This window comes from Solanum dulcamara, chromosome 1, assembly GCF_947179165.1.
Source record: "Solanum dulcamara chromosome 1, daSolDulc1.2, whole genome shotgun sequence".
Lineage (NCBI taxonomy): Eukaryota > Viridiplantae > Streptophyta > Magnoliopsida > Solanales > Solanaceae > Solanum > Solanum dulcamara.
In genome coordinates this window covers 83964510-84036598 of record NC_077237.1, presented here as the reverse complement: position 1 = coordinate 84036598, position 72089 = coordinate 83964510, and the positions used below count along the sequence as shown (strand labels likewise).

General features: G+C 34.0%; 4 protein-coding genes and 1 non-coding gene across 7 annotated transcripts; 2 read left to right on the top strand and 3 right to left on the bottom strand.

Annotated features, from left to right (window-relative positions):
* Nucleotides 1–38572: 38572 nt before the first annotated feature.
* TRNAR-CCU (transfer RNA arginine (anticodon CCU)) lies at nt 38573–38645 on the bottom strand. Its single transcript has one exon. It is a non-coding gene; the product is annotated as a tRNA-Arg (tRNA).
* A 2577-nt stretch (nt 38646–41222) lies between these two features.
* Nucleotides 41223–45880, top strand: LOC129880890 (protein WEAK CHLOROPLAST MOVEMENT UNDER BLUE LIGHT 1-like). Of its 2 annotated transcripts, none has more exons than XM_055955131.1 (4): nt 41223–41476; nt 42465–43037; nt 43472–45286; nt 45412–45880. In XM_055955131.1, exons 2-4 carry the CDS (start codon nt 42501–42503, stop codon nt 45502–45504), a joined length of 2445 nt encoding a protein of 814 aa, XP_055811106.1. In that variant the 5' UTR covers nt 41223–41476; nt 42465–42500; the 3' UTR covers nt 45505–45880. The 2 variants fall into 2 exon arrangements, with proteins under 2 accessions (XP_055811106.1, XP_055811113.1); XM_055955138.1 differs by having other exon boundaries at nt 41224–41476; nt 43472–45329.
* A 355-nt stretch (nt 45881–46235) lies between these two features.
* LOC129880882 (uncharacterized) lies at nt 46236–51654 on the bottom strand. Its single transcript, XM_055955120.1, has 12 exons — nt 51197–51654; nt 50436–50610; nt 49820–49903; nt 49459–49700; nt 49027–49246; nt 48753–48917; nt 48349–48480; nt 47986–48099; nt 47448–47495; nt 46920–46998; nt 46649–46705; nt 46236–46491 (listed from the first exon to the last, which is right to left on the bottom strand). The coding sequence occupies exons 1-12, from the start codon at nt 51343–51345 to the stop codon at nt 46460–46462; spliced, it is 1497 nt and encodes a 498-aa protein (XP_055811095.1). The 5' UTR covers nt 51346–51654; the 3' UTR covers nt 46236–46459.
* Nucleotides 51655–56057: 4403 nt separating this feature from the next.
* LOC129880866 (uncharacterized) lies at nt 56058–63161 on the top strand. 2 transcript variants are annotated; one of them, XM_055955107.1, is made up of 10 exons: nt 56058–56375; nt 56477–56516; nt 57257–57296; nt 57433–57518; nt 58446–59523; nt 60439–60670; nt 61163–61298; nt 61685–61779; nt 61877–62000; nt 62238–63161. In XM_055955107.1, exons 1-10 carry the CDS (start codon nt 56272–56274, stop codon nt 62301–62303), a joined length of 2001 nt encoding a protein of 666 aa, XP_055811082.1. In that variant the 5' UTR covers nt 56058–56271; the 3' UTR covers nt 62304–63161. The 2 variants fall into 2 exon arrangements, with proteins under 2 accessions (XP_055811082.1, XP_055811074.1); XM_055955099.1 differs by having other exon boundaries at nt 58443–59523.
* A 98-nt stretch (nt 63162–63259) lies between these two features.
* On the bottom strand, nt 63260–68263 carry LOC129880856 (triacylglycerol lipase OBL1-like). The gene is made up of 5 exons (XM_055955088.1): nt 67929–68263; nt 66505–66698; nt 66338–66371; nt 64537–65162; nt 63260–63776 (listed from the first exon to the last, which is right to left on the bottom strand). Exons 1-5 carry the CDS (start codon nt 68239–68241, stop codon nt 63504–63506), a joined length of 1440 nt encoding a protein of 479 aa, XP_055811063.1. The 5' UTR covers nt 68242–68263; the 3' UTR covers nt 63260–63503.
* Nucleotides 68264–72089: the final 3826 nt, after the last annotated feature.

The window sequence follows — 72089 nt, the reverse complement described above, 5'->3', positions numbered from 1 at the left end:
ATATACCTATTTTATCACGGAAGAAAATAATTCAACACCTCAAATACAATGAAAGAATTAAATTTATTAAGAACACACAAATTGTGTGGTCTCGAATATTTGTTTAATTAAAATTTCTGATTTTCGATGTTTCTAGTCTATTTTGATTTACTAACTTGAACACAAAAATCACTTTACTTAATATATATATATTAAGTAAAGTGATTTTTTCATTATAAAATTAATTTAATATTTTTGATATAAGAAAGTAAAAATTAAGTGAAACAGATCGCTTGGTAATTTTTATGTACGTTATATCATCATTATCATGTGACATTTTATTTTTGTATATTGAATGATAAACGACGAAGGAATTTACTATAGAGACAAATTAAACTACACAAGATTTTTGTACGTATTCCATTTATTTCCAAAGTTTGACAAGTTCATATAACATAAACAAATTAAATTATTCCTCCAAGATGTGGTACCACTTATCAAAAGTCTGGGGTACGAATTCGAACTAATCAGAGTAGTAGATTTTATACTTGATGCTAAAAGCAAAAACGAAGAAGAAAAATCACAGACAAATTTTCATTTATGTAATTGTATAACCCCAATTGACAGCATATTTAACAAGTTCATTCATCTCATCATCATCAAATATAAGACCATCGTTATTAATGTTACTATAAGTATGATAATTCCTTGCTTGATAAGTTCTCAAACCACAAAACCATAATCTAAAAGCAGCTATGAATACTCGCTTGTTCAATTTACCATCGCTCGTTTTATCGCCCTAGAAAACATTTTAGCTCCTCCCCAGATAGCGATTTTTTGAGGTTTCTGGACATATATTTTAGCTTCTCCTCGAATGACGTTTTTTTGAGATTTTTGGACGTACAATTTAGCTCCCCCTCGGATGGCATTTTTTGAAAATTTTAAACGTACATCTTAGCTCTTCCTCGTATCGCGTTTTTTTGAGGTTTTTGGTCTCGAAGATTCGCACGTGCGAACGTTTGTTTTGAGATGGTTTGTGTTACAATATAATGAGAGGGAATTTTTATAGGGCTAAAAGTGGCGAATAATGTTCGTAAATAATCGATTATGGTGTTTTCAAGAATTGCATTCTTGATCTATTAATAAAATAGAGTGTTGGAGAAATTATAAGATTACAAATTACAATTAAAAAAATAAAATGAAGAAATTAACTTCACTTCTTGGCTGAGGCGCGGATATCTCGCTCTCTTTAAGGAGATTCAAGCCCACTGCAGTAAATCGTTTCACTGGTCCAGCAGTAGTCCTCTTGACTTGTCCCCTCCAGGATACAACAGCCTTATCACAAAAATGTAACTCAACAAACTCTGGACAAGAGTTGAGTTTAAAGCTCTACACAAAGAACACCTCCCTTCAACTAATAAGAACTCTCTTTTTTATATAAACTTAACTCTCTCAATTTTTTCTTCTCTTATTCTACCTTCAAAACAAAGAAGACCTCTCTATTTATAGGAGAGAAAATCATACAAAGATGAAAAAATAATAGAATGTCATCATTATCATCATTTAGTGTACCATTATGATTTAGTGCACCATTATGATTTAGTGCACCACTTATTAGTGATAATTAAATTAAAAATACATAATAATATGATTTAGTGCACCACTTATTAGTGATAATTAAATTAAAAATACATAATGGAATGATTTAGTCTTGCACTAAATAAAGATGATAATGAAAGACATTTTTATGCACTAAAGAAAGAATAATAAAGATGACATTAAATGTCATCAATGGACAATTGCTAAAATTGCAATTTAATAAAATGTTAAAATGTTCACACACTAACAATCCCCCACTCATTTTAATATTGTATAAGAGAGTTTATCAGCTGAAGGAAGATTACTATACATAATGAAGGTGTGCTCTGCATTGAACCTCCACTTAGTGAAACAATAACTTTTACTCCAGAGTCGTAGTGGTCTCAGATTTGAACTATGACTGCTTAAGGGACATAAAATATTACTGCTCACACATAGTAATCAAGGTATTGTCACGAGCTTTATAAGCCAGCACATTACGGCCTTGTGCTATCCCGGTTTTATGAGTGCTTTTGAGAATAAGCCTAATTCTCATAGGAAGCGGCCTACTTCCATACTCACATAGGTGAAATCTATCAAGAGTGCTCCTGTAAATTTAACACTCCACCCATACGGGCTACAGATTTTCATTAAGAGTTTTTTAAACTCAACCTCCTCAATTCACTACAGGAAACAATGCACTCACATCATAGGGAGGGAATAAAAATAGTGCATTTTTTTCACAACAAGTGATCATATGATTCGTTTTTCCCATTGAACCTGGTTATAGGATCTCTAGTCTCCAAGTTGGGTTTCCTCATATATGACTCATATATTTATATGCTTCAATCCCATCCCCCTCGATGTGCTCCAGACCTTTTCTCTTGTTAAGGCCTTAGTAAGAGGATCTGCAAGATTTTCACAAGATTTGACATAATCAACATTAATGGTACCACTTGTCAAATATGATCTTACATTACTGTGTTTCCTCCTTATAGGTCTGGATTTACCGTTGTAATAACGATTTTGAACTCTACCAATTGCTGCAGTGCTATCACAATGAATTAAAATTGGAGGAATTGGTTTTTCAAAATAAGGTATTTGAATTAATAAATCTCTTAACCAATTCGCTTCCTCACTAGCTGAAGCTAAAGCAATTAGTTCAGCCTCCATGGTAGAGTTAGCAATTATAGTTTGTTTTTTTGATTTCCAACAAACAGCACCACCACCCAATGTAAAAATGTAACCAGTGGTAGAACAGGAATCACCTGCTAAAGTGTTCCAATCTGCATCAGAAAAGCCTTCAAGTACAGCAGGATATTTTTTATAGAACAAACCACAAGTTTTTGTTCCAATTAAATATCTCATAACTCTTGTTATAGCATGCCAATGTTCATTACCTGGCTTGCTAGTAAACCTGCTAAGTACTCCTACTGCATATGCAATATCAGGCCTAGTGCAATCAGTCACATATCTCAAACTTCCAATTACGCTAGCATATTCCTTTTGATTTATCACATCAATTTCACTTTGAACAGGAAACAAGTGTACACTTGAATCAAAAGGAGTTAAAACATGCTTGCAATCAAGAAAGTTATATTTTTTTAAAATTTTCTCAACATAATGTGACTGGTCAAGGAAAATTCCATCACATGTTCTAGTAATTTTTATTCCTAGAATAAAATTTGCCTCACCAAGATCTTTCATATCAAAATGGCTTCTAAGAATGTTCTTAGTATCATCAATAACATTCATATTCGAGCCAAAGATCAATAAATCATCAACATATAGGCAAATAATAACATGTGTATTATTCCAAGACTTATGATATATGCACTTATCACACTCATTTGTTTTAAAATCATTTTCAATCATGCAGGAATCAAACTTTTCATGCCATTGCTTTGGTGCCTGTTTCAAGCCATATAGGGATTTAGTAAGTTTACATACTTTGCTTTCTTGGCCTGCTTCAACAAAACCTTCAGGTTGTTCCATATAAATTTCTTCATTAAGTTCTCCATTTAAAAAAGCAGTTTTTACATCCATTTGATGAATATGCAAATCAAAAATTGCAGCCATAGCAATTAAAAGTCTAATGGATGTAATTCTTGTTACCGGAGAAAAAGTATCAAAAAACTCTAGGCCTTCTAGTTGCTTAAACCCTTTAGCAACTAGTCTAGCCTTATATTTATCGATTGATCCATCTGGTTTTAACTTTTTTCGTAAGACCCATTTGCAACCAATTGTTTTACAACCTGGTGGTAAATCAACTAACTTCCAAGTTTTATTAGAAATTAGTGATTCCATTTCATCATTTACAGCCTCTTTCCAAAAAATAGAATCATACGAAGATAAAGCTTCTTGTAAAGTGAAAGGGTCATCTCCAACATTAAAAACATAAAAATCAGGCCCAAAATCTTTTTCTACTCTAGCTCTTTTACTTCTTCTTACCTCAAAATCATCAATTTCTTTATTTTTTAAAATGGAAGAAGAAGAACTAGGTAGTGATAAAATATTTTGTTCAATTCTTTGACCCCCACTATTTTTAGAATCAAAAGGAAATTTATTTTCATGAAAAATAGCATCACCTGATTCTATTACAATTTTATCTTCAAGATTAAAAAATCTATAGGCTGTACTATTTGAAGCATAACCAAGAAAAGCACAAGTAGTAACTTTCTTACCCAATTTTGTAACTTTGGGATCCATTAGCCTCACAAAGGCTAGACAACCCCAAACTCTTAGATATCCCAAATTTGGCTTATGACCTTTTCACAACTCAAAAGGTGTTAGTTTAGTCTTTTTATGAGGCACTCGATTTAACACATAACACGCAGTCAAAATAGCTTCACCCCAAAAATTCAAAGGTGCATTTGACTCAATAAGCATGGCATTAGTCAATTCAACCAAAGTTCTATTTTTCCTTTCCGCTACACCATTAGATGAAGGTGAATAAGGAGGAGTAGTTTCATGAATTATTCCCAATGATCTAACAAAAGAATTAAACTCATTTGACTCATATTCACGGCCTCTATCACTTCTAATTCTTTTTATTTTCTTCCCAAACTGATTTTCAACCTCATGGAGAAAAAATTTAAAATTTTCAAAAGCATCACTTTTATTTTTCATTAAGTAAACATATGTAAACTTAGAAAAATCATCAATGAAAGTGATAAAATATCTATTTTCTCCACGAGTTAAAATTCCTCCAAGTTCACAAATATCAGTGTGAACTAATTCTAATAAATCAGTTTTTCTTTCAACTTTAAAATGAGGCCTTTTAGTGATTTTTGCTTTACTACAAGCTTCACACTTTTCAAAATTCTTTTTAATCACTGGGATTAATCCTAAATTACTCATGATTCCAACATAACGATCATTAATATGACACAAACGAGCATGCCAAAAATTAGTAGAAGAAAGCATGTAAACAGAAGTAGAAATTTTATTCATTTCAACATTCAGTTTAAACATCCCATCACAAGCATACCCCTTTCCCACAAAAATACCTTTTTTCACAATTACATATTGATCAGATTCAATAATTTGTTTAAAGCCTGCTTTATTAAGAAGAAAACTAGACATCAAGTTTTTTCTCGTGGAAGGAGTATAAAGTACATCTTTCAAAGTTAATATCCTTCCAGAGGTAAAACACAATTCGACATCTCCCGTTCCAAGCACTTGAGTAGTATGAGAATCACCGAGCATGATGGTTTTGGGCTCTCCAAAAGGAGTATATTTTTTAAACCAATCTTTATCATAACAGACATGACGGTTTGCACCAGAATCAGCCCACCATCCATCAACATTCTTAACCATGTTTATGTCTGTAATCATTGCCATAAAAGGCTCTTCGGTAACGTTTGCCTGAGGTATAGGACCACGTTTCCGGTATCTGCAAAATCGAGCAATATGCCCACTCTTGCCACAGACAAAGCACGGTCCTTTATCATAAACTTGTTGATTTTGTGCTTGGCTATTTTCACCATTATTTTTCTTGGAAAGTCTACCATTATTTTTTCTTGAACTTTTTCTTCTTAGGCTTCAAAGAGGTATTTTTGTTAGATTCAGGAGTAATATATTTTGAAGTAACTAAATTTACCTTCGTTGTGATGTTGCTCTCTTCATTTTGTAAAAGTGCATCTTGGCCCCTTGCCTCCTCTTCCATGCGGATTTTCATGATCAAAATCTCAAGAGAGGTTTCCTTTTGTTTGTGGCGCATAGTTTTTTGAAACTCCTTCCATGAAGGTGGAAGTTTGTCTATTATGCCACAAACAATAAGATTGTCTCCAATTTTGACTTCCTCAGACCTGAGCTCTCCAACGATCATTATAAAATCTTGAGCTTGGTCTATCACTGATTTATCATCCACCATTTGGAAACGAAAAAATCGACTAGCAGCATATTTTTTCGCTCCAGCTTCTTCGGTATCATATTTACTCTGCAATGCTTTCCATATTTTCTTTGCACTAGAGTAAGTTCTATCATAATAATCATAAAAATTATCAGATAGACAATTAAGAATATAATACCGACACCTGTAGGAATCATTATTGTACTTTTCCACTTTCTCTTGATGAGAAATTAGTTCATCGTTATCCATGGAGAGGATGTCAACTTTATTAGGATTTTTTTTGAGTCAACACATATGAAACATTGAGAAGACTTAAGTAGAAAAGTACTTTACCCTTCCATCTCTTGAAATGATTACCATTAAACCGAAATGGTTTGTTTAGATCTCCCATCTTGATATCCACGGATTTTTCAATTGTAGCCATATTGAATCTCCTTAAAATTGTTGGAGAAATTATAAGATTACAAATTACAATTAAAAAAATAAAATGAAGAAATTAACTTCACTTCTTGGCTGAGGCGCGGATATCTCGCTCTCTTTAAGGAGATTCAAGCCCACTGCAGTAAATCGTTTCACTGGTCCAGCAGTAGTCCTCTTGACTTGTCCCCTCCAGGATACAACAGCCTTATCACAAAAATGTAACTCAACAAACTCTGGACAAGAGTTGAGTTTAAAGCTCTACACAAAGAACACCTCCCTTCAACTAATAAGAACTCTCTTTTTTATATAAACTTAACTCTCTCAATTTTTTCTTCTCTTATTCTACCTTCAAAACAAAGAAGACCTCTCTATTTATAGGAGAGAAAATCATACAAAGATGAAAAAATAATAGAATGTCATCATTATCATCATTTAGTGTACCATTATGATTTAGTGCACCATTATGATTTAGTGCACCACTTATTAGTGATAATTAAATTAAAAATACATAATAATATGATTTAGTGCACCACTTATTAGTGATAATTAAATTAAAAATACATAATGGAATGATTTAGTCTTGCACTAAATAAAGATGATAATGAAAGACATTTTTATGCACTAAAGAAAGAATAATAAAGATGACATTAAATGTCATCAATGGACAATTGCTAAAATTGCAATTTAATAAAATGTTAAAATGTTCACACACTAACATAGAGTAAAGGATTTATCTTTATATATAAGATAATAATAGAATCTAATTCTACTTTTAACTTACAAGTTGCATCTATATAGAATAAAGAGAAAATTAAACACTTTAAATTACTATTTTAGAAGGATTAAAAAGGTGCCAAGTTGTGTGAAATGTACAATTGATTTTTTCTAATTCTAGTTCGTTTTGGAGAGTCTAATTTATCAAACGAAAAACAAAAAAAATGGTAATTTGGGTAACTTAAATTTGTACTCGCCCATTTCAATTTATATGTCAATGTTTGACTCAACACGAAATTTTAACCCTACCTTTTATTTTCATAACTGAATATTGATACTTGAAAGATTTATACAAATCAAAACAAGTTGAACCAACAAACGAATCGAGTTATAATACGTCCAATGTTTACTTCGATCAAAATGCACCAAGTTAATTTGGATTAAACAGTGCATCATAATTTAACACAACCAACCTAAAATCTTTTTTTATTTGTTTGTTAGTTCTTTTATTAAAATTTTCTAATTATTAAATCAAACTAATAAAAGTTCTTTCTTTTTACATATCACGACTATATTGAATAAAAATTTCCTGAGGTTTTATGGGTTAATTTGCGCTAATATGCATGAAGCTCGAACAACCCAAAGTTTAAATATAGAATAATAATAATAATATGGGATAATTACTTTTTCGAGGTTTTTTTAAAAAATATTTTGTTACATCTTGAAAATCTCTACGCTAAGATTTGGGCCGTTTCTTGTAGGTGTATAGGCTTGAACTCGAAGACTTCAAATTGTATATATGAGATAGAATCAATTTCTAAGTATTTAAGGTGTAGTATATGTGGTTTATGGTCATAAGGGATATCTAACACCAAGCCAAATTCAAAGAATTTATATCGGCTAAGTTTTCCGATGAATCCGTATACGGGTCAATTTAAAACGACCATATCTCCTAAAATATAATGAATTGGGTGGCCCATGACCTATCAAATTAAAGGTATTTGAGTCTTCTTTCCAATGCCATCAAGATAATAATTTTTGGAGTTCGCAGTAAAAAGTTAAGTTCTCTTAACCAGAAGGGTGAGCGCTAAGTCCGCGTCATGGACTTGGCCAGTTTTTGCTTCAACTTGAAATTTTGGAAAAAAATGAACTATGGTGAAACACCTCTGCGTTGCGGAACTTCTCCCGCATAGTTCAAATTTGTGCAAAAATTTCTAGATTTTAGTAAGGGCAACTTGGACCATTCCCTAATTATATATAGACGAAGTTGGACGCGTTTTGAAGTTATTTTTCAGTCTTTTGCCTTCCCCAAAACTCTAAACTTCATCCTCTTCTCTCTCAAATCATCTCCAACAAATTTACTCTCAAACTCAAGGATTCAAGCTCTCCAGTTAGGACCTAACATCAAGATTTCTTCAAGTTCTACTCTAAGGTATGTAAGGTTGCTCATAACATGGATTGAATTCACCCATATGCCCTACATCTTCTTTGAGTTGAATGTTCATAGAAATTGAGTTTTCTTGATAGATCTATGTCCTAATGAGTTTTTACATCTACTAACTTGATTTTGTTATGTTGATGTTGATAAGTTGAGAAATTGAAAAATGTTTCATGTCTTCACCCCCATGAACCCGAATTGATTCCTATATTACAATATTCGTATACTATGGTTGGGTGTAAGAGTTGATTGGCATGAGTTATTATACATATTTTTGTTATAAACTTAAATATTTTGAGTATCCTTAATTGTTGATGTGGAGTCTTGATGAATCATGATTTAACTCCAAAAGATTGGCTAAATGAATGGAGAAATGATTGGATAGGATTAATTGTTGTCATAAACATATACCTAAATTACTCTTGGAAAATGTGATTGGGATTGATTGGATAGTATAATTTGTCAAGAGGTTTGATTGTGATAGAATTGATGGATTGATAAGGGTCCAAATGAGACTTGTCGATATGATTAGATTGAACTGATTGGATAGAGTTTTATGAGCATTGAGTTTTGGGAGGAGTATCGAGTACCGAATTAAGTAAGAGTAAGTAATAACTCAAACTTAATAACTATGTCGTCAAACGTAGGAGAGGATTGAACCGTTAAAGTCGGATGTTTCCCAAATTACTGTCCTCACATGATAGGACTTGATTGGTTACGATCCATTATTGTTGATTCGTTCCTATCCTGGCAAGGAATGAACGGACGTGGCAACAATGTCGTCTTGTTGTATTATCACTGCTCATAAGTGATAGTTGTCGGATCAAAAAAACTCTCATATAGGTCTTGATAGTACTCTGAGTCGGATTAGAATGGATTGGATTGGGTTGTATATGATTGGTCTTGTCTAAATCATATTCTTGTTTATACTTAGAACATCTTGATTTAGTTGTTCCTTCTTCTGAGTTGAGATTCTGAGTTGATTTGATCCTACCCCTATGCATGTTTCATTCCGTCATTTTACATACACGTACTGACGTCAAACTGCCTGCATCATTTTATGATGCAGAAACAGGTACTAGAGATCATCAACAGGCGCACCGTTGAGAATCTATTCGCTTCCAGCTAGTTGGTGAGTCCTCCCTGTTTTCGGAAGATACCATAGTTATCTTTTCAGCTTGAGTTAGCTTTCCTTTATTTGATTTTTGGTAGCCATAGACCTGTCATTGACACGTCTTAGATTGTTGATAGAGGCTTCATAGACTAGAGTGTGGATAATGTTGATTTGTTTCGTTTTGACTAGTTTCATTCTTACTAGTTGTTGATTGGATATGTGGTTGACCTTTGTCCTTATTTATGAATAGTATTCTTGTGAGTTGAGTCTTCCACGGATATAATGTGACTGAATGAAAGTGTTATTGGACCAAGTGGTTCGCTTGAAGGCCAACAATAGTTTTCGAATGTCGGTTACATCTAGGGTACCCTCTCGAGGCGTAACATATTTATTGCTTTTAAATATATTATTTATTTATTATTTAGATATATTATATTTAGAAAATATTTGTCATTTTTAGCAACTATACTGCATATTAAAAGTGCATTATATATGTATTATAGTGTATTATACGTGTTTTGATTTTTAAAAAAATGCACTATATATTAAAAATCAGTGAAAATCATCTTCATTTAAAATCAAACTCCCCCCTCAACTTTGAACAATAATCAAACTCCCATCCCCCCTCTAACCTAATTAAATTTTTAAAATGTCCATTATACCCTTTCATTATCATTTTTTTTACTTCTTTAGAAGTCATGATATTTTTATTTTTTTATTTAATATAACAAATTTTTTCATAAACGCATAAAAATTATTTTTTTGGACAAAAAAGCAAAAAAATACTAATTAAGTATATAAGTTAATGATGTTCTATAATGAAGTAAATTAACATAATGAGAAAATTAATTTTATTAATAATAATTAAAACTCTAATATTTATTTATACAGGTGAAAATAGTAAAGAATAATAACTATACAAACATATTTCAATGTAGGAAATACAAATAATTAATTTAATTAAGGACAATTTTTTAAAGATTATACTATTTAGATTTTAAATTATTTTAGATTATAATTAATATAATATTCCATCAGTGTCAATCAAAACTTGTTCATTTATATAGAAGAGAATACGCATTGCCATTTATATTACTTGAATTTCATTCTAAAAATAGTGGTTATAATTTAATTATCCAATTATGAAATTAAAGAAATTTTTAGTATCTTTTTATTTCTACCCTTAGTATTAAATAACTGCATAAAGTAGTAATAGTCAAATTTAAGATTTCAAAATATTATTAATAATGTTAGTTTAGTAAAACAAACCTCTAATTTATTTTTTAAGGGATGTCATATATATCAAGAAGAGTCAAGTAATATGAAACTCATGGAGTAAAAAAGTGGAGAAAAGAAAAAATATATGTATACATACATATACATACACTTAATGCATATTATATTGAAATAATGGTCATAAGAATAATATTAAATTTTGTGATAAATTCTTAAAAATATTATTCTACTTATAATGTTAAAGAACTTAAAGAAAAAGTTATAAATATCTATGTTTAAAAATAAATTATCTATAATATAAAGAGATATTAAATAGATGTTATATAACAAAGTTAAAATGGGCAATGCATGGGATAAAGGGGAGAGTTTGATTATTGTTCGAAGTTGAGGGAGAGTTTAATTTTAAAAGCAAAGTTGGGAGTGAAAATGATTTTCACCCTATTAAAAATGAATAATGTATGTAATATAGATGTATTACACTATGTACAAAAGTAATTTTGCATGCAATATATATGTGTATTATAAATGTCTTCAAATGTATTAGGCTTGTTTTGGTAAAAAAATATGCGTTATGTATTAAAAATAAATTATACCTGCAATATCAATATATTAAAATTATATACCTATAAATGATAAATAGCTTCTAAATTGTAATCTGTTTACCCCTTGATTCTTCTCTCTTTATTTCTCCTTGACTCGAGAGTCGCTATTGGTGTATTTCTCAAACTAGGATGATTTGAATTTGATCTCTATCGTGGTTCGAGGGTCGTGGAGTATTTCTCGAACTAGCTAGGATGATTTGAACTTGATCTCCATAAAAGGATTTTGTGGATCTTCTTGAAGTATTTGATCATCATGAAAAGTTTAACATATTTTGATCTCTTTATGAATATTCCATGATTTTGTGGAATTTTCACGAAGAGTTTGACATATTTTGATCTCTTTATGAATATTTCATGATTTTGTGAAATTTTTGAGATGCCTTTTTCAAGGAAATATAATATTCTTTATATAGACATAAATTAGAATTTATGGTAAAGTATCCTCCAAAACACCCTAACTGAAAGTGAACTATCTTGTAGAGTCTTGCAAAATCTCGACATCTACAATAATAAAGTAATAAGTGAAACATATAGTTTGGTCATTTTTATGTACATGTTAGATGTCACGATCCAAACACGGGTGTGATGGAACTCATCTCAATCCACCGAGATAAGTCAGCCTAATACCCAACGGAAAGTAGATGCGGAAGAAAAAGAAATAAATCAAAATTTAACTTAACCGAAAACATGTAAAACAAACTCAAACTCCCCCAAGATTGGTTGTCATGTGTACAAGCCACTAATACATTATCGAAGTACGAAAGAAAAATACAGTCACAATGTCTTTGTCTCTAGAATAAGACTAAAACATATCAAGTCTCATATTTCTTAAATTCAAGCCTTGGGTTAAGCATCAATTCCTCCAATATCATAACTCTAATGGTATTCATATAATACAATTCATTTAATAATTAATTATCTAGCTCAATATATCAACACTTGAATTATAATGTGATAATCAAAGTTAAAAAGCTTGAACCCGACTATTTTACAGAACGAGTAGAAGAACTGTAAAAATGATTTTTTTTTTAAAAAGCCTAACCTACTTACCATGTTCATTCACTGCCTTTTTGTACATATATTAATATTCTGCTTCAATTGGTTGAGGAAATATATCAGCCTAGCAGTTTTCCATCTACCGATTCTTCTCATTGAATAATCTATACTTCTAACTTGGGTCATATTACTTATCAATCAAAACCAGTGAAGCTTTTTCACTAAGTCATTCCTCTCAATGATTAGTCCATCATGATTGTCTAATTATTAATCCAATCATTCACATTCATCACTTTTAAATTTGTCAAAGTGCTTTGATTTTACCCACTAGGCAACAATTACATATGCAAATAGAAAGAATTGAGATTGACTGAGAATTTGTCCACCTGCGCCGCCGTCGTTGTCCTCTCGAGAGGGAAATTGGTGTATTATAATTAAAAGAAATACAATCTCCTCATTTTAACTCAAGTCAGTTTTACACCTAGGTCAAATGGTATATATAAATTATCAATTTTGCCCATCAAATAAATAAATTATCAATTTAGCCCATCAATTAAATTAATTATCTAAAATCACCCATCAACTAACAACAACAACAACAACCCACTGAAATCCCACAACATGGGTGTAACACCCCTCAAAATTTCTTCCTAAGATTCGGGCCTTCTTTGTACACGTGTGGGGCCATCGCATTTATTTCGAAGTACGTGCTTGAGTTAAGATGAGTCCCTGGGGAGTTTAAGAGCGTTGGAGGTGATGTGGGGTCATTGAGGACCCTTAGGACCGAGCTAAGTCCAAAAGATCCATCGTGGCTAAGTCTAGGACAAGTTCACGTAAGGGTCGACTTTCAATGACCCTATTGTTTGAAAGACGTCAATCTGGGTGGCCCACGACCTATCAAATTAAAGGACGTCGAGTCTTCTTTTCAACGCCACCAAGAACGTAGATTTTGGAGTTCGGGGCCAAAAGATATGACGATCCGAAGACGAACTAGCACGACAGGGGTTTCATTTTTGGCCTGGGTTACCACTGCTGGGGAAATGGCCCTGGCGCCGTAAGGGCGCGACGCGCCACTATCGCGCCAGGAACATGCCTCAGTAGTTTGGTCCCTGGCGCGACGCGCCACTAAAAGTGTACAGGGTTTTTCAGGCCAAAATCCCAGAATTCAGAACAATGGGCTTGGCGCTGTAAGGGCGCGACGCGCCACTATCGCGCCAGGAACATGCCTCAGTAGTTTAGTCCCTAGCGCGACGCGCCACTAAAAGTTGTGCAGGTTTTTGGCGTAATTGGCCTTGGCGCTGTAAGGGCGCGACGCGCCACTATCGCGCCAAGGGCATTTTAGCCTATTTTCAGAACATTTTGAGGAGGGGCAATTTGGGAACTTACCCAATTATATGTATGTAACCCTTGGCCTTTTGGGCACTCATTTTGGCAGCCCTCACTCTCTCTCTAAAAAAAGCCCTAAGAGCTCCTCTCCCTTCTCTCTACTCTTCTTCTCCATTTCCAACAAAGGAGTCCAAGAAGCTTCAAGATTAGAGTCCTCCATTAAAGACCCAACCTCAAGGTTTCTTCAAGTCTTCACTAAGGTATGTAAGGCTAACCAAAACATGGGTTGAGTCCACCCATGTGCCCTATTCTTGTCTTGAGGTTTGATATCCATGAAAATTGAGTTTCTTGGTATGGTACATGTTTGAATGAACTTGGTCTCCATTTTTCTTAATTATTTATGTGCCAATGTTGTTGAGCTAAGAGGTTCCTAAAATGTGCCCTTATGTGAGTATGAGATGATGAAGGAATGAGTTGCTAAATATATTTTATTGATCTTCTTAATTATGTAGATTTGATAAAGTATATTATTTTCTTTAAAATGTTGCCTATTATAAAAATGTCGATTTGAAGTCTTGAAGATGTGGTGAGTCATGAGGATTTTCTCAAATGGATGGAGGTAATGATTGATTATATCTAGATGGTGTTATACATGTGCATTTAAATTTTCTTTGAAGATATGATTGAGATTGAACAATTAGTATGCTTGGAAGAGATTTGATTGTGATAGAGTTGATGAGTTGACAAGGTTGTAATGAGACTTGTTGATATGAGTTGATTGAGTTGATTGGATGGAGTTTTATGAGCATTGAGTCTTGGGAGGAGTATCGAGCACCGAATTGGGCAAGAGTATAGTCCATACTCGAACCCAATACCTGTGTTGCCAAACGTAGGGGGGATTGAACCGTTAAAGTCGGATGCTTCCCCGAGAGCTTTTGTCCTGACATTATAGGACCTGGTTGGATTGGATCCATGAGTGTTCGTCGTTCATGCCCTGGCAAGGTATGAACGGGCGTGGCAACGACGTCGTTTCGTTGTACCTTCACTGGCTCGTAAGTGTTGGTTGTCGGTTAAGAGAAACTCCCAAATAGGTGTTGATAGTACTCTGAGTCAGATTGAGTTGAATTGTATATGATTGGTCCAGTCTAAATCATATCCTTGTTTAGACTTGGGACATTTGATTGAGTTGTCATCCCTTTTGAGTTGAGCTCCCGAGTTGATTTATTCTTCCTTGATGTTCGTTGTATTCGGCCATTTTACATACTCGTACATTCCATGTACTGACGCCATTTGGCCTGCATCATTTCATGATGCAGAGACAGGTACTAGAGATCATCTACCGGCGCTCCGTTGAAGATCCACATACACTTCCAGCCAGTCGGTGAGTCCTCCTAGTTCCCGGAGGATATTGGGCCTTCTTGTACAGTTTTGTTGTTCTTCCTTTTATTTAGATTGTTGGTAGCCATGGGCTTGTCATTGGCACATTTTTGACATGAGTAGAGGCTTCATAGACTGGAGTGTGGGAGGTCGAGCGGTCATCTTGAGGAGTCCTATTTTTATTGTCTTCTTTTGATTGTAAATGTTTGGCCTTCGGCCCTTATATTATGAAAAGTATTTCTTTAAATTGAGTTCCTGCTAAGAGAATGTGCTTGAATGAAGGAGTGACTGGACCAGGTGGTTCGCTCGGAGGTCAGAAATGGCCTTCGGGTGCCGGTTACGTCTAGGGTACCCTCCCGGGGCGTGACAAACATGGTATCAGAGCACAGAGTTCAAGTGTCCTAGGGAGTCTATGAAGCCGTGTCTAGTAGAGTCTTGCTTATGGGTATGTTGTGCACCACACTTATGAGCAGGAGGCTATAGGACATTAGGAATTGTTTCACTTCTTTCATACTCTAAATTCGTGCGATGGAGTTGAACTACATGAAACTTCCTTTCTAATTCGTGCGTTCATACATTACAGATAATGCCTCCTAAACGTACCGCTAGCCAGAGGAATATTGATAATGCAGGGATGCCACAGTCAGAGGCACGCCCAGCAAGAGCTAGAGGCCGACCCGCGAGATATGCGGAGGCACCTCAAGTGCCATCTACTCCACCTGCACCCACATCAGAAGCTGAATTTCGAGGGGCAATTGTCATGCTCACTCAACTAATGGCCGCCCGAAGTGGCAATCAGAGTTCGCCGACTCTCAGCTCTAGTTCCCAGTAACCATCTGCTGCCACTAGAATTAGAGACTTTCTGAGGATGAACCCACCGGCATTTACGGGTTCTAAGGTTGATGAAGATCCCCAGAATTTCATTGATGAAATGTGGAAGATTCTAAAAGCTATGCACGCTACAGAAATCGAGGGGGTCGAGTTGGCGTCTTATCAACTCAAAGATGTGGCAAATATTTGGTATAATCAATAGGAGCAGAGTAGAAGTGAAGATGCTGAACCTGCTAGATGGGATGAATTCGAGGGGGCTTTTCTTGACCACTTCTTTCCCCGAGAATTGAGGGAAGCGAAGGTGGAGGAATTCGTTAATATGAAGCAGGAAGGAATGTCGGTTAAGGAGTATGGCCTAAGGTTCATCCAACTGTCCCGATATGCTCCAGAAATGATTCCTGATGTGAGGTCGAAGATGAGGAAGTTCACCTCCGGATTAGGGAGGCATGTGAAGAAGGAATGCAAGGCAGCATTGTTGATCTCGGATATGGACCTTTCCAGATTAATGGTGTATGCTCAACAGGTAGAGGAGGAAAAGAGAAAAGACAGAGAAGAGCACCTGAGCAAAAAGGCAAGGTCATCTGGGCATGAGAATGAGCAGAGGCAAAGCAAGGGCAACAGGTCCTTCTTCCAGAAGAGGCCTTCCACCTATGCCTCATCTACCGCCAGCGCACCGATGCCGCAGGACAGGTATGATCGGCAGGGACAAAGTCGCCAGAATTCCAGACCCCAGGTTTCTCAATCCCCGGCCGGTGTAAGTCAGGGTTCGAAAGGAAAGCCACCATGCGGCAAGTGTGGTAGGCTCCACTTGGGAGAATGCAGAGCAGGAAGGGTTGGTTGCTATAAATGCGGCCAAATGGGCCATCTTCTGAGGGAGTGTCCAACATGGGGGAACAGGGCCCAGTCCTCTGCCATCGCACCACCAGCTAGAGGAAATCAGAGGGGCGCTACTCCAGGTACGAGTGGAGGTACAAACCGCCTATATGCCATGGGTAGTCGCCAAGATCAGGAGAACTCTCCAAACGTCGTGACGGGTATGATTCGAGTCTCTTCCTTTGATTGTTATGTGTTGATGGATCCAGGTGCCACCTTATCTTTTGTAACTCCCTATGTGGCTAGTAAGTTCAATAAAATCCCTGAACGTCTTCTTGAGCCCTTTTGTGTGGCCACTCCTGTCGGTGATTCTGTCTTAGCTGAGAGAGTCTATAGAGATTGCACTGTGTCAATTCATCACAGGGACACCTTGGCTGACTTGGTTGAGTTAGACATGGTTGATTTCGACGTGATCCTTGGTATGGATTGGCTTTATGTCTGCTATGCCTCTATTGATTGTAGAACTCAAATTGTCACTTTCAGATTCCCGAATGAGGCTGTCATAGAATGGAGGGGTAGTCCTATTGCGCCTAAGGGTAAGTTTATTTCATACCTTAGGGCCAGAAAGCTAATCTCAAAAGGGTGTATCTATCACCTTGTCCGAGTGAAAGATGACAGCATTGAGTCTCCATCCCTTGAGTCGGTTTCTATTGTCAACGAATTTCCGGATGTCTTTCCTGAAGATCTGCCTGGAGTCCCTCCTGATAGGGAGATCGACTTCGGGATTGATGTTCTTCCTGATACCCAGGCTATCTCAATTCCCCCATATAGAATGGCTCCGGCCGAGTTGAAGGAGTTGAAGGAGCAGCTAAAGGACTTGTTAAATAAGGGATTCATTAGGCCGAGTTTCTCTCCATGGGGTGCTCCGGTCCTATTTGTGCGGAAGAAGGATGGGTCCCTGAGAATGTGTATCGACTACAGGCAGTTAAATAAGGTCACCGTAAAGAACAAATACCCTCTTCCCAGAATAGATGACTTATTCGACCAACTTCAAGGTGCCACTTGTTTCTCAAAGATAGACTTGAGATCCGGCTACCACCAGTTGAAGGTGAGAGAATGCGATGTTCCGAAGACTGCTTTCCGGACTCGTTATGGCCACTTTGAATTCTTGGTCATGTCTTTTGGGCTGACTAATGCTCCCGCCGCTTTTATGGATCTCATGAACCGGGAATTCAAACCGTACCTTGATATGTTTGTGATTGTATTCATAGATGATATTCTGGTTTACTCCAAGAACGAAGAGGAGCACGCCTATCATCTTAGGGTCGTTCTACAAACTTTGAGGGACCAGGTATTATATGCAAAGTTCTCTAAATGTGAATTTTGGCTTGCATCGGTGGCCTTCTTAGGCCACATTGTATCTGGAGATGGTATTCAGGTGGATGCTCAGAAAATAGAAGATGTGAAAAATTGGCCTAGACCCACATCCCCAACAGAGATAAGGAGCTTTCTGGGCTTGGCCGGGTACTATCGAAGGTTTGTAGAGGGATTCTCATCCATATCATCACCATTGACTAAGCTGACCCAAAAGAAGGCTAAGTTCCAATGGTCTGATGCTTGTGAGGAGAGTTTCCAGAAATTGAAGACCAAGCTAACCACTGCTCCTGTTCTAACCTTGCCCGATGGGACAGAAGGTTTTGTGATTTATTGTGATGCCTCCAGAATTGGTTTGGGTTGTGTGTTGATGCAAAGGGGGAAGGTGATAGCCTATGCTTCAAGACAGCTTAAGCTTTATGAGAGGAATTACCCAACTCATGACCTTGAGCTGGCAGCTGTGGTGTATGCACTTAAAATCTGGCGCCACTACCTGTATGGAGTGCATATCGATGTATTCACCGATCACAAGAGCTTGCAATACGTCTTTAGCCAGAAGGAACTCAACCTGAGGCAAAGGAGATGGCTTGAGCTACTCAAGGACTACGATATGAGCATCCTCTACCATCCAGGTAAAGCTAATGTTGTTGCTGATGCTCTTAGCAGGTTGTCTATGGGTAGCACTGCCCACATGGAGGAAGGAGGGAGAGAATTGGCGAAGGAGGTACACAGGTTAGCCCGACTGGGAGTTCATCTGGAAGAGAACAATGAAGGCGGAGTTACAGTTCAGGACGGGTCTACATCCTCACTTGTGGCAGAGGTGAAGGAGAAGCAAGACCAAGATCCCGTCCTTCTCCAATTGAAGGGAGTTGTACACAAACAAGAGGTAATGGTTTTTACCCAAGGGGGAGATGGTGTGTTACGGTACCAAAATAGATTGTGCGTGCCGGATGTTGATGATGTTCGAGAGAGGATTATGGCCGAAGCGCATAGTTCTAGATACTCTATTCATCCGGGTTCCACAAAAATGTACCATGACTTAAGAGAGATCTACTGGTGGAGCGGGATGAAGAAGGATATTGCGGAATTCGTTTCCAAATGCCCGAATTGTCAACAAGTGAAGGTTGAGCATCAAAGGCCCTGTGGTCTAGCCCAAAACATAGAAATTCCAGAATGGAAGTGGGAGATGATCAACATGGACTTTATTACAGGCTTGCCGAAGTCCCGAAAGCACCATGATTCCATTTGGGTAATTATGGATAGAATGACGAAATCAGCTCACTTCTTGGCGGTTAAGACTACTGACACCGCAGAAGAATATGCAAAGTTGTATATACAGGAGATCGTCATATTGCATGGGGTCCCTTTGTCTATTATCTCAGACAGAGGAGCCCAATTCACTTCCCAATTTTGGAAATCCTTTCATAAGGGATTAGGTTCGAGGGTGAACTTGAGTACAACATTCCATCCCCAGACAGATGGCCAAGCAGAGCGCACAATTCAGACATTGGAAGATATGCTGAGAGCGTGTGTGCTTGACTTCAAGGGAAATTGGGACGATCACTTGCCTCTTGTAGAGTTTGCATATAACAATAGCTACCATGCAAGCATTCAAATGGCTCCTTATGAAGCCTTGTATGGGAGGAGGTGTAGATCGCCTATTGGGTGGTTTGAAGTTGGTGAAGACGAGTTGATTGGGCCTGACCTTGTTCATCAAGCCATGGAGAAGGTACGAATTATCCAAGAGGTACGAATTATCCGAGAGAGACTAAAGACAGCCCAAAGTCGCCAAAAATCTTACACCGATGTGAGGAGGAGGGACTTAGAGTTTGAGGTGGATGATTGGGTGTATTTGAAAGTGTCACCTATGAAGGGTGTCATGAGGTTTGGAAAGAAGGGGAAACTTAGTCCTCGATATATTGATCCGTACCAAATTTTGAGGCGGATCGGGAGTGTTGCTTATAAGTTGGACTTACCCTCAGATCTAGCTACTATTCATCCGGTGTTCCACGTTTCGATGTTGAAAAAGTGCTTGGGTGATCCCTCGTTGGTAGTCCCCATTGACAGCGTTGGAATTAAGGATAGCTTGTCTTATGAAGAGGTTCCAGTCCAAATTCTTGATTGCCAAATTCGCAAGTTGAGGAACAAAGAAGTTGCCTCAGTCAAGGTCCTGTGGAGGAATCAATTTGTTGAGGAAGCCACATGGGAAGCGGAGGAAGCCATGAAATCTAAATATCCACATCTATTCGTGCCTACCGAGGAGAGCATTGAAGGTAATGACTACTTCCTTGACTCGAATTCATTCGTACCTTTTTGAGTTTTGATTGATATTTGATTGAGAATTTGATTGATTGAATGACTGAGTTTTGATTGTGATTTGTACCCCGAGTCCATTCTTGGTTGCTCGTCATTCGAGGACGAATGATCCCAAGGGGGAGATAATGTAACACCCCTCAAAATTTCTTCCTAAGATTCGGGCCTTCTTTGTACACGTGTGGGGCCCATCGCATTTATTTCGAAGTACGTGCTTGAGTTAAGATGAGTCCCTGGGGAGTTTAAGAGCGTTGGAGGTGATGTGGAGTCATTGAGGACCCCTAGGACCGAGCTAAGTCCAAAAGATCCATCGTGGCTAAGTCTAGGACAAGTTCACGTAAGGGTCGACTTTCAATGACCCTATCGTTTGAAAGACGTCAATCTGGGTGGCCCACGACCTATCAAATTAAAGGACGTCGAGTCTTCTTTCCAACGCCACCAAGAACGTAGATTTTGGAGTTCGGGGCCAAAAGATATGACGATCCGAAGACGAACTAGCACGACAGGGGTTTCATTTTTGGCCTGGGTTACCACTGCTGGGGAAATGGCCCTGGCGCCGTAAGGGCGCGACGCGCCACTATCGTGCCAGGAACATGCCTCAGTAGTTTGGTCCCTGGCGCGACGCGCCACTAAAAGTGTGCAGGGTTTTTCAGGCCAAAATCCCAGAATTCAGAACAATGGGCTTGGCGCTGTAAGGGCGCGACGCGCCACTATCGCGCCAGGAACATGCCTCAGTAGTTTGGTCTCTAGCGCGACGCGCCACTAAAAGTTGTGCAGGTTTTTGGCGTAATTGGCCTTGACGCTATAAGGGCGCGACGCGCCACTATCGCGCCAAGGGAATTTTAGCCTATTTTCAGAACATTTTGAGGAGGGGCAATTTGGGAACTTACCCAATTATATATATGTAACCCTTGGCCTTTTGGGCACTCATTTTGGCAGCCCTCACTCTCTCTCTAAAAAAAGCCCTAAGAGCTCCTCTCCCTTCTCTCTACTCTTCTTCTCCATTTCCAACAAAGGAGTCCAAGAAGCTTCAAGATTAGAGTCCTCCATTAAAGACCCAACCTCAAGGTTTCTTCAAGTCTTCACTAAGGTATGTAAGGCTAACCAAAACATGAGTTGAGTCCACCCATGTGCCCTATTCTTGTCTTGAGGTTTGATATCCATGAAAATTGAGTTTCTTGGTATGGTACATGTTTGAATGAACTTGGTCTCCATTTTTCTTAATTATTTATGTGCCAATGTTGTTGAGCTAAGAGGTTCCTAAAATGAGCCCTTATGTGAGTATGAGATGATGAAGGAATGAGTTGCTAAATATGTTTTATTGATCTTCTTAATTATGTAGATTTGATAAAGTATATTATTTTCTTTAAAATGTTGCCTATTATAAAAATGTCGATTTGAAGTCTTGAAGATGTGGTGAGTCATGAGGATTTTCTCAAATGGATGGAGGTAATGATTGATTATATCTAGATGATGTTATACATGTACATTTAAATTTTCTTTGAAGATATGATTGAGATTGAGCAATTAGTATGCTTGGAAGAGATTTGATTGTGATAGAGTTGATGAGTTGACAAGGTTGTAATGAGACTTGTTGATATGAGTTGATTGAGTTGATTGGATGGAGTTTTATGAGCATTGAGTCTTGGGAGGAGTATCGAGCACCGAATTGGGCAAGAGTATAGTCCATACTCGAACCCAATACCTGTGTTGCCAAACGTAGGGGGGATTGAACCGTTAAAGTCGGATGCTTCCCCGAGAGCTTTTGTCCTGACATTATAGGACCTGGTTGGATTGGATCCATGAGTGTTCGTCGTTCATGCCCTGGCAAGGTATGAACGGGCGTGGCAACGACGTCGTTTCGTTGTACCTTCACTGGCTCGTAAGTGTTGGTTGTCGATTAAGAGAAACTCCCAAATAGGTGTTGATAGTACTCTGAGTCAGATTGAGTTGAATTGTATATGATTGGTCCAGTCTAAATCATATCCTTGTTTAGACTTGGGACATTTGATTGAGTTGTCATCCCTTTTGAGTTGAGCTCCCGAGTTGATTTATTCTTCCTTGATGTTCGTTGTATTCGGCCATTTTACATACTCGTACATTCCATGTACTGACGCCATTTGGCCTGCATCGTTTCATGATGCAGAGACAGGTACTAGAGATCATCTACCGGCGCTCCGTTGAAGATCCACATACACTTCCAGCCAGTCGGTGAGTCCTCCTAGTTCCCGGAGGATATTGGGCCTTCTTGTACAGTTTTGTTGTTCTTCCTTTTATTTAGATTGTTGGTAGCCATGGGCTTGTCATTGGCACCTTTTTGACATGAGTAGAGGCTTCATAGACTGGAGTGTGGGAGGTCGAGCGGTCATCTTGAGGAGTCCTATTTTTATTGTCTTCTTTTGATTGTCAATGTTTGGCCTTCGGCCCTTATATTATGAAAAGTATTTCTTTAAATTGAGTTCCTGCTAAGAGAATGTGCTTGAATGAAGGAGTGACTGGACCAGGTGGTTCGCTCGGAGGTCAGAAATGGCCTTCGGGGGCCGGTTACGTCTAGGGTACCCTCCCGGGGCGTGACAATGGGGTCTAGGGAGGGTAAAGTGTACACAGACCTTACTCCTACCAAGGTAGGACAGCTATTTCCGAGAGACCCTCGGCTCAAAAGAAGTATAAAAAGAGGTCAGATAAGACTAAGAAGTTCAAAATAATATGGGAAAGCAAATAACGAAAGCGACACAGATAAGATAGAGTAATCAAAGTACAGAAAGTAATTGAAAGATAATAACAGAAGTCAGAGCACAAGAAAAATCACCCATCAACTAACTAACCGAAATTACCGAAAAGTCCAAAATTTTCAACTTAAATTTACGGAAAAGATCTTTTATGAAAAGAAGATGACTATTTCTCAAAATGACCTAACGGTTCATTACATTAGAGCATCATTATCATGTGACATTCTATTTTTGGATATTGAATGATAAACAATGAAAGAAATTACTACAGATTACAAATGAAACTACACAAGATAATTTTGGTACATACTTTATTTATTTCCAAAGTTTAATAAGATCATATTACACAAGCAAATTAAGTTCTTCCACAAATTAAAGAGGTACCACTTACTAGAAGTCTCGGATATCTGCGTTATAAAGTCATACTGATTCTACGTAACACGATTTCGGACTAATTAGACCAGTAGATTTTAATACATGATGATAAAAGAACAGTAAAAGATTACATAGACAAGATTACATTTATGTTAATGTATAACCCAATGAGGCAGCATATTTAACAAGTTGATCCATCTCATGATCATCAATGTTATTATAAGCATGATAATTCCTTGCTTGATAAACGTTGAGACCACAAAACCATGATCTAAAGGCAGCTATGACTTCTCCCTTGTTCAATTTTCCATCGCCCTTTCTATCGGACTTTTTTAAAAGACATTTTAGCTCCTCCTTTCCTACCTTGGTAGGAATAAGGTCTGCGTACACTTTATCCTTTCCAGATCCCACGGTGTGGGATTTCACTGGGTTGTTGTTGTTGTATTTTAGCTCCTTCTCAGATATCACATGTGATTTTTCGTAGATTTTGATCTTGAACGTCTTCATGTTTGACATTATTTGTGATTGCTAATAACGTTTGTTTTTAAGATGATTTTTGTTGCACTTTAATTTGGAGGAGTTAATCGTATGAAATGGGGAGGGGGGTTTATATGACTAAAAAGTTGTGAATAATGTTCATAAATAATGGATTATGTTGTTCTCAAGAATTGGATTCTTGATCTAAAATAGAGAAATATTTATTTTTATCTATGGATAATAATAGAATCTAGTTCTTCTAGTCTTGGATACCTTCTAATATTGGTGTTTGATTGATAACGAAGTTTAAGTAAATTTGTGAACTAAAATAAAGTCATAACTTTACTATACATCCTCTCATTAAGGTTAATGTGAAAAGTAATTGAATTATCTTAAATAAAGATGTATGATATTCTTTTTGAAATTAAACGAATGTATAAGAAAAATATGTCATATAAATTAAGATAAATATAGTAATAATTATTTATTTTTATGAATCATTTATAGTATTTGAGTGATATAGTTCGCGAGGAGGACCGACTCATTCCTGTGCTTTGACGGTAAGTCAACCATGGCGGAGCCACCTTATGTTGGGGAGTCATTCCTTCACCAGAAATTACACGATTTTTCTAGGTTAAAATTTTAGGAGATGCTTTAACGGGTTGTTAGGATTCAAAGGCATCCTAGTGATCATGATGTGATTAATCAACATTTTTCAGAGTATTAAAAATTTATAATAACTTCTAAGTGTTATGTTGTAAGAATATTATGAAAAATGACATAGAGTTACAAAGGTAAGAGAGATTAATTTTTTCTCTTTGCAGGAAAACATTTATCTCGAAATTAAAAACATAAGTCAACCCACCCAACCCAAAATCTTTTTTTTTTTATGTGCATGTTAGTTTTCCAATTATCAATTAAACAAACTAATAAAAGTTCTTTCTTTTACATCACGGCTATATTAAATAAATCGAACTCAAAAACTCATCTCTTTTATTGTTTTTGTAATTTTCCCCAAGTATTTTATGGGTTAACTTGGGCTCATATATCTGCAGCTAGAACGGCCCAAACTTTTAAGGGAAAACTATCATCTATACCATATATACTAATTCTATCTATTGAAGAAGATACACCTAAATACATGTATTTTTGTTACTAGATGCACTAAATAAGGAGAGCGGCTAGTGAGATGGGGAGGGAGGCGAGCGAGATTTTCATGTATACCAGATACATGCGAATCACACTAGATACATGTATCTGTATGTATCTGATGTGATTCACATGTATCTGGGATATCATATATATAGGAGACTGGCGATCAAGCTTTGTCTATGTATCCAGATACATGAGAATCCACTTGCATATAGTATATCTAGAACAAATTACACTTAATTTTAACTCCATGTATCCAGAGATACATGTATTTGGATACACCAAAATATGTTAAAATTCGTAATATTACAAACTAGAGTGTATCTAAATAATTGACTTTTAAACTAGTGGAATTTCTGTAGGTTTTCCAACTTTTAAATAATGTAACTTGTGATATGTCCAAAATTAACCAATATATACTTAGCAAGTTGGCGTATCAAATTATATTTTATCGGCTAAATTTATTATATATTTCCTCAAGATCCTTCAACTTGTCTTGAGACCATTGATTGCTTGGAATTTTTGGAATGTCATAGAAGCTAGAATTATGGGGCTAAAAAGTTGAGAATAAAGTTCCACAAAAGATGGACTAGACATATTTTTTCTTTCAGGAACCCAATTCTTCTAGTCTTGTGGGGTATTATTATTATTGTTATTTTCCTTCCTTTTTATCTCCTTTAGATGGTGGGAAAATTTTCTCGTATAAAATATTTATATATTGCTCGTTAATAAAGCTATAAAGTAGTTAAATTAAAAATTGAAGCTAAACCAAGAAGATGGATATATATATATATATACATTCTAATAGATGAAGCTTAAGTGAAATGTGTATTTGTTACAAGTGAAGGAGTATGAGCTAGGGGCATTTCTGTCTTTGCTATTATCTGTTAAAACTAATTAGTTAGTTAATTGGGTGAGTTGGTTGTAACTGATTAGTTGTTAAGATTCTATTGTTAGTATTGTGTATTAATAAATATACACTGATGTAATGAGGCACAATATACAATACACAATGAAAAAGATAATTTCGTCTCTCTCTCTTCTCCACATTTCTCATCTTCTTCTTCGGCTGATTTCTCTCTTCTTTCTTTGTTTCTTCTGAGCTAAAATCTGCTTTAACAAAGCAGTCTAAGCTGAGATTAAGCTTAGAATGAGTTTGTTCATGGTATCAGAGCATGTATCGCAGTGATTTACTGCGATAGGCATTCGATTTTTTTTGAGTCAAAGAGCCTAGTTAGGTTCACAGATTCATCAAGTTTTTTTTAGTTGATTTACAGATCTAAGCTCAGGTGAAGCTCAGATCATTCTTACAACTACAGAAATCAAAGGAATTTCTTGAAACATGACAGGTGAAGAAACCCTAGGTCAACGGGTTCAGCCGAATCAAAGTAACAATTTCATGTCTGGGCAAGGTATTGATTACAATCATCCATTTTTCTTAAGTCCTACAAATGTAAGTGGAATCAGTATTATCTCGTTTCAGTTGATTGGTGTGGAGAACTACACTCTATAGAACTGATCGATTAAGCTAGCTCTACTAGGAAGAAATAAATTAGGGTTGGTTGATGGTACATGCAGAAAGGAGATGTATGGTGAGGAACTGTGGAGTCAGTGGGAGAGGGTAAATGTTATCGTCTTGTCGTGGCTGATGAATTCAATGTCAAAAAGTTTGCTCAGTGGAGTTGCATTTGCTTCAAGTGCAATGGATGTGTGGACTGATTTACAAGAAAGGTTTGATAGAGTGGATGGTTCAAGGACCTACAGCTTGCATAAAGAAATTACAACTCTGCAGCAGGGGACAGCTTCAGTTTCTGCATATTACACAAAGTTAAAAGCTTTGTGGGATGAATTTGAGGTGTTAGTACCTGCACCTGGCTGTAACTGTGAGAAGTCCAGAGGCTTTGTTGCTTACATGAATAGGCAAAGATTATATCAATTTTTAATGGGATTTAATGATTCGTATCATAAGGCTAGAAGCCAGATACTCATGATAGATCCACTACCAACTGTTAATCAGGCTTATGCCATGGTAGTAGGGGATGAAAATCAAAAATATGTTGTTGCAGGCATCAATACTTTGGGCCTGAATTCTTCTGTCTTAGAGTCAGCAACAATGTACTCTAAAGGTGTTAACAGCTCAAGTGCAAATCATAAGTTCAAGAAAAATACACTGCTAGTTTGTGTTTTTTGCAAGTGTAGAGGTCACACTAAAGAATACTGCTACAAAGTTGTTGGATATCCACCAGATTTTAAGTCAAAGAAGAAGATACAAAGTGCAAACACTGCATTTATTGACTCAAGTACCAGTCAACAACCTGCTCATGCTCATTTCTCTTATGGATTGAACACCAATGTATATGACAAATCAGTATGGGAAAGGAACATCAAGGCACATCATAACACAGTAGAAGACAGCACACCTGCTACCACTACTAATCAAGTTGAAAAGGATATGAAATAATTACTTCAAGGCTGCACATTCACAAAAGATCAGTATGATCAAATCCTGAATATGCTGAATCAACAGTCACACTCAAAAGTTACCGCCTCTGATGAAAATAAAGCAAATATTGCAGGTAAAGCATTGTTTGTCACTGAAAATAGTGATGTCTGGATTGTAGATACAGGTTCAACAAACCACATGGTGTCAAACTTGGATATGCTGAATAAGGAGTTTGTGTTAAAGCTAGATATTCCTAAGGAGATGTCCTTACCAAATGGAAGTACCACACAAGTAACACACATTGGTTCATGCAGCTTGTCAACTAGAAGCCTTATTACTAATGTGTTTCACATACCAGAGTTCAAATATAATCTGATGTCAGTCAGCAAACTAACAAAGGAATTAGGATGCTCAGTCTCCTTCTTTCCTGACTTTTGTATTTTTCAGGAGCTTTACACTGGAAAGGTGAAGGAAGTTAGTAAAGAAGAAGGGGGCTTGTATCTGCTGTGGAGGCAGTTATCTCAAAGAACAATAAGGAGTCTGCTCTGACTGTTGATTCTTCTCATGTCACTGAAGTAGAGTTATGGCATCAAAGGCTTGGCCATGTCTCCTCAACAATACTTGCAAAAATGTTTACTCTGACTAAACACACTATGTGTCAAGTTTCTAAGTGTCTAGTTTGTCCAATGGCAAAACAAACCAGGTCTACTTTTCCTTCTAGTAGTATCAAAAGTATTGATTGCTTTGAATTGTTACATGTTGATCTTTGGGGGCCTTACAATACAACGACTTTTGATGGCAACAAATATTTTCTTACAATAGTTGATGATTTTTCAAGAATGACCTGGTTATTCTTGCTTAAACAAAAATCAGATGTTTGTGTATCACTTTCAATATTTCTGAAGTATGTTCAGACTCAGTTTGGGAAAGCTGTCAAAGCTATAAGAACTGATAATGGTACAGAATTTGTTAATTCAGTTTGTGTTAATCTGTTTAAAGAACTAGGTGTCATACATCAAAAATCTTGTCCCTAGACTCCTCAGCAAAATGGTGTTGCTGAAAGGAAACATAGTCATTTACTTGAAGTCACAAGAGCACTAAGATTTCAAGGTAAAATTCCTATTAAGTTCTGGGGTCACTGTGTCCTAGCTGCCTCCTATCTTATTAACAGACTTCCTAGCAGTGTGCTTGGGTTTAAATCTCCTTATGAAAAACTATATGGTGTAAAACCTGGACTTTTCCACTTGAGGACATTTGGCTGCTTGGTTTTTGCAAAAAATCTCACTGAGCATGATAAACTCCTGCCCAGATCCAGGTCTGCTGTCCACATGGGCTACTCTGAAGTGCAAAAAGGCTACATATTATTTGATTTGCTTAACAGGTCTTTCTTTGTGAGTAGAGATGTTCTCTTTAGGGAAGATATCTTCCCATTTGCCATAGATGACAGGTCTACACATCAGAGGTTGTTTATAGATACTCTTTATGATTCAGTTATCCCTACATTGGATCCTGTACTCTCACCAATTCCTGACCAGGCTGCTCTCTCACCAGGTGTTGCTCAGCCTTCTATACATGTAGATGTTGAGCAAGCTGAAGTGCAGCTGCAGGTTGCTCCAATTGTTCTTGAGGAGCCTCCTGCAGTAGTTTCTCAACTTACTAGAAAGTCAACAAGATCTAAACAATCCCCTGCCTGGTTGAAGGACTTTGTCTCCTTCAACACACTTCAAGATGTCCCTTATCCTATATCTAACTATGTCTCCTATTCTCATCTATCCCCCTCTTATCAATGTTACATTGCAGCTACATCCACTGTGGCAGAACCTGCCAGCTATGCTGAAGCAATCAAAGATCCTAGGTGGATTGAGGCCATGCAAGCAGAGATCCAAGCCCTGGAGAGCAATCATACCTGGGAGATTACTCCACTCCCTGCAGGTAAGAAGGCTATTGGATGCAGGTGGGTTTTCAAAGTCAAATATAAATCCACAGGTGAGATAGACAGATTTAAGGCCAGGCTAGTTGCAAAGGGGTATAGCCAGCAGGAAGGCATTGACTACACAGAGACTTTCTCTCCAGTGGTTAACATGGTGACAGTGAGGACTGTTTTATCTATTGCAGCAGCCAACCAATGGCATATCCATCAGATGGATGTCTTTAATGCTTTCCTACATGGAGACTTAACAGATGAAATCTACATGCAGCTTCCTCAGGTTTTGTCAGTCAAGGGGAGAATATGTGCAGACTGACAAAGTCTTTGTATGGTCTCAAGCAAGCCCCAAGACAGTGGAATCAAAAACTCACAGAAGCCCTCCTAAGACTGAAGTTTACACAGAGTCAATATAACTACTCTCTGTTCATTAACAAATCATCAGAAGGAGTTGCTATAGTACTGGTGTATGTAGATGACATGCTGATCACTAGCAGCAGCTTGAAGCTAATAGAAGAAACTAAGAAAGCCTTACAAAAGGCCTTCAAGATGAAAGACTTAGGGGAGCTTAAATACTTCCTTGGAATTGAGTTTACAAGGTCCACAGAAGGAATACTTATGCATCAGAGAAAGTATACACTTGAACTCATAGCAGGAGTGGGAATGTCAGCAGCTAAACCAGCAAGCACCCCAATGGATGCAAATATCAAATTGACATCCAAACAGTATGATGAACATGTGAACAAGAATCAAGAGGAATCAGATGATCCCTGACAGATCAATCAGCATATCAAAGGCTTATAGGTAAGCTACTGTATCTCAACATGACAAGGCAAGACATATCCTTCAGTACTCAGACACTGAGTCAATTCTTAAATCAACCAAAAAAATCTCACATGGATGCTGCACTAAGAATAGTCAGGTATCTAAAGAGACAACCTGGACAGGGCATACTGCTCTCAAGCCACTCAAACAACCAGGTTAGTGCATATTGTGATACAGATTGGGCTGCTTGCCCTCTAACCAGGAAGTCAGTCACCGACTACATGATAAAAATTGAAGAGTCACTGATATCATGAAAGGCCAAGAAGCAATCCACAGTGTCAAGAAGCTCAGTTGAATCTGAATATAGAAGCATGGCCTCAATTGTGTCAGAGTTGGTCTGGCTACTGGGTTTGTTAAAAGAAGTAGGAGCTGAAGTTGAAATGCCAGTACAGGTGTATAGTGATAGTAAAGCTGCGATTCAGATTGCTGCCAATCCAGTGTATCATGAGAGAACCAAGCATATAGAAATAGATTGTCACTTTATTAGAGAAAGGCTGCAACAAGGCTTAATTCAAGTACATTATCTCCGAACTCAACAGCAGCCAACAGACATACTAACCAAAGGTTTGCTTAAAGCTCAGCATGAATATCTCTTATCCAAGCTAGGGGTGTTGAACATATTTACACCACCTAGCTTGAAGGGGAGTGTTACAAGTGAAGGAGTATGAGCTAGGGGCATTTCTGTCTTTGCTATTATCTGTTAAAACTAATTAGTTAGTTAATTGGGTGAGTTGGTTGTAACTGATTAGTTGTTAAGATTCTGTTGTTAGTATTGTGTATTAATAAATATACACTGATGTAATGAGGCACAATATACAATACACAATGAAAAAGATATTTTCGTCTCTCTCTCTTCTCCACATTTCTCTTCTTTTTCTTCGGCTGATTTCTCTCTTCTTTCTTTGTTTCTTCTGAGCTAAAATCTGCTTTAACAAAGCAGTCTAAGCTGAGATTAAGCTTAGAATGAGTTTGTTCAGTATTAAAGTAGTTAACTAATGTAACTTTGTGTATATATTCTTTGGAGAAACTAATAATAGACAACGATATACAAATCATATTAGTCTATTTTATGATGAAGTCAAGAGGTATGGAAAAATTACTAGGAAAACACTTTTTAATAAATAATTACTGATTTTAGCTATATTTTTTATTTATTATCATTTATAGCAATATATAATAATATTATGATATATTTTTCATGTATTAAAAGTGAATTATGCATGCAATATAAATGTATTATAAGTGTTTTAAAATAGATTATACTTGTTTGGTAAGAAATTGACACAATGTATTATAAGTGTATTAAAGTATGTGATAAATATATTATCCATGAATAAAACTTGTATTATATGAGTTTTATAAATTATTCTTGCTAATATGTATTAAAATTGTATTATAAGTGTTCAGTAAAAAAAATTATTATTATAAATGGTAAATATTTTCTTAATGTAGTACATTTATGTAAATTTTCCTTAATTTGCACAAAATTCTTGTACTTATCTCAAGCTCTTTCAATAAATATGGGAATTATATACACTATATTACAGTTTAACTAGGAATATTTAAAGGGAAATGTGACAGTTTTAGCTCTATGAATGAAATTAAGAATTAAAATTTTAATACATTTTATTCTTTAATGTTTAACAATTTAAAAAAATAATATACCTCATTCACATCTAACATTTAAAGAATTGTTTTTCTCAAGAAAATAAACTATCTTATAAATTTCTTTTAAAAAAATAAAATTTTCAAGGTATCCCATGGGCCAGCAAACGGCCAATTTAGAAACTGGGTTGAGCTAACATATTTTAGTCCCTTTCAAACCAGAGGAAACATCACAAATTTTGCTAGTTTAGATTTACTTCTGGACACAATAGTTTATCAGATTACCATTCGTACCACTTTTTGTTTGGTCAAATTAGGTTTAATTTTTTCTAGATACATTGTATTCAAGTATGATTCGCATGTATCTGGAATACATTAACTTTCTCGCTCGCCTTTCTTCTATGTCGCTTGCCTCTCTCATCTCTTTCTTTCCTCTCTCCCTATGTATATGTATTTCAAAATGTACCTGAGTTTTAAAAATTTTATGTATCTCTCTATCTAGTATCAATTTCATGCCTCTGTGTTTCTAAAATCGATTTCATCTAGTGTATCTGATATCAATTTCATCCCGTGTATACCATAATAATTTCACTAGTATATTTGGTATCAAACATTAGTATATCCACGTATAAATACACATAATTGATATCAAAGATACATGTATCAGTATAAAAAGTGCACCAATATAGTCATCAGTGTATCCACACTTAGAGAGAGAGAGAGAGAGAGAGTAGAATGAGAGGGAGAGCGAGCGAGGGGGAGAGAGAAGAAAGAGGGGAGAGCGCGAGTGGGAGAGAGAAAAGGGAAGAGAGATGAGTGATTATGCAATTAGTTTAGAGTATAAGGAGCTTTAGTAGATATGATAAGGATATTTGTCTAATTAAGTAGTTTTTCCAAGGAAAAATTACTTGATTGAGTGCTTTTTAAAAATTAATTACTGATTTTAGCGATATTTTTTATTTATTACCATTTATAGCAATATTATGATAAATCTACACTTGTATTAAAAGTGAATTATGCATACAATATAAATGTATTATAAGTGTTTTAAAATATATATTATGTTTGTGTAGTAAGAAACTAACATAATGTATTATAAGTCTATTAAAATATGTGATAAATGTATTATCCATCTATAAAATTTGTATTATATATGTTTTATAAATAGTTATCTGCAATATACATTAAAACTGTATTATAAATGTATTATAAGTGTTCAGTGAAATTATTTTTTTATTGCTATAAATGGTAAATATTTTTTTTAATATTGTATATTTATGTTAGTTTCCCTTTTTCCTTTCAAGGAGGGTTGGGGCATTGGGCTGAGCTAATTAGCCTGTTTTAACAGCTCTATAATTATCGCCATAAATTTAAGTTAAGTAATATTTATTCCAGTTTAAAAGTACACATAATTCGCTGTAGCACTGGCAAATCCCAATGCTAAATGAATCCGGGTTCAAGCCCCGGCAGTGGAAACCTTTTTTCATAATAATTTTTTACCCTTTATCCTACTTTTTCTTTTTAATATTGCACAACATGATACATTATAAAAGATATATAACAGTCATTCAAACAACTTGTACATAAACAAATGTTATGTTACGTTGTGCATTTATTCCTATAGTTTAATAAAATCATATTACATATGCAAGTTAAATTCATCCCTAAAGGGTACAGACTGTCTCGAGTATTCGAGTCAGAGAACCTTTTGGTAAGGAGCAATATACCTACCTACTAGCTCTACACAACTCGAATTCAGATTAGTCAGATCAGTAGATTTCATACATGACATTTAAGGAAATTAGTAAAAACCAAGGAAAAAATATTACATATATAATAGACAAATTTACACTTAGTTATGCAAGTGTAAAACCCCATTTCAAAGCAAACTCAACAAGCACATCCATCTCATCATCAACTATAAGACCATCATTGTTTTTATCAGCATGATGCATTGCTTGATAAGCTCTCAAACCACAAAACCATAACCCCAAATCTTTGAAAGCAACCTTCAATTCTTCCCTATTCAATTTCCCATCGCCTGATTTATCATATTTTTTTAGAAGACATTTTAGCTCCTCCTCAGAGAGCGGTTTTTCGAGGCTTTTGGTCTCGATTGTTAGCATATTTGATATTGTGATTGCTAATGTAACACTTGTTTTGAGATGGTTTGTGTTGGAATATTATTTCTAGGAACCATATGAAAGGAGGTATTTATAGTGTTAAAAAGTGGTGAATAATGTTCATCAATAGTGGAGTGAAGTATATGTTGTTTTCAAGAATTGGATTCTTGATTTAAAATAGAGTAAAGGATTTATCTTTATCTATGGATAATAATAGAATCTCGTTCTTCTTGTCTTGGGTAACTTCTAACTTAAGAGAAGGAAGAATAACAATTTTCATCCTTCCATCATTATTGGAAAATTCTAATTGTGGTATCAACAACAGAGGCGAAGCTAGAATTTCAACTTTATGGGTTTTAAATTTTATAATGATGAGCTTAAGTGATAATAATTGGGTTCTAGATTTAATATTTATACATATTTAATGAATTTATTAACACAAATACATTGTTTGAGCAATATCTATTGGGTTCGAACAAACCTGCATGCGGACTTGTTACTACTAGCTTCGCCCCTAGTGTTATTCAGTTATCCGATCGATCAAATCGAATCGAATCGAAATAACAAAATCAAAGACCTACCAATGTTGGAAATAGGAACGTGATCAACAATCTTTGTGATATATGGAAATATTAAAGTGATATTCGAATATTGATATACTTCAGATCGAAGTTTAATATCTGAACAGTGAATAAATTAAACTTTGAAAGTCGTAAATAATAATAATATTATCATTAAAAAAAAGTGTGATAAGACAGAAAATCCTATATATAACTGTTGAAATGATAAATAATTTGTTCAATTATTCTTGGATTCTTGACGTAAGCTACTAATTGTCACCTTCTATGACGTCGATCAGATCAATTAAATTAAAATCATTTTGAACTTATAATTTAAAAGTATGTAAAACAATTTTAGTACTAAGAATTGTAATGTTGAACAAATTTAATTTCTTTCGATAGTATATAGTTGAACAAATTTAATTTCTTTCGATAGTATATAATGACAAAATTTTAGCATGCATGATTTTTTTATTATTGTATTTTCTTTTCATACTTGCTTTTGTTATGTTTTACCTGCACCGAAGGTCTATTGAAAACAATCAGCTCTCCACCTTCATAAAATAGAGGTAAAAGATATGTGATACAATGAATATGTTATTGTTATTGGATTCCATCTATAAATGTGCGAAATGTAATATATTTTTTATTTACTTAAAGGAAGACAAAATTCTTTTTCTTTTTCTTTTTGCCCTATCAAGAATATATATGTTCCAGACAAAACCACATGCATACAATTTTCATAGATGCCTCTTTGATGATCTTATTTCCATTATTTTGTGTTGTGATTCTTAATGGCTACTTTCCGGTCCTACCGTAAATGGCTCTGTCGGATCTATGGCCGGACCGGAAAGTGAGTGAAACTGAGAGAGGACATTAAGGAAGTACTGTACATGTGGAAATGATTTTTCCCTAAAAAAAAATTATTTCTAAAAAGTAGCCATTAAGAAGATGATGCTTTAAAACGGGCAAAGTGCACGAATATCCAATTTTGACTAAAGTCATTTAATTTGTGCTTATCTTTTTATACGTGTATTCATTTTGGTTCAATTTTAGATATACGATTTCTAACTTTAGACATTATGGCTGAAGTTTTATATAGTTAAAATTTAATCATTTTTATCTCACTTCAATCATTTTATTTGAATTACAGTAATTTTTGCCCTGAACTTCAAACATATGTAAGTCTGAAGTTTGATTTTATCAATTCTAACTTCAGATATAGCATATGACAAAATTTTAGAAAAGAAATACATATTAAATAGCAATATAGAAACAGACTGTCCATAAAAATTTTACCTTTAAAATATATGGAAAACAATTGAAGCCCAATCATTTGTTCCAACCTTTTTGACTCCAAGAAAGGAACACTTAAAAACAAAGAAACAACAATTATAGAGATTTCCTAGCTTGTGATTTTGTTTACTTCTTCCTTAGTTTTTTTTCTTAATGAGGTCTCCTCCCTTAATTTCATTTAAACTTCTATAAATTTAAGTCCCCTTTACATGTTGAATCACTTGAAAGTGAGAAAATGCATTTAATATAAAAATTTACTAAGGTTTTGTGGGTGATTTTTGGTTTTAATTTATTTCTTGAAAAAATGATGATGATGTTGGCTCCTCCATCAAAGTCATTGATCATCAAAATAAACTTGGTTTTCTTAGCTTGCTTCTTGATTGCTCACTGCGCAAATGTCATCATAAGATTTGTGTGAGTTCTTAAATTGATCAAACTAACTTATACGTACGTTTTGGTACATATACTTTAAAATTCATATTTGTTCAAATAGATTTAAGGACATTTTATTCAAACATAAAATGGATTATTAACCATTTTTTGACTAAACCCAATAACAACTTACCATCACATTTAACATTTTCATCCAAGCACGTAATTAGTTCTTTATCAAATCAAACTTTGCATTTAAAAGTATTATGTATTGCATTTTTTAAGTTATTTTTACTTAATTTCATATAGGTTGTAGATGGTTGTTTCCTCTTCTTTTTTTGTCAGTTTATATATGTACCAATTAATGATTTCAAATCAAATGACTCGACAATAAATATATTTTATGCGTTATGAGTGCATAAAACTTAAAACACATAAATTCTTTTGTATTTGAATAGGCGGAAGGTGCTGAGATAAATATGAAACCGGAGCTGAAAGAGCTAATGAAAGATGTGTAATGATCCTTGAGGTTATTTTTGAATTTAAGTATTTATTTCGTCGTTTAGAGCATTTCTGTAGCAACCCCAAGTCATTTATGACTTGGTGGCACTGATTGTTTGGTCGCTTGGTCATTCGTTTGGGATTAGGTCTGTTTCCCTGTTTTGTAGCTTTTATTACTTGAAAAGTTAATTTCGGTCATAACTTCAGAAAAACGACGTTAGAACGGAATTCTAACGGTTCTTCAGCTCCAAAATGGTCAAATTAGCCTAGTAACATGGTCGGAACTAGTACCGAGACAATTGGTACGAGTTTAGGACCATTTGGCACTTTTGCCCTTGAAATTTGGCCTATAGTTGACTTTAGTCAACATTCTTGAAAAATGCATTCGGGTGAAAATTCTGACAGCGCGGTTAGTTCTGGAATGTCAATTTTGGTATAGAACGATCCTTCGTTTGCTTTCCGAGACTTCTGATCTAATCCTGAGGCTCGTGGTGGAAATAGGCTGATAAATGGCATTTGGGTGTAGGATCCACTTTTCGTTAAAATGATCCCGTATGAAAATTTTGAATGCGCAATTAAGTCCAGAACGTTGAATTTCGTAGGGTAGCATATTTCATTTACGCGCATGGGATTCCGGATGAATTCCGAGCACTCCGTCGGAATATTTGAGCTTGAGAAAACTTAGCTTTTTAGCTGATATCTGGTGCGGAAAGATTTGTTCTCCGCGTTCGCGGAGGCTTAAGTCTTTTTCCTCCACGTTCACAGGCCTCTGGCCGCGTTTGCGGAGCACTATAGCCGCATTCGCAAAGGCCGAAGTCCTGGTCTTTTAATAAAAGACCAAGGACGATTTCAGCTTTTCTTCCAAACTTCCAACATCAATTTCTCCTTCATTACAGGTTCAATTTAGGCGATTCAAAGGTCCAAATTCAAGAAAATTTTATGAGAAATCCAGTGGTGAGCTCGGAAACTTGAGGGAAAGCTTCTGTGAGGTAAGATTTCGAAATTAGCTACTGATTTAGTCATTTTCGAATGGATATTTTGTTGAATTTTTGGAGACTGTATCTTGATCATATGAACTCCGTTTTTAGTGATTTTTGAGGCTAAGTTGTGAATTTTTTGCAAGGAACGTCATGGTGTAATTTTTTTGGATTGGGAGAGTTTCCTTTTTTTAGAATTCACTGATCAAGTAGCTGTCATTTTCATCATTTTAGTCCGAATTTTGTGAATTTCGTTGCATGCTCGTTCTGCATCGTTTTCCAACCCCGTACTGTTTATCATATTGATTTGTGAGCTTGGGGGTGCTGTTTAGAACCTATTTTTTGGATCAATTTTAAAATTCTCGGACGCGGGTTCCACATTTCTCATTTTAGACCCCGAAATTAGCCCGTCTCCGATTTTCGAATTTGATTCTATAAAAATTCCAGTTTCATTTTTGAATGAAGTTAGACGATACAAATTTTAGTGTCACAACGATCGTATTAACATTATTATTCTACTGTTGATAGCGTGACAGCATTCAGAGGCCGCTCAAAGGGAAAAACTCTATTTCGTGAGTTGGAGCACGCACGATCGCCCTATAGGTAATTGCATGTTGGACTTAAACTAGTGTTGCCTTAGACTTGCGCGATTCTGGTGCGGTTGGGTCTTAGTGTCATGTGACGTGTTCGTTTTTCATCTCTAAGAGTTAACTGTTAAGGGAGAAATAAGCAAAAAAGAAGATAAAATCGCGCCAGGTAGGGGTCGAACCTACGACTTTCTGCTTAGGAAACAGACGCTCTATCCACTGAGCTACAGGCGCTAGTTGAAAGACTTAAGTTATTTTAATTATATTATCCAATTCTTTTGAGCATGAAATATACGATCTTAATTTTCCATTTATTCAGTACTAGTACTAGTGTAAGAAAATATTGAAGTAATACCTAAGAATTTTCACATCAATGTTTATATTTTTAATTCTTGAAATCTAGAGTTATTACTATAAAGATTTACCTTTTGATGATATATAAATATTTAATGTTCATAAAACTTATAAAATTCTATCCATGATTCATATTTCTAAAACATTAACATCTTTTTATTTCAAAAATGAACGAAGTCTACGATGTTTCTTTCCCCATTAAAAGCATCACATATACAACAATTTGAGAAGCCTACGCATCAATTCTTCATCATCTGACGACTATATATATGGTGCACTAGCTCTAGCAAAGTCTTCTCAAAACGGGAACCAAACACGACCTTATTCTCCTTTTGGACACGAGTACAATTATAGCAAGTTCATATTATGGAAACTCACGGACTATGAAAAGATTATTTTTATTTATTCGGACATTATTGTCCTTCGTAACATCGATTTTCTCTTCCCTTTGCTCCAGATGTCGGCTACAGGTAAGTAGTGACGGATCTAGACTAGACGCAATAAATTCAATATAACCTAATGTGTCTATCTTAAATTATATGTGCGTGTAAAAAGAATTTGCGGACTCTAAATTTTGAATTGGTCATTGCACACAAGGGTATTAAATTTGAATAGACAGGTTTGATTGAATTTAGACAGGTCAAAAAAAGTTGACTTAATAAGTGGGTTGCTTTCTAACCGTTACTTATACTAAAAAATGAGCTAAATAATGAGTCATAACTCAGTCTGTCTAAGTACTCTTATACCAAGTTTTGATTTATTTATTTTATTTGTTATAATTTATTTAATTATCTAATAAAATTTATTTTTCTTTATTATGATTACATATAACATAACATAGGACTCCCACTGACCTAATTTATTTGCATTTTATGAGTTAAGTTTATCATCTCTAACTAATGATGCAGGATCTAGACTAGACATAAAAATTAAAATTCAGTAGAATCTACTATACATCTAACTTGATTTTATATTCACATACTTTAAATCTTGAATTTGTCACGACACAGATAATTGCAAGTCTATTTTCAATTCAGGGCTAATGGCGATCGAGCCATCAACTTGCTCGTTCGAGTATAGTGAAGTAACATTTTATTGTTAATTAATACTAGCATAATACTATCATTCTATTGATCTTGTTTTTTTCTTTCTTTCTATAATTTGGAGAAATAGTAGAACATAGTATCTAGTACATACAAATAATAGATTTATCTTATACTTCCTCCATTTTAATTCGTTTGTGTTAATTCTTTTCTCGGTCTATTTAAAAAAAAACGTTTCTTTTTTATTTTTTGAAATTTTTTTAATTTTGACATTTCATGTGACATGATTAACATCACAAGATTAAATAATATTTTTATATATTTTTAGTTTAATACCATAAAACTTTCTTAAATTTCGTATAAAAATAAAAACATACAAACAAATTAAAATGGACAAAGACAGAGAGTATTTACTAACAGTATAGAATTTATACAATTGATGCAATTTTTTCATTCAATATGCCCCGTCACATGTTTACCTATTTGTTGCAAATGCGTTATCAAGTATGAGAGTTTCTTTAATATGGGTGAGCGCATCCGATTCTAAAGTTCTTTCTTATTCTTAAAATGGCTATCTTCTGTACAGGACTAGTACAAACTTAAACTGAGAACATAAAATGTACTAGCTATAACAGGTGCAGTCTTATCAAAGCGCTCTCTTTAACCAATCAAGTAAAATAGATGGAATGAAAGAAGAAAAAGTTTCAAGCCCTCTTTTAGAAAGAAAAAAATGGTACAAAAAGAGGGCTTGGGGGTATATATACTATACAAATTGAACAGTACCGCCTCTTTCAACGCGAGCACTTTAATATTTATTTATGTTAATTTAGAGTATGATCAGTTCATCGGAGGATTACCCTCTCAATTTGAAGTTTTTTTTAAAAAAAATAGTTTTATTGATTATAATAACAATCACGACTATAAATGAACTCAGTAATTATAAGGTAGGACCACCCATTTTCTTCAGGCACATTCCATTCGTACACTCAATAAACTCATAAAACAAATTTTAAAAAAATTGAGTTCATTTTGATCATAGAAAATGCCATGTGTTTTATATTATTATTTAATTAAGAAATTCCAAGTTACACCTACAACCACAAATAAAAATTGACGGAGATTTCACATTTTACCAATTCGAACTTTAAAATGATGAGTTTTTTCATAAATTTTAAATTCGAACTTGTATATAAAATCGTCTTTAATAAAAAATATTTTATTTATTAAAATAAAACTTTACTATATAAATTCGAATTAATCATATCAAAAAATTTACCCTTACGTATTTGTTGGGTCAACTGTAATTTTTTGAGCCACTAATATTTATCTAACTGTCAACGATTTACCATTCTTATCAGAAAACAGAGATTATTGTTTGTTTATATTGAAGAAAACACAGAGAAAAAACTGAAAAGAAAAAAAAATACAAAACAGAAACAGAGAAAGAAGAAAAAGACGAAGGCGAGCTGATAAACTCGCTTTTTTTCTTCTTCTTCTTCTTTTTCATATCCTCATTTTCAATCCAAAATATTTCTTTAATTTTTTATTTTTGATTGATTCATTCATTCATACAAATTTGTCTCAAATTTTGTAATTATAATTTATAATATATATAAATTACTTTTCTTTTTTTTGGAGAATATTCAAATAACTTCTGGGTTATTCCTGGTATGTTCCTTTCTTGCTCTGTTTTCTCTTTTTGTTCTTTTTTTTTTTCCTACACTTTTTCATGTTAATTAGCTATTTTAGCTACATATTATCAAGATGTGGGTGCGGGGGGGGGGGGGGGTGTTAAGATCCAGGATTTTATTAACATATCTCAAATTTCTGTTTTATGTTCGAGTTATTGCAGTAATAGAGCCGATTAGATTTCTTTCCAGATCCTATACATAGCGGGCGTTTAATATACCAAACTGTCTTTTTGCATGTTATAATGTGCTTTATGTGACATGAAACTTGTAATTTACTAATCTCATAAACCTACAATTTTATGAAGGGTAAGGTAGTATTAATATACTCTTGTGGTCTGGTCTTTTTTTGGATCAGTACATAGCAAAAACTTAATGTATGGCTGTCGTTTTACCTATTTTATGTTCCATTGTGTTTTATGATATGAAACTGTAATGTATTAATCCCATAAACCTGCTATTTTATGAAGGGGCAAGATGCTACAATATATTCTTGTGGTCTGAATTCTTTTTTAAATTTCGTGCATAGCAGAAGCTTAGTGCATCATGTTATTATTTTTTTTGTTTTTTTTACCTATTTTATGTTCCATGATGTGATTTATGATATGAAACTTGTAATTTACCAATCACATAGACCTGCAAATTTATGAAGGTTAATATTTCGTTCTAAGCAAACATTCTTATTAATCATCATTTTGTTCATTATTATGTCCTTCTTTGGGTCCTTAGGTATTCATTATAAGCCTTTCCTACTTTGATAGGGGTGGAGCTAGAGCTTTGCCTATGAATTCGAAAGAACTTATTAACTTTAACATGCATAAATAAATTATTAAGAACCTAGTACGTTGTGTTTTTTTCTAGAATCCAGAACTCATAAATTCAAATTCCACAACTTTGAACCTCATTCTTCACTTTTAAGCTATGCCATTCTAAATTTCTAACTTTTTCTATGTTTAATTTGTTTCAAGGTCTCCACTTGGTTATCCTTAGTTTCTTAACTGGAAATGGAAGATGCTAAAGATCTGAAGCAACACGCTCCGGTATCCTCTCCTACACCTGTTGTTGTTGTTTCCTCTCCACACGAGGATCAATCGCTTAGTGCAACTCAAACCAGCCAAAATGCGGATGAAAAAGCAAACTCCGAGAATCAGCAGCTAACTGTGGATGCTTCGGAGCATGTAAAAGAGGCTACTCAAAGCTTGTCGTTGGAAAAGAGTGAGACTCATCCAACAGGAGCTTCTAGTACACCAAGTAGTACCAAAAGTGCTGATGATTCGTCTTCTACTTCCCACGTCCGAGAGACAAAACTTAAAAATAACAGTCATGTAGAGTCATCGGATAACATCGATCAGCACCTAGACAAGGCTTCCACTCTCAGAGTCAAGATCCCAGGACCTAATGCTCAATCTAAGCATCCTGAGAACGTTGACATAAACAGAGTTAATATCGATACAGCAGCACCAATCCAATCTGTGAAACAGGCAGTTTCAAAGTTTGGAGGGATTGTCGATTGGAAGGCTCATAGACAACAGACAGTGGAGGTATTCTCTCCAACACCTCCACTCTCTAAAATAGAGTTAATGGTCAACACACCTAAAGTATCTCAGTTTTTCGAGTGTCATACCCGAACTATTAGGTGAGTGAGTTTATACCAGAACTATCACCGCCAGTTACCGAAACACCCTCAACTATCAGTTGTTCCCTTTAACTACCTGAAATATCACCATCGTTCAGGTTGGAAAAGGGAACAATTGATAGTTGAACTGTGTTTTGATAAATAGTTCAGGTAGGAAACTCATATACTTGATAGTTGAGGTATGAAATTCGAAAAATGGGGATATTTTAGGGTGTGTTTTTGACCCTTCACTCTCTAAAATAAACACTTTTTTCTTCTCAGAAGCTTGGCCAAACAGGCTGTTTCATGTTATTTTCTTGACTTTTAAAGTTCGTTTTTCTTTCTTCTTTGTTTGCGCAGAGACGGAATCTTATTGAGCAAGAACTAGCAAAAGTGCAGGAAGAGATCCCATTGTATAAGAAACAATGTCAGGATGCAGAAGATGCAAAAGTGCTAGTTTTGAAAGAACTAGATAGCACTAAGAGACTGATAGATGAGTTAAAGCTCAACCTAGAGAGAGCACAAACAGAAGAGCAACAAGCTAGACAGGATTCGGAACTTGCCAAGCTTAGGGTAGAAGAGATGGAGCGGGGGATTGCTGATGACTCTAGTATTGCAGCCAAAGCACAGCTTGAAGTTGCAAGAGCCAGGCTTGAAGCTGCAGTTTCAGAGCTAAAGTCTGTGAATTCTGAAATAGATGTTCTCCGTAAGGATTATGATTTATTGGTGTCCGAAAAAGATGTTGCTGTGCAAAAAGCAGAAGAAGCTGTTTCGGTATCTAATGAAGTTGAGAAGACAGTGGAGGATTTGACTATTGAGCTCATTACTTCAAAGGATGCTTTGGAGGCTTCACACACTGCACATCTAGAGGCCGAGGAACACAGAGCCGGAGCAGCTATGGCAAGAGAGCAAAATACTCTGAACTGGGAGAACGAACTGAAGCAGGCGGAAGAGGAGCTTGAGAGGCTAAACCAGCAAATTCTGTCTGCAAAGGATCATAAAGCAAAATTAGATACTGCTTCATCTTTGTTACAAGATCTCAACACTGAGTTAGCCGCTTACATGGAATCAAAGTTGAAACAGGAGGCGGATGAAGAAGGGAACTTGAAAGGCGAGCTATTAGAGACGGAGAAAAGAAGTCATCATGAGATACAAGCAGTAGTTGCATCAGCTAAGAGGGAACTCGAAGAAGTGAAGCTCAACATTAAGAAAGCAACAGCTGAAGTAGAATGCCTGAAAGTAGCAGCAATTGCATTGAAGGCAGAACTGGAAAAGGAAAAATCAGAACTAGCTTCCATACAACAGAGAGAAGGAATGGCAGCAATCGCTGTTGCATCTCTTGAAGCTGAGTTGAACCAAACAAAGTCAGAGATTTCCCTTTTGCAGACCAAGGAAAAAGAAGCAAGAGAAAAGATGGTGGAGCTGCCGAAGAAACTGCAAGAGGCAGCACAAGAGGCCGATCGTGCAAAGTCACTCGCTCAAACAGTTCGTGAAGAGCTGAGGAAGGCAAAGGAAGAGGCGGAGCAAGCAAAGGCATCAGCTAGCACCGTGGAAAGTAGACTGCTTGCAGCCAAAAGAGAGATAGAGGCTGCAAAAGCTTCAGAAAAGTTGGCCATAGCAGCTATCAGTGCTCTACAAGAGAGTGAATCAACTCAAAGCACTACGGATGAGGCAACTGGAGTAACACTTTCTTTGGAGGAGTATTATGAACTGAGCAAGCAGGCCCATGAGGCAGAGAAACAAGCTAACATGAGGGTGACTGCTGCTATCTCCCAAATTGAAGTAGCCAAGGAAACAGAGTTGAGTAGTCTAAACAGGCTCGAGGAGGTTAACCGTGCGATGACTGAAAGGAAGGAAGAACTTGAAATCGCACTGCAGAAGGCCGAGAAAGCCAAAGAAGGAAAACTGGCAGCAGAGCAAGAGCTGAGGAAATGGAGATCGGAGCATGAGAATAGACGGAAATCTGGTAAATCTGTTACCCCGGTAAACAAAACAACGAGTGCAAATGCTTCTGAGGCTGCAGTACCTCATCAAACCTCAAATCCAAAAGAAAATGTACAAACAAGAAACACTGAAACCGATTCATCTCAAGAAGTGAAGGTCCCAAAGAAAAAGAAGAAGTCCTTCTTCCCGCGCGTCTTAATGTTTCTGGGCAGAAAGAAAGCACAGGCCAAGGCAAGATGATGATCTTTGCTCCATTTTTCTTGGTTTGAGAAGGGTAAATTCTTGTAGAATATTTATGTATATGCTAAGGTATTTTATGTACAGTACTAAAATAATTCTCACTTTCTGGATGGCAGATTATAGAGGGCAATAAGTTTGTCATAGGTTTGGCTCTGTCAATAAGCCTTTGCCTATTAAAGTTGTTGACGGCTTCAAATGTTTACTCCTAGTTCTGCAAAAAAGCTAGCAGCAATTCAAAAGTTTGGCCTCGTGAAGATATGAGTTTACTTGTGTTTCATGTTCGTATGGGTTATATAATACAACAGCACATCAATTTTCCTATCACTTGGCATACCTTTCAAGGCTAATCGCCTCACTGTCCGAGATCTAAGTTCTTTATTCATATTCTAATACTTTTGCCTGTTTGTAATAATTTCATCCATTTTATTGCATATAGTCCTGATTGATTGCTGTAACGAATTGAGTCAATTGTGCAGAATATACCTTTGTAATTTAATATATTTACACTGAACCTACCTTTCTGTAGTTTGAAAATTACTCTGAAGTTCCCCTGGCCTATAATCTTTATGTTGAAACCATATGATACCATTCTGTGTTACATATGCTATATATGCCTATTATTTGCCTCAAATGAACATAATCTCTGTTACTTCTTCTAGTATAAACCAGTAGCAGTTATATCTCGCGCACAAGGGGTGAGGGAAAATCATGCTAGTTTTGCCTCTCAGTCTATTTCTTATGTGCACGAGCTCAATCCATTTTAGTAGCTCTTTACAAGACCCAAGACCTATACAGGATGAACCCTTTTGAGATGCAATTCACAGCTTTTCTAACACCTACAACCATCTCAAGGTACTCAGACATTTTGCAACTAGTGTCAAAAGAAGAGAGTAAAAATCTCCGAAAGTAAATACAAGAAAACATTACATTAACCAAAGTATTTGAAGCAAAAATGATATTTTCCATAAATGTTTTTAGATTGAATTGAGCCATGTATATGTTTTCCTGTACATTTACCATTACATGGTGAAGGCCAGATATGATAAAAGTGAACTCAAAAAAAATTGAGAAATTGAATTCTGACTGTTTATTCCCCCTTCTTGTCCTCAGTAGAAAGGACATACAAAGGGGACTCCAAACTCAGTTGTTCCTTTTTTGGCTATCCTACTTTGTTGTGTCTTGCAAGTCTACACGACCTGTCGTTAAAAAAGAACAGGAAAAATCAGCAGTTTTTAGCCAAGGAGGTTGAGAAACTTGTATAGAACAGAAGTAACATCATATGGCTCAACACCATTCATTGATATCTCATGGTATTGCAACTAGTGCATGTTAAATCATGTAAAGTTACCCTACCAAATAATGAAACTAATGATGGAGGAGGTTTTGATCCATTTGAACTCACGTCTATCCCTGGATGATGAAAAAGTGCCTTTGAAATTAGCAGTAGATCAACAGTACAGAGAAATGAGAAAATCCGATGCTGATATGAAGTCGCGAATTTTCTAAACAAAACAGCCATAAATGTCCTTCGATCCTTGTGACTTGTAAAGACAACAGTGAGTACTTATTCACAACAATTCCAAAGGGTACAATTCAAGGCAGCATCTTTGTGAAAGTAGCACACCTGAAGTTCCAGCTGATTTAAGGATGTCTGATTTCTTGTAAGTATATCCAATAAAATTGGCATCTTTTGATGTTAGCATCTGCACGTTGGAATCGATATGTTAGGAACCTGTCCAGAATATACAAAACAGGAGCCAAAGTCTTTGGAAGAGAAAAAAATAGTAACTTTAAAACTCAGAAATAAAGAAACATGAACAAGTTTATTAACTCCTGAAGAATCAGTGCAACAGGTAACTGATATGGTCTCACTAGGACAAGCATAAAGTCTCCAAATGTTATGTTCATACAGTTAGACCTCTTTATAACAGTCATATTCTATAACAACATTTCACTATAACGACCATATTTTCTTTGTAGACTTTCATACTATGATATATTATATGTTATTTACAACATCTTGCTATAGCAGCCAAAAATATCTGGACAAACAACATTGTTATACAGAGGTTTAACTGTATTTACATTCTAGCATCGAGTTTTCATATTTTTTAGGGGATGAAGTAATGCATTGTGAACATGTAATCATTACCTTTCGCCAGGGTCCCACTCTTGGTGTTGTCAATTGTGTTCCTTCTACCTATAAGTGAAAAAGTTAGCTCATGTTAAGGGAAAAAGAGGTAGTTTAAGGAAATCTCATATAAACTACATGGATCAATGTGGAGAACAAAAGGATTATGGAAGTGAAATGCAAAAGAATGACTTCACAAGAAGCCGAAAGGGAGATATCTATTGATACTACTCGAAAATAGCCAAAGATTCCACCAAGCAAGTTCATAGATGATGGATAAATTAGTCGAAGTGCAGGTAGAAGATACTAAGGTAACGAAAAGGTGGCTGGTATCCTGGTATCTTCATGATTTTTGGACTAGGCTGAGAAAAAAGAAATGTCAGAAAGGCGAAAGAGATATAATGAGGAAAATGTCACATTCATATATGGCTCATGGATCATGAGGAAAAAAGATTACTTCAAACTGACCTCATTGTCTTGAACGATAATTTACAACGACTACATCCTCCCTAGAAAGTGAAACTAATACAATAAGTGTTTGATAAGCAAAAATACTCACTTCAGGAAACTTCTCAAAATTCTGAGTGTCTAATTCTCCTGTAACAATGGGTTTGTAGGGAGCTTCCATTTCGTAAAGTGCATCCCATTTAGTTCCTTCGAACCAAGGATGAGCCTAGAAACATATTCACACATTCAGAGGAAGAAAACCACAAAAATAAAGACGACATGACAGCATACTAACTTGTACCAGATCTTTGAAAAAATGATGTAAATCTCGTTTATGATAATGAGGACAAATGTATCTGTTAATGACAAAGCAATATGATTCAAAAAAGAAAGGAGCATATTCTATTTTTATTTGTCTGAAGTCAGTGTCTTCACAGTTAGTTGGCATTAGTTCATCTCTTTCGCGGTTATTTACCTTTATTTCTTCAACTCCTCTGGTCCCCAATCTTGATTCAACATCACACAACAAACGACATATCAAATCCTTAGCCTCATCTGATACTTTTGGTTCTTCCGGGAATTTCAAGCATGCTCTCTGATTGATAATCTGATACATAAAAAAGAAATAAAACACATCATACAAAGATGAGGGATACTTGTAAATGCTAACAGGATGCTGAGCACATGTTTGAAACTCATTCCTCTTGCCTGAAAATATGTTCAAAGAATTCAGAAAGCAATCATTTCTGAACCATGACTTTGGAATCTTTGTTCCCAAAAGATATGGCTAGACTTCATTTGAAGATCATTCTAGAGTCTCCGTGTGTGAAAGGAATGATCTATTTTCACTATACAATTAACAAAAGAATATTAAAGTACCTTTCGACATGTGAGTCTTGGATCTTCTGAACAGAAGGGAGGATAACCTATGAGCATCTCGTACAAAATTGCTCCCAATGACCACCAATCACATTCCATTCCATATCCTTTTTTCAACAAAATTTCGGGTGCCATGTAATCAAGAGTCCCCACAGTAGAATACGCCTACAAAAGAGTTTCACTGATAAGTTAATTCAATCATGGCATAATCAATCAACAAAGAAACCAACTAGAAGAACTTGGAATACAAGTACTAAATTTAAAATGAGGATACCAGGGCACGGCGATTGCGTTTCCATTGTTGTAATTGTTCTTTTGGCATTAACCATGGAGCTCTATCACTATCAGCAGTCTCACTTAAGGACTCCTGACTTGTCAGATCTTCAGCTTCCAATAGTGATGAATATTTATTTTCCAGTGGTTTACATAAACCAAAATCAGAAAGCTTTAGATGCCCATTTTTGTCCAATATAAGGTTATCAGGTTTAATATCCCTGAAAGCAGAATAAATCCTGAATCAGCTGCAAGATGAAAAAATTGTAGACTAAGCCTGCAAATGTTCACATACGCGTAACAATAATGGCATATAAGATAGCATCAAAAGCATGGAAACATACATGTATTGCTATAATTTTATAATATAGTGAATTAATCAAGTAACATGGAAGAATACACAAAAAATCCAATTGATGCATTGTTGAGATACCTGTGCACATAATTGTGCTGATGAATAGAATGAATTGCTAAAATGCTTTCTGCCATATAGAACCGTGCGACATCTTCAGAAAGAATATCTTCTCTCATCAATAAGGTCATAATATCACCACCAGGCAAATATTCCATGATAAGGTATAAGAAATCTGAATCTTGGAAAGAATAGAAGAGTTTCACGATGCACCGACTGTCTACCTCAACAAGCAAATTCCTCTCAGATCTGACATGCTCAACCTGAAAGAACCAGATGAAGTTTATGTATATCAGCATACTTAGATGTATAGTTTTAGACATAGAATTGATGATCAAAAAAAAAATTCAATCAGATTCTGAAAATAGTCATCAACTTTCACCTGCCCTCGGCTAAGCATCTCTGATTTCTTCAACTTCTTCATGGCAAAAACATCGCCAGTACTTTTAAATCGACACAGTCTAACCTGCATTGATGATATATTAGATCATGTAACAAATCACTTCATTTGAAATCTGTTTACTTCGTGTCCACAAGTGAACATTGCGTAATTGTGTGTCCCAATATGCTAGGAAATAGACCTCTTTAAAGATGTTTTAGTGCACATTCAGTACAAGCATGGATCCCATCTTTAGCAGTGAGCTTACACTAGAATAATCATTAGTTCCTCCTCCTTCACAAACATTATAAGGGAAAAAAGAAAAAGATAAAGCTTATAGCAAATGAGACTCTTGCTCCAAAAGCACAATTCATGTAAGGAAAAAAGGGTTGATGCATCATTTTTAAAAATCAGATAGGACAAGAGGGAGTTGCTCGACAATTCTAAGGTTGTGGGTTCAAGTCATCAAGGAAGCAAAAAGGATATCCGCTATATTATGTCCTCTATATAAAGCGATATGATTACCATCTGGATATCTTCTTAACTAAATTTACATCATGAAAACATGTATTACAGAAAACAATTCTATGAAATACAGTTATAAAAAAAGACAATGTACCTCCCCGAATGCGCCTTTACCAATGACAGTCAACAGTTCAAAGTCATCAATTCCAACTTTATGCCTCTGCAATCTCATAAACTCAGTCTCCCTCTTCTCCAAATTCCTCAGCATCTTCTCTTGCTCATCATCTGGTATTTTTGCTTCTTGCGCCTTCCTCTGCAACGTTCTTCGCCTGAAACACACAAACATAACACAAAACAATTAAAAAGGCATACTCAAACTACAGATATTGCATAAATACAACAACTACGTCTCAGTCTCAAACAAGCTCGGATAGGCTATATGAATCTTCAGTCAGTGACCAAGTCAACATTATACAAAAATTATTATTATTTTTTAAAAAAAAGAACTACAACAACATACTCAGTGTAATCCCACAAGTGCAGTCTGCGGAGGCTAGAGTGTACACAAATCTCACCCAACCTTGTAGAGATAGAGAGGTTGTTTTCGATAGACCCCAGATTAAAAAAAACATTTTCAAACAATTTGAAAAAGGGAATATAGATACAACAAAATAATGTGAAATGAAGAGCATTACACAACAGATAGAAGAAAGAACAGTAACGACAACGAAATAAGTACTACAAGTTCTCTATATTTCCCACCTGTGAATCTTTCATAAGGCTAAAAGAGTCCTAGAAAGTAAATGATATCAACATAACTAAAAATATATTCCTGATCAATTGGCATTGCCTATATAAATCTAGTCAATTCACGATAAATCCTCATAATATTACGTAAACAAAAACAAAAAGAACCTTTCTTTGCGATCTTGCAAGCCTTGAAGATAGTTCTTGTAATGATTCTCAATGATCTGTTTAGCAGCAGCAGCTTTTTGACGTGTGACTGGTGAGGAAACAGAGAACTCTGGCTCCAATGAATTGAATACTTGATCAGCTCCTTCCATTTGATCCAAACTAAAACTTACTAGATCCCAAAATTGAAAGAACAAAACAAAGAAAATAAATATAAAGGGTGTCTTTGTGTAACAACAAAAATGAAAAAGATTCAAGATTTGGAGTTGGTTATGTTGACAGTAAATTCAGTTAAGAAAAGACTATATTTTTCTGTTGGAAGAAGAAGAGAATCTTGAAAGTGAGTTAAGCTGTAAGCAAATTGAAATAAAGAAAGGAGATAAGTAGGTGTTTTTCAGTGTAAGCAGAGAAGCTAAATAATCTTGACAGTTTTGGTTGGCTGTCAACTGGCAATTGTACAGATGAATTACTTGTATTGGCATATGAGATTTGTTGGGAATGGAGTGATAGTGACTTCAATATTAAGTGGTTCGAAATTTTTTTTTCACCGACATTCAAAAAATAAAACACATGAAGAAATTATAAGATTTAATATTTAAGTGATTATTTAATTCTAACTTTCTAGGTGACATGTTTGAGATTATAAGATTAAAATATATTTGACATATCTTTTGAAACCACAAAATTCAAAAAAAAAATCTTTTTAAACTTTGTGTCAAATTAAAATAAGTCAAATAAATTAACATAAAAAGTATGTACATAAAAATAATTTTAACTTTATATATATATATATGATATAATTTTTCAACAAAAAAAACTATAAACCCCTTTAATATCCTGGCTCTGCTGCTGATAATATCTCAACTTGTATTAAAAATGAGTAAAGAATTTTTGACAGGGAAGCATTTTGACATGTGACAAATTCAATAATGGGTCAGATATTACAAAGTAAATGGTCGAAATTTGCTCCAAATTATGCGAAATGATTTAAATATAATCACCATTAATAATTAAGGTATTTTAAGTATGCTTTTATCCGTATAAAAGTCTCACACATTTATCATTATCGACAAGTGGAGTATTAGTTGGATCTTATTAACATCTAGACACTTTGACTAGCATATGAATTTTTAATGAATGATTATATACTTAGCCATTTCATGAAGTTTAGGAGCAAATTTAACCATTTTTAAAACAAATAAAAAATTAGTGAACCCACATCCTAAACTTTTGGATCTATCAATCTATAAATAAAATAATAATAAGTCTCAATACAATTATATTAATTATGCAAGGTGCAAAATAAATTTATTTCTTTGAACCATTTGAAATTACTTGTTAATAATCTCAAAGAAACTCAAGTGTAAACAAAGCAATACAAGAAAATTTCATCTTAGAAATTGTTGTATTTAATTTGCAACTTAATTAGAGACAAGGGTGTTCAATTTGTGAGGTTAGTTAAAAATATTTTACATTTAGATAAGTGGAGAATCATTATTATGGGTCAATTTCAACTAATGGGGATTGAAACTAAAGATTAATACTTAATAAATTGTTGACTTTGGGGGAAAAAAAGCAAATAGGCAAAAAGTAGGTTAATGTTCTATTCAAGGACCATCTTGACTTGTACTCTTATGTGGGATTTAATAGGATTATAATGAATTGGATAACAACATATAACACCATCTACAAATAGCAAATTGCACATTTAGTGGAAATAACTTTGGAATAATTAAGGAAGTAAGTTCAAGTGCTAATTACGGTCTCCGTTCATTATTTTAAAAATAAATTCTCACTTTTATTTATCATTTTTAACATATTAATAAAATTCATTTTTTTTCATGATTTACCCTCAACATTAATTACTTATACTTGAAATCATTTTCTGAAATGTAATACTAAACATTAATTAATATGAGTATTGTGATAAAATCTCATATTAATCATTACTCATTTCGTTCTTTTTTAGTTGTCATGTTGCGTTTTTCAAAAATCAATTTAACTAACTTTCAAAGTTAAATTAGATTATATTAATTCGATATTTAAAATTAAAGAAGTTAAATATTCAAAAATTATACAAAAAATACTATAAGTTGAATTTTTTCATATCAATATGATAAAAATATACATCTTAAAATATTATCAAAATTCATATTATTTGACTCTCAAAAAGGATATTATGACAATTAAAAAAAATAAAAAATATATTTTTAAAAGGGATATGTAAAGTACAAAGCGGATAAATAAAAACGAACGGAAGGAGTAATAGTTTGTTGTAATCTCTGTGTATTTTTATTTGTCATTTTTTAATTTTTGAGAGTAAAAATAATTATTTTACAAAAAGTTGAAATATTAGTTCAAAAATTTATCTTCTAGCCAACCAACTTTCACAAAGATAATAGTTGAGTTGGTGTAATAGGTGGTATATCATAAGTGAATGTTAACTTTTTTCAGTTGAATTTGTAGTATCGAAATAATCTATATATAATATAAAGCTAGATAAAAGAAAAGTGATGTAGCATTTCTCTTTGGTCAAGGATTCTATTTATCTTTTTTCTTATTTTTTTGACAATTTTTTCTATTTATTTATTTTTTATTATTATACAAAAATAAATGTGTTTATTACCACTCCATTTATTCATATTCTTTAATATAAAAAATTAATTGTGTTTATTTCCATTACTCCATGACCATTGATAATCATAACCCCTAAATCATATTAATAGTCATATTCATGATATCACTTGGTATTCCATATTATGTCCTATAAATAGAGGCATAAGAAAATTTTGTTACAAAAGAAATGATCAAATTTATATGTATAGAAAATTTAGGGATTAACTAGGTAAAGTCTGCTCATCTTTTTGGCCAAGAATCATAGTTTTTTTTATAACTTTATAAAATAATACTTTATAGCTTATATATTGCTTTCAGATTTTTTTACTTATATGAGATTTGCTTATTTTATTGCAGATGTTTTTTTTTGTTGAATCGAAATTTTTCACCTTCTTCATGATATTCTTTTGATAAACAGATCGAACTTTAATCTAACAATTTAGTAAGAAAAATCTAAACAGGCTCCCACAAAATTATTGGCGAAAAGATATAATCCTTTTTTTATTTACATGTAAGTCATATTTTTTTATTACATGAATTTTATTGTAAGAACTTGATAAGAATTTTAAGTGATGTAAATTTTAGTATATTATATCAATAAAAGTGTTGAATAAAAAGTTATAAAGTTGACACAAAGATAAATCTTATAAAATCAAAAAGCTTAATTAAGAAAGTAAAAAAAAAATACAGAAAAGGAAAATTAGCTATTGAAAAAAAAAATTACATAACCATGTAGGAAAAAAAGAAGTCAAATCATTGTGCAAATAAATTTTTCTATCAAACTCTCCTAATGGCTACATTTTGACCTTTCTATAAGTTTTGGTGATTGTTTTGTAGGATAGAACGCTTATTCTATAAATTTTTATTGCTTTGTAGTATAGAAGAGGCTCTTTAAATGACCGTTATGATAAATACGTTACAAGAGAACAATAATAATTTATATTTATATATAATAACAAAACTAGAAATATAATTTTTTCCATCAATTTTTCCTAATGGTTATACTTTCGCCTTTATATAAGAAGATTGTGCGTTGATTTTATGTATTTTTTTTTAATGTTTAACGATTAAGATTGTAATAATGATGTATTATTTATTTATTGATTTTAGTTCTTAAAATTTCTCTTTCTTTTGTAATTTATATAAAGTTTTAATTATCGTAAATTTATAATTTCTTTTAGTTCAAAATAGTAACTTTAACTTTGTTGCACATAATTATCCATTTTTGGGGGCCTTTTACTTCCTTGGAAATGTCTAAATATAATTCTTTTCCATGAATTTTCAATTAGAAATCCTTCATTGTAAGCTTTAAATAACACTAAAATCAATACAATAATGTTTTGAGTCTCTTGAGCTTATCATCTTTATTACTCTCTTTATTTCATATTAGTTGAATTTCTAAGATAATGCAAATATATTAAGAAAAATATTTAAGGACAAAATTTAAATCGTATTTTTCTTTATTACCCTTTTGTTTCTATTTTGAATAATGAAAAAAATTCTAAAAATTCAGTTAATATAGAATAAAGGAAGTATAACTCTATATTCAATATGTCAATTAACTGTTCATTCATCTTCTTTAATGCAAAACTTAATGATTTTTATTTTCATAGCTCTCATAATTTTTATTATCATAACCCCTAAAATAATTAATAGTTATATTTATGACATTATTTGGTATTCATATTATAGTTCTATAAATAGAAGCATTGTAAGATTTTGTAGAAATGATTACATTAGCCTATTAATTTCATATTTTTTATTTTTATTTTTTAATGATTAAGATTGTAAGAATAATACTTCATTATTTATTTACTTTTTGTAGTTCTCTTTATTTTGTATTTTATATAAATTATTTCCTATAAAAAGAAGCATTGAAAGACTTTGTAGAAATGAGCACGTTAGCCTATTAATTTTATATTTTTTCCTTTTTTATTTTTTAATAATTAAGATTATAAAAATAATGTTGCATTAATTATTTATTTTTTGTAGTTCTCTTTATGATTTCTCTTTATTCTGTTTTTTACATAAAAAATTTATTATTGTAAATTTATATTTTCTTTTGATCCATAATAATATTTTGATCCAAAATAATAACTTATGACTTTGTTAGAAGTCATATAATTATTAACCAAACGTTTTTCTATATGAAATCAATTATATGTCTGGATAAATATATATTTACATCTTATCATTTTTTATAATCGTCCGCGAAACGCGGATAAATTCATTAGTTTATTTAGTAACACTCAAAAAAATAGCGGCTGGGGATTCAAACGGGTCGGACCGCCGCCATTTCCAAGTTTTTCCTGCAAATTCCACGTTTCGACTGTCTTAGTTGAAGCTTTCCCTATAAATCAGCGGCGTTTCAACTTCAAAAACGACCCGAACCCGTTTATCTTCCTTCTTCTTTGAATCGACTGAACTGACTTCCTACAGTAAGTAGTTTTTTTTTTAATTTAATGGAAACAATGGGAGCCGTAAAGCTTCACGAAGAAGAAGAAGAAGTAGATTCAGCAATTGCAGCTCTCGGCTCTCTGTTCAAGCTTACTGAAGTTCATCTTTCGTCAGCACTATTTTCCCCACTCTTTTTTAATTTTGAATCTCTAAAATTAGCTTATTAGGGCAAGTGAATTTTCAAACTTTTTTTTTTTTTTGCTTTTGCAGAGATTATTCGCAAGAAGGGAAGCTTTTGTTGGAATCTGCGGTAAGCTCATTTACCCCTTTTGATCGTTTCAACTGGGTATGTGCATAGTGGAGCTAGTAGCAAAAAAAATGATTTTTTTAATGTGGGTTCTGGTTTAAATTGACCTGAATAGAAAAAAATGAAGGGGATAAGTGTATTCATATATTATGTTGTTCGACTCTCCAAAAATGTTTCCCCAACAGTGTAGGATCCTCCTAAAAATGCACTAATTTGGAGCATCCAACATGCATTCGGTGGCATATTTGAAGAATCGGAGCAACATAGTTCATAGATACCAACTACTTCGGAATTGAAGCGTAGTTAATGGATATATGTATGTATATGTATATATACTCTCACGGGGCTTTAGTTCGATGGAAAAGGTCATACAACTGGATATGCCCACGTCACAAGTTTGGAACATGACTGTTGAACCAAGTTGTTAATTAAGTGGTGAAGGGTATAGAGGAGTATGTCCATTACAACACCGAGTTTCAAAGCTTGAATATTGATTTTTCGGATATCAAAGTTATACATGCACACATAGACATTCACACTCTCTAGCTCGCATAACTGTTGAACCAAGTCGTTATTTAAGTGGAGAAGGGTAGAGGGGTATGTCTTTTGCCCTCTGAGTTTCAAAGCTTAAATGCCGATTTTTGGACATCAAGATTATATAGTGCACACAAGCACACACTCTTTCCCTCTCTCTCGCTTTATACATCTCAATATAACCTTTATTTATTTGTTTATTTGTGCAGAACACTGACGTCTACAAAAATATTGCATCCCCATCAAATGGCAAGTGCTTCGTTGTATCATTAGCTAATTTCTGGTTACCTATTACATTTGATATTTAGGTTGAAATTGGAAAATTAGGAGTAAAATATCTTGTACTTTATCTAGTTAATATGCAGTTCTCTTTTGGTCTTGGCAGAGTTTGACTCTTTACCGGAAGATTTGGAGCTTGCCAGACAAATGAATGAAATGGGCCTTCCCGTTTCATTCCACACTAACAAGGAGGTATCCAATTTTCTCTTATAACTTGTTTGATTTTCATATGTTTTTTTTTTTGTTATAGTTCTAGCTCCAGGTAGAATACTTCTAAATCATTTCCTTAATTCCTGTAAATATTTGTGCCTCACTTGAAGATGCTTGTTTTTGTATAATAGTTGATGCATTCCTAATTTTTGCTCATCTTCGGTCTCTGATGCTGTGCATATTATCTGTTTCATTGTCTTCTGAAAAGTATAGGTAAGCTAAAGGTTCTGTTTTTGGGTAGTGTTCCAATTTTTTCAGATAGCGAGACTGATTTTTCGATGTTATTGTTAAATTGAGAGATGAGACTCTACAGTTTTTAAAGGGTTACAACCTGATGTACAAATAATGCATTAGTCAGGTCCTTAATTGATTAATAGGGGTTTCAAACAGTCTTAGTGTTAAAACCAACTTATTAAGGATATTCACATTTCACTCATGGTATGATGACTGAAATTTTTATTTCTTTCAAGTTCCTGTCACAGATCTTCATTAAATAATTCAATTTTATGTTTCAACTGTTCAATGCAAGTCATTCCTATTATCTAAAGGAATGTTAAAAAAATACCCAAGGTGTAGCCTAGTGGTCAATGGAGTGGATTGAGATCCATGAGGTCCTAAGTTCAAAGCCTAGCAGGAGGAAAAAAAACACTAGGTGATTTCTTCTCATTTATTCCAGCCTTGGTGGACAGAGTTACCTCGTAGTTGTGTTAGTGGGAGATAGTGGGTACCCGTGGTATTGGTTGAGGTGCGCGCATGCTGCCCTAAACACCATGGTTAATAAAAAATAAAATCTATTCAAGGAAAGCATGGATTCTAGAAATTTGATTTCCTAGATTATGTTGCTCTTCTTGCATTCATGCGAGGGGTATAACTTCTTCCCTGTATGTCTCTCTCTATCTCTTCTAGCAGAAAGGAAATCGAACAGTTAAGGGAAAAATAAAGGATGGAAAGAAAAAGAATCTTTCGACGTGCGAGAATACTCAGGATGAAGTGCTAAATTCAATACAAGAGCAGAAGGAAGCATGTGAGTCTAATGGTACACTGCATGGCAACTCAAACAAGGCTTCTTCCTGCATGTCACTTCTTGGCCAAAGTGAATTCTCATCCTTCTATACTGGGGATGGTGATGTCCCTTGTCTTAATGGTGGAGAGGAAGGTTTGAACAATTTGAGTGTTGGCAGTGCACACACATCCCTTGAATACATTGCTTGCAATCAGCAATCGGATCTTAGTCTGGATAATACAAAGGATACTGTCTCCACATGTGAAGAAGTTCAATTGGAAAAAGATATTGGAGCAATGGCTGGCTCATGTTTGGAATGTGGAAACCATGCAGAAATCTGTCAAATAAATTGCAATGTTGACAGTGGATGGATCAGTGGAGAGGCATTAAATAGACATTATGAGGGAAATTCCTTGAATGGAGAGCAGATGGAGTATGACTGTATGGAATCTCCTTTATCTGGAGAGCAAGTAGAGTCTATTGCTATCCAAACGGCTGAACATCACACAGAAGATGGGCTATTCTGCAATGACGTTGGTGAAGAGTTAAATAGTTGTAATACAACTAATAATAATTGTGAAGGAACTTTTAATGATTGGAGGTTGTATTGGGACAATGATTACCAAAGGAACTACTTTTATAACATTGTGACTATGCAATGTACTTGGGATCCACCTCCAGGAATGAACGACCTAGTATTTACTAATTTTACCACCAAACAACCAGAAGCGACACTTGAGATAGTGGAGTTGGATGATGCAAATTTAAAAGAATCTAATGATCTGCAAACTTCTGCAAGTCTACCGTCTGATCTTGACATTGCAGACGGATTTATAGAAGATGATGTATTGTTGGACAGACAGCTCAATGAACCAGAGGGAACAGGACAATTTGCTGACTATTTGTGTACTCTTAGCTCTACAAAACAGAAAAAGAGAGTCAGAAAAAAGAAATTCAAATGGAAGTTGCCAACCGAAGCTCAAGGTTTGTGAACTAGAGCTATCCTTAATCTTGCCTTACATTTATTTGCTTTAATATTACCTTGCATATTTATTTTGAAGGTAAAAAATTTTGTTTAACTATTTGCTGCATAAAAACTGCAGTGTCCATAATTACAAGGGAATATAGGAAGATGTACTAAGCTATAACCTACTTACAGAGATCCTAGAACATCAACAAAAGATTCTATCTCTTCCATATATTCATGTTTACACCACATAGAAAAGGGCTAGGCATTTCTAATATTACCTGGCATTAACTGTGTCGATTCTCCATCTTTGATGTGTATGAAGATTTGTGTAATCGATAAGAATTGTTGGTAAGCATGGTCATTAGTTCTGAGCCTGGGTTATAAGTAAACAGTTACCCTCTGTGATTCTGGAATTGGTCGTGCCATATACCACTGAGTGCAGCTGAGAATCTTCTAGAAGTAACTATTAGTTTATCTCTGGATCCCTGCTTTAAGTCTTTCTTTCCAACAGTTCTCAACTAGAGTGCTATATATTGTCAGGTTGAACTTAACAATTGTAAAATTTGAGTAGCATATACTTTTCCTTAGAATTTCTGTTCCTGAAATTTTCTGCCGACTATTTCAGATGTTTGTAGCGTAAGTTTAGAATCTCTTTCTTCAATGACTATGCTCGTAGCTAGAGTTGAAATCATTTTGATAAACTGAGTCTGAAACAAGCAAGTCTTTTTCGGGATTGCTGGATTTATTGAGTTAACTACTTCGACATTGGTTACTTTGGGTCACTTCCTTCTCCATTAATATGTCTATTATCATTCTGTAACTTCCTTACATGTGTCGGATCTATTAATGGCTCTAGCTAACTAAAGTTTGAAGATCCTATTATCCTTGGTTAATGAAGTTTCATTTCTTTTTCTTTTCTTGGTCCATAGAGCCGGAATTATGCAATATTAATGAAGAAATATCTCCCAGTTTGAGCAAATATTGGTGTCAAAGGTATCTATTATTTAACAAATATGATGATGGAATAAAGATGGACGGAGAAGGATGGTTCTCAGTTACTCCAGAGGCTATAGCCAAGCATCATGCACTTCGCTGTGGTTCTGGTATTATAGTGGATTTCTTTACTGGAGTCGGTGGGAACTCAATTCAATTTGCTAAGAGGTGAGTACTGCCGCATTTCACTGTATGCATTTGGTATGTACTATAACAGTCCTTAGGTTCTTGTGAATGCAAGTATGCCATCTCAATCCCATTGGTAATGTGCAAAGCTCAAAAATGTTTGGACCTCATATTGGATCTTGTGCTTGGGGTCCTATAATTATTTTTGGTAGACTTGCGTCCTTTGTTCCCTGTACACTACCTTTGAAGATTTCGTCTGTACTTGAGGCATACTGCTTTGCTAATTGCTTTAATGCTGTTTTATCAATTGGACATCTTCGTTGTTGAAATAATGGAATACTATTTTGGTTATACTTTAGGAAATATTTCTTTTTTATCAGTAAACAAAAAATATTTATAGAAATTATTTATGCATCACTTGTTGAATGCTTTTCTTAATCTATCCTAGCATGGCTAAGAGTGTGGATACATTTCCTTAGTGACAGCACACTCAAATACCTACTGTTATTAATTCAATGGATAAACTATTTTCAGGAGTAAGCATGTCATTGCAATCGATATTGATCCAAAGAGAATAGACTTAGCTCAATATAATGCTGCCATTTATGGAGTTCGTGACCAGATAGACTTCATTAGAGGCGATTCTTTTGTTTTGGCTCCAAATTTGAAGGTAGCAAGTTTCTCTATTCCCAACAGATTAATAAGTTATATATTTATGTTAGAAGTCTTCTGTCACTCTTCTTACTGATGCTTTGGCAGCTCCTTACAAACGGAAGGTTGAGAAAATTCTTTGTTTACCATTGAAAGATTGTGGTCTGTCGCTTCATGCTACTATTTTCTTCCTGAGAAATAATTCAGCAGTAGAATTATTTTTCCCGAATCCCTGCTGTTAGATCTAGTTTGTATGTATTTTGTGTATGGTGAGTTTATTTCAGCTTTGATGGCACTCTAGTTATTTTCTCTAATAGTGAAAATCTTGTTCAAGTTTTGCCTTGTCTCCTTCCTTTTCTCCTCTACCTAGTTTCAAGATTTAAAATAGTTTTTGCTTTGCTTCAGGCAGATGTAGTCTTTATGTCACCACCTTGGGGGGGACCAGACTATTTGAAAGAAAGAACATTTGACATGAAAACTATGCTTAGGCCGCATGATGGGTATGCAATTTAGATTTTCCTCGAGACTTCTGCCTCAGTTCTTATATTTCTCAAACAGTACTTCTGAAATTGTGCATCTCTTTGTCTATTACTACAGGAACTTCCTCTTCAGCATTGGCAGGGGAATTGCCTCCAAAGTTGTTATGTTCCTCCCAAGAAATGTTGATATCAATGAATTGGCAGAATTGTCACTGTCCGTGAATCCACCATGGTCATTAGAGGTATTCATTGGCCTTCACTGATTGACTCGTTGCTTATTACTTCGCTTGGCTTATCTGGAATGAGTGATTCAACATATCAGCTGTGCTTTTCCTCCCCTAGTCTACCATTTCTCCTTTTTGTTTTTTCCTTCTTAAAAGCCTGTGGTGGGGACACATTGGAATTCTTTGTAGTTTGGTTCCTTAATTGACTTTGTTTTTTTCATACACTATTTTAATTCTGGAACTGCGTGTCTTTAGGTGGAGAAGAATTACTTAAATGGAAAATTGAAAGCCATTACAGCATACTTCTGTAAACCCTCCTGATTAGCTGTGGTCACATGAATCTGGTAATCTCTTTTGCCAAGTGGAATTATGGATACCTTTCTCCGGAGCACATGGGGTTCGTCTTTGCTGTGGCCTTACTCTATACTGATGTATGTAACCAAAAAGCTAATATATACTTTATATGAAGTGGAATTGGCAGTGATTGTTGTTAGATACAGGCGTGTCCATTGACGTTGGTATTAGCAGGAAGGTTTAGTAGAACTCTACTAGTTGCTATCAGGGATATGGAATTCCAGCAAGTGAATTTTTTAGTTGTCAATCGCGGAAAGGTGCACGAGTCTTATCTGTCTAGTTCTGCAGTGTACATGTAAGGATCCCTTATGTAGAGGGTTACAATGTGTGGCAGTTCCACAGCATCCAAGGTGGGCCTATCTGTCCATAAAGTTGGTGAAAACCATTGGAGAGAAGGGTTGATACCAATAGAGCAAAAAATGCTAGGTGATTTCTTCTTATCCTCCCAAGGTTTGATGAGCCGAGTTACTAGATACTTGTATGATGGGAGATAGCAGATACAAAGTGCAACAATCTAAGACACAAGCTGGCCCGAACACCAACCATAATGCAGCTGGCCGCTGTTGCTTCTGCTGCGAATTGGGATAAGTATGTTGAAAATTGATTTGACAGATTAGACTTTGAAGGTGGAGAAATGATTCTACTGTGTGTTTTGATGATGGTGGTGAGATGCCATTTGGATTTGACTATGTAGAAATTGTTATACAGCAACTTACATCTTGTAATTTTACTACTCTATGTTATCGACTTATCTTAATATTGAAAACTAATATTTTGTAATATTGTGCACAATTTTGTAATGTTCAAATGTTTCTTTCTTTTCTATGGTAGGGTGAATCTAAATGGCTAGCATACCATGTCGTGCTCTATCAAATAATTAACACTGACTACGATTTGGAGTAGCTTTATGGCACTGAAAACATATCAAAGTTCAAATGATTCATTGAATCGATGAGACCTTAGAATTGTGTCTTGTTAAGGCCCATAAACCTATACAATGTTAAAAATACCTTGTTCTTTCTAAACATAAATTAATTTCTAAACATAAATTAATGTCACAATTTGGTAAATACAATATGAATTTTGTAAAGCTAAATGGCTACTAAAAGTATCACAACTTATACATCAACCTAAAGGAGTAAAAATGGAAACAAATTGGGTCACAAGTTAATCGTGTTTAAGACCTTCTTGTGATTGAGGAAGATGAAGATTAGTTCCTAAGCGAGTAAGATTAACATAATCTACTGGACCATGAGCTGATAATCCCGGAATTATTAATCCCACCATTCTAAAAATTATCTCAGACCAGCTTTGTTTGTAATCATTTCCCTTAATCCAAGGGAGAATAAAACTCCTAATTAGCTCAAAAACAGCATTCATCACCTTTGGTAAAACCCATAGCAATGAGAAGTAATTCTTGTTTGGCTCTTCCTCCAAAACCTGCAATTTGTAACAAATTAAGACTTTCTTAAGTTTAGTCGTTAAAATATGATCTAATTTTTTTTTTATGTAGCTTCTGAATATGTAAAATTCATTTTAGAAAATAAAATAAAAATTAATGCTTGAATTAATGTTAAAAACTAAATATATTGACCCTCATACTCTGATCCCCACTAGCGATGAATAATGATCCTTTACACTCATTATCTTAAAATCATGTTCTGATCTAGAACTATCATATGAGCATAGCAAGTCCTTTGAGAAAATAGTGAGTGCAATGAAATCCTAGTTCATTATTGATCGAAAACGATCATATAAGCATGACAAGAAAGAATAGTGAATGTAATGGTACTATTCCAAATCCATTATCTTAAAATTCTAGATTTTTTATTGATCGAAATCAATCATAGAAAGTTTCAATCATAAGTCTAACAAGTCCTTGAAAGAATAGTGAGTGTAATGGTATTACTTCAAATTCGTTATCTTAAAATCCAAGATTTGTTACTGATCGAGATCAATCATATTGAGAGACTAGAAAGTTCCGATCATATAAGCATGACAAATCTTTGAAAGAATATTGAATGTAATGGTACTCTACAAATTTATTAGCTTAAAATTCTATATTCGTTACTAGTCGAGATCAATTATATTGAAAGGATGGATCATATAAGCATGAGAAAGAATAGTGAGTATAATACTACTACTCCTAAATTCATTCTTGATCGAGATCGATGATGCAGAAAGAGACTAGAAAATTTACCTTGCCATTGTAGAGGCTATTGTAGAATAGACATGATCCAAAATGCTTGAAGAAGAGAGTTTTGTCATCATAGGGCAATCTTGGCACCATATCATTGCAATAAACATACCTAAAATACTTAACATCAAATTTCTTCAATTTCTCCATCATGAATTTCCCAAATTGTTCATCTCCAACCCTTGGTTGGCCAAAAGTGTATACTCCTTCCAATTTATCTAATAGCCACTCTTCTTCATGCAAAGTTAATATAGAAGCAAATAATATTGCTAATGCACCACCTAAGCTATGTCCTGTTACTATAAACTTTGCTTTCTCATTTTTGCTCAATATTTTCTTCAACTCTTCTCTTATTTTGTAATATGCAAATTCTTTACTATTATTTTGTCCTTGGGCTTCTTGACTAATGTGTTTGGGCCATCCTATGGGCTTTTGTAACCCTAGGGCTTTCATGAAACCTGCATGGATTTTACCAAGGCCTTCAAGATCATACCATGATAGGTCTATATCTGTGATCCATGCATTTGCATAAAATGGGCCTGTTCCTCTAAATGCTACCACAATTAAATTTGGATCTTCAATTTGGTCTTGAAACATTGTGGCTTGGGTCGAATATTGTTCCTCGTAAGCTGCGAAAAAATAAAAATAAAAATATTGTTATTTTTAATTATTACCTCGTCCGAAGGGTAGGGGGTTTTCTTCGGGGCTCGAGAGATGGAATAGATAGGGCCCCACAAGTTTGAAATTCGCCGTTGGAATTCACACGTTGGATTCTGTTCAACAGCCCAAGGGCTTGGAGCACATCTTTTGTTCTTAGGTAGGGATGGCGAAAATAGGGGAGGGGACTACAAGGAGGAGAGTTTTAACCGCCCTCATCAACAAGATGAATATTTAGGTAGTCAATCAACTCAACTACAAAAAGAAAAGTGAAAATCATGGTATTCATATCAATTTGTTCGTATCTCGACTAATTTCACGGGATATCTAACAGTTCTACTAGCTGTAAAAAGGTATCAGATAACTCTGTTGGTACATTAACGTTAATGTCTTGACTCAAATTTCGAATTTAATATTATCGTGAAATCGACATTAGAAGAAGCTAGTGAAAGTTCATGGCGTACTTTTCGGATTACTCAATAAGATATAGCAATACTTAATGTATTAAAATAATTTATGCTACCTATTGTACATGAACATCATCAAGTATATGGCTTAATTAATTATTAAGTTCTGATTGTCTTAATAATCAAGCTAAAGTGAAAGATTAACCCTAATATTATAAGTATAGTTAAATACTACTAGCTACTAGCTTTTAAAATGGAATCTATTATTAATTCTATTATTAGCTTAAACTGGTCACCTACCTAAAATATATTTTTTTTCATCAACCAGCATTTCATTTTACGTTTTCTAAGGAGAGTAACACTTGTTCAACTTACAACTAATTCAATATTAAAAGTTCATAAAAGAAAAAAGAAAAAATTGTTTTTTTTTTATTTTCTATTTGAAATCTTCCTAATTAAGTTTGGTTGGTGTCTGAGCAATTCAAGAACATAGAATATAAAAATACATTAAACATATAAAAAATATTTTCACCTATCAGTATATATAAGTGAAATTTTATCGTACTTTGCATAAATATAATTCAGAATTGACAATAGTAGCTCATGAAATATAGAATTCGTCCAACTCGATTGACTCAAATTTGAGTGGATCGTTTATTAACTATGTCTATCGTCGTCCGTTCAAATTTAGTCCGTCCCAATCATTCGATACATTTAGAGAGAGAGAGAGATCAACTTACCATTCCAGAAATTGTACAAGCCCAAGAAATGCATCTGCAGCACAAAGAAATACACATTTTTTACATATTTTTTTCAATAATTTTCTTTGCCATGAAGGGAAGATTGCTTTATTTTTATTTTTTTAAAAAAAGAAATAATATTATTATTATAAAGAGTAATAATTTACCTGCCAATGCTGTTGAATTACTGTCTTATTTAGTGCTTCATTTTCATAAGATAATTTTGCAGCCATAATTGACACGTGTCGATTATATCTTATGTCCCCAATTTTTATTGTCTTGTCTAATTCCACCCTCACGTCAAGGTTTCCGATCATTGACATGAACTTTTCCGACGAATTTTCCGGCCTTACCGCTTTTCCTACAATTATCACAAAATAATTTACTTATATACACTGACAGTATAAAATAAAAATGATACTCCCTACATTTCATATTAATTAAATTTGTGAGGCAATGCACATATATTAAGAAAAACATTCAAGGGCATAATTTGAACCATACTTTCTACTATTGGCTTTTGTAAAATCATAAATATAACTTTGCAAGTAGTGTGATTTATCTCCTAGAAAATATAAAACTTCAATAAATGAAAGGGCAAATATGAAAAAAAATTCAAACATCTATCTTGAACTTTGAACAATTCAATTATTTTGAACAATAAAAAATCCCTCAAAAATTCACTTAATATAGAATGGAGGGAGTAGTATCAATGTAAAGAATGTATAATATTAGACAATACATGTAAGGAGAAAAATAAGTTGAAGAATTCTATGGAGAAAACTCCAAAAAATTAATTAATGCACGTCATGACATTTTCATTGTTCAACTAATTAATTAATTTTGTTTCAGGTCGTGGTGAAATGACTTAAATTCCTCCATATATAATTAGAGATGTCGATTTGAGCTTCTAATATAAAATAAAAAATTTATATTGAGAACACAATTCAAAAATACACTGATACAAATTTAGACGGTCGAATATCGTGGGTGGAAAACAAAAAAAGACACTTAAATTATGTGGCATTTTTGAACTAATTATCATCGAACGATTAAAATAGAAGGTCTAATTTTCAGATATTATTCATAGCAAGTCAAGGAAGACTTTACTATTCAAACTTAATTCTAAAATCAGAATAAATGCATGTCTTGTGTGTGCATGAACCACATGCATTTTGACTTCATTTTACTTGCATGTTTAGAGCAATTGTACAATTTCCACATAATTCTTTTTTGAAAAAGATGGAGAAATTAAATTTAAAAACTGTTCTATCTTCTAATTATGAAAGAAAAATAATAATATTAATTATCGAGTAAATATTATTGAAAACAACATATTCAGTGAAATCCCACAAGTGAGATCTGGGGAGGGTAGAATTAATGTACACAGACCTTGCCATTACCTCGTAGAGGTAGAAAGACTATTTTTGAAAGACGGTTTCCGTGGTAGTCAGAAATATGACGATTTTTGATGGAATTCATAAAAAAATCGCAATTTTTAAGCTGAACATTTGAAAAATCGACTCTAAATAATAATCTAAAGAAAAAGAGAGGATATATATAATGGAATATTAAAGTCAGAAATAGTTACCTTGTAATATATTGAAGAAAAGTTGAAGAAAACCACCATTAAATGAAGGATAATTCTGCAAGAGCTCTATAAAAGAACCTAAATTTTCCATGGGATTTTTAAACCAAAACAATAATCTCTGCATGACGATGGAAATAAAAATGAGCCATCGCCGGCGAAAACCTCGGATCGTTTCATCAACTCCGGCCGATACATCGAAGAAATTTCTTTTATTTAATTCACTAGAATATAAAATACGAATAAAATCAAAGTAACTAGCTTCTTGTGCCTTTAATTCAAAGTAACCTTTACAAAATTCATCATTGTTAGCCATAGAAAATAATATGTTGAGAAGAAATGTGTATGAATAGTTTTATAAGATCATGATAGTCTCATTTTTGTCTATATTTATATATAGTTATAGTGTCTTAAGGGTTAAGGGTGTGTTTGGTAAGAAGAAAAATATATTTGAGGAAAATAAGTAATAGTTTCCTTATTTTTTTTTCCTGATGTTTGGTAAATACATAAAAAAAAATATCATCATAAAAATATTTATTTATAATCTAGGAAAATACTACGGGAGTGATGGTTCTGGGGTTAGAAACGGAGGCAACATACATTAGTACTTAGTTCATCTGACCCTAATATTTTTAACAAATAATATATTTTATTATAAAAATTTTACTAAAATTTGTAAAAAAATAATTGAAATAAAAAAATAGATATGAATCAATAACTTTAAAATATCACGGATTCAACACCAAATTTTTTAAATATTTGATTATCAAATAAAACTCATCTTAAAATCCGCCAATGGAGTGTGTTGGTCTGTTGGAGGATAGGGAGGAGACCATAATTAGTGTGGAAAGTCATTTATGGACTTGTTAATTTTCTCTATTTTCATTAAGGGAATCATATTTCTTCTTTTAAAGAATTTATTTGTTAATTTATGTGGAAAGTCATTTATGGACTCCATAACAAACACACCCTAATAGAAAGTTGACATTTTCAATTAAGAACCACGGTTTATCCTAATGGATCAATTAGTAAACTAATTGATAACACAATGTATAAATAATCTAATATCCCCATATATGATCTTTAAAATATATAAGATTATCAAAGTTGGAGTTAACGTAAATAAATTCCAAGTACACACGTTGTCTTACTTTGTCTTTGGTCTTTAGTTCCAAGGATAAATTAAATGTTTGGCCAAACTTCTATTCATCTAGAAGTATATTTTATCAGAAGTATTTTTTTTTTTGAAAAAAATAATAATTACCCAACACAAAAAAAAATAATTAAAATACTTATTTACAATTTTGAAAAATATTTTTTTCGTATCGAACACATCGATAGTCAGTTCATTTTTTTACCTAAAAAGGGATGTCATTTTTTCGTCTTCTGTTTTATTTGGGTCTGATTCATTCTTTCCACTAATAAAAGATAAGGTAAAATAAAGAGTAAAAAGTAAAAACTTGTCAATCACTCTAAATTATCATAATTCATACTTATATATATGTGACCCGTCAACCACCATAAAGAATTGAAGATGGAGCACTATACACTATTGAATTTCTTCATTTTGACCATATCCTTTTTAGCTTGATGAAGTGGTCAATCTAAAACTTGCAATAATAAGAGATTAAATTACAATAATAATGAAAGAAAATACTTTTTATACTGTCAATATATACCCATACAAATTAAAATCGTAAGTTTTTAAATACCATATCTAAGATTAGCATATTATAGCTACTTTTCTTCTTTGCTACATTCGTATTTCTAAAATGTCGGCCCAAAAAACATTATTCATAAATATCAAAGGATTATCATCGTAGTAAGCTTCTCAAAAAGTTTTCTCTTGACTGCTAGCAAGTCTTCTAATATTACATGGTCAAATATGTAAGAATGACCAAGCTTGTGGGAAGTTAAAACTATTTATTATTTCTTAAAAAATAATTATTTTATTGAGTTAATTATGTGTTAAGTCAGATTTTTAGAAAGAAAATGTTTTTGAATAATAATAAAAATTGGTTTTAAAAAATTGAAATTTTTTTTCAGGAGTATTTTTAAAATTTTGGTCAAGCACAAATATATTGACGTTGTAATATTGGCAAGCATGTTTCTTTAAATTAATTATCCAAATACATGCAAACAACTTCTTTTTAAAATTTATAAAATTGTAAATAGAATATATTATCTTAAAAAAATTCTCCATTATGTTTCGGCATGGCTATTTCACTACTATATCTTTCTTTTCATACTTGTTTTTATTATGATTTATTTGATCCAAATGTGGAAACCACTTCTCAATCTTCACTAGATAAAGATAAGATTGCATAAACATCATCTTGTCGTTATTGTTGTTATTATTGTTGTTGTTTGGATGGCTGGGGTAGTGGGGGAGATGGGGGGAATATATGGTGTGTTGGCGACAATGTAGCATTTCAAAGTAATTCAATATTGTGTAGTGCTAAAATCAAGATAAAATTATTCATTTGTAAAACCAAATAAAATTTATATCAAAATCACGAGATTAATTATTTATATAATATAAATTGTGATTATCAATCAAAATTATAATTTTGGGATAACCTGATTTTGAACTAACCGATGGTGATGATGTATATCATGATAACTATTACCTTTGTTACTTTTTTCATCATTATTAATTTTCCAACTTTCATTAGTGTCAGGAGGAGATAGCCTTTTCTTCCAACTCATTGTCATAGTGGGTAAAATATAATAATTTTACTGATATAATGAATAAAATGTAATTGTTTAAGGTGACAAAAAAGTTAATCGTTTATATTATTGCTATAGTTGATAAAATTAAGTGACAATAATTTATATTTAATTGACAGAGAGGATGTAACTACTTGTCAGGTATAAAATTTGACATTTCTTATTGAATCAAAAATTCAAAGACGGCGTTGGGGGTTGTTAAATCGTACATGTGTTAATTATTGACTTGTATTTTCAGATTTAATTTAATATATTTTATTTATTTTTTTAATCATTGGAAACGTCTTGGCAATTACTAAGAAGTATACTTGTAGTTACTAACACGAAAAGTTACGGTGAAATAAATCTTTAATTGGAGATCTCAAATTATACTCATGCAAATAAAAAATATTATGGTGCAAGGCTTCTTTTTATGAATCTTATTGTCTAACGCATCACGAATATGAATTAATGGAGCCCAAAGTATATACAAAAAAAAAAAAAAACTATCCACTTTCAATATTGTATTCGTATTGAATTCTTAAAAAATACACTATTTTTAAAAAATTCGACATGCATTCGTTGACATTTTTGAAAAGTCGAAGCAACATAGTTTTGGGGTGGATGTACTTATGGGCAATGACGATCTTTATAGTCAAGATTTTACTTCTGGGATTCACATTTTTTTCTTCAAGTGGCAATTAATTTTATGTTACACGTGATGTTAGATTGTCTACCAAAGATTTGTCCCCTTATATATGTTCTTTCAAATTGTCAATTTTTTTTATTCCTAATGGCAAAATAAAAATTATTTTCGTGATTGTACAAAGGAGGAATTTTGTTTGTACTAGAAAAAGTAAGAAAGAGAAGGGATAAATTAATATCAAACACTATGGAAAGAAATAGACATTGAACTAATTTGATCGGAATGGTACTTCATAAGATGAGAATTGTCTAAGATTATTTAAGAAGATTCATATGTAATATCAATCACCACCATCATCATACATGAGATCCAACTTCGGATAAACTAAGAAATTGAAATAAATCTGGGCTTTGATATCATAATTAAAAAAGGAAAAATTACTTAATTGAGTGCTTTTTAAAAATTAATTATTGATTTTAACGATATTTTTTATTTATTACAATTTATAGCAATACATAGCAATATTATGATAAATCTACACTTGTATTAAAAGTGAATTATGCATACAATATAAATGTATTATAAGTGTTTTAAAATATATATTATGTTTGTGTAGTAAGAAATTGACATAATGTATTATAAATCTATTAAAGTATGTGATAAATGTATTATCTATCTATAAAACTTGTATTATATATGTTTTATAAATAGTTCTATGCAATATGTATTAAAACTGTATTATAAATGTATTATAAATGTTCAGTGAATTTTTTTTTTATTGCTATAGATGGTAAATATTTTCTTAATAT

Bases quoted from the DNA above. Each gene is read 5' to 3' on its own strand.
- LOC129880890 (XM_055955131.1), top strand. From the start codon at position 42,501: ATGGAAGATGCTAAAGATCTGAAGCAACACGCTCCGGTATCCTCTCCT. The intron at 43,038-43,471 runs GTATTCTCTCCA...TTGTTTGCGCAG, and splicing joins ATAGACAACAGACAGTGGAG to AGACGGAATCTTATTGAGCA. The intron at 45,287-45,411 runs GCAAGATGATGA...TCTGGATGGCAG, and splicing joins GAAAGAAAGCACAGGCCAAG to ATTATAGAGGGCAATAAGTT.
- LOC129880882 (XM_055955120.1), bottom strand. From the start codon at position 51,345: ATGGAAGGAGCTGATCAAGTATTCAATTCATTGGAGCCAGAGTTCTCT. The intron at 46,706-46,919 runs GTGTGCTACTTT...TTCATCATCCAG, and splicing joins TAAATCAGCTGGAACTTCAG to GGATAGACGTGAGTTCAAAT. The intron at 46,492-46,648 runs GTAGGGTAACTT...TTTTAACGACAG, and splicing joins ATCATTAGTTTCATTATTTG to GTCGTGTAGACTTGCAAGAC.
- LOC129880866 (XM_055955099.1), top strand. From the start codon at position 56,272: ATGGAAACAATGGGAGCCGTAAAGCTTCACGAAGAAGAAGAAGAAGTA. The intron at 57,519-58,442 runs GTATCCAATTTT...TATCTCTTCTAG, and splicing joins CATTCCACACTAACAAGGAG to CAGAAAGGAAATCGAACAGT. The intron at 60,671-61,162 runs GTGAGTACTGCC...AACTATTTTCAG, and splicing joins TCAATTCAATTTGCTAAGAG to GAGTAAGCATGTCATTGCAA.
- LOC129880856 (XM_055955088.1), bottom strand. From the start codon at position 68,241: ATGGCTAACAATGATGAATTTTGTAAAGGTTACTTTGAATTAAAGGCA. The intron at 66,699-67,928 runs GTAACTATTTCT...TGATAATTGTAG, and splicing joins TTTCTTCAATATATTACAAG to GAAAAGCGGTAAGGCCGGAA. The intron at 66,372-66,504 runs GTAAATTATTAC...TTTGTGCTGCAG, and splicing joins TAATTCAACAGCATTGGCAG to ATGCATTTCTTGGGCTTGTA.